Genomic DNA, 52,060 nt, shown 5'->3' with positions numbered 1-52,060 from the left:
CAGATCGCTGTCAGAACTCACTCTTCTGCTGAGAAAAAACACCAATTACCATCAATCAGAAAAAGGCATGCTTATTCCAGAACATGTGTCCACAGGGGGAACTATTCTGGTTCCTTTCCCCAAGTAGGCAAGCCTTCATTTAAGCTTCAACTTGTTTCTGTCTCAGTCCCCACTTTTGGGATGAGTTATTCCCCCTTGCCCTTTTAACAAGATAGAACAGTCTTCACCTCCAATCTTAAAGTCTTAAATTGATATTTGGTGCTTTTCTTAAAGCCCCAGCTCCTGGAGGCATGCAAGAATCTCAGCTTTCATTTAAAAAAAATAAAAAGATTTCTGTCCCTCTTGGTTGCAGATAACAGCTTGAAAACATGGCTTGAGTATGACCCTAATGGCTCAGAAACCAGAAAACAAAGAAAAAGGCTCCCAAACTACGATTTAAAAAAAACAACCACCACCACCATCTGAGGAGATTCTTAAAAAAAATATCATGCTTTTTGAGCCAGTCTTGTGATTTTTGAATGCTTGGGGTTGGCAATGCTGTTAAAGTGTTCCACCCCAGATATGGTCGCACTTTGGTGCTGGGTGAAGTAATCCCTAATTAACCTAGCGCGAAGGGGTGCTGTGGGGCTTGACGATTGTTTGAAAAGTTCTTGAGCGGCCACTGACCTTCTGCTGAGAGATAACCTATCAAGCCTATCAGTGTTGCTTTGGATTTCCCCATTAGCACGTTGCGTATTACTATAGATAACGAGCATCTTGCCAGGCTTCGGACTCGAGACAAAGAAAGGGGCTCTGTAGGGTCAGTCCCAAACACCCTGTTCTCTTTCTCTGCCCTGCCCATCCTTTCTAGGGTGTGTGGGGGAGCCATATGGGCTTGGGCAGGGAACTGCCTGTTACTATGAACCCCTTCAGACTAGGGGCAAAGAGTCCTGTGGCACCTTATAGACTAAACAGACATATTGGAGCATAAGCTTTCGTGGGTGAATACCCACTTCGTCGGATGCATGTAGTAGAAATTTCCAGAGGCAGGTATAAATATGCAAGCAAGACTCAGGCTAGGGATAACGAGGTGCCCCATGGGTGATTGAGCCATGACTTCTGTTATGTGCCATATGGGGCCCCAGATGTGGTGCTCCGGGGGCTAAGCAGATGGGGCACTGCTAAGCTTTTTCTCAACAGTAAGTTGGGTGTAAACTCAGACATCATTAAATGCTTGTTCTTTTTCCTTGGGAGCCACTGGGAACCAACAGCCCATGGCCTGGCTGGCAGGTGCTGGGAGACTGCCTGTAAGGAAACTGGGTGGGGGGTTTCTAAGAAGGAAAGGTGGGGGGGGAAATATCCAGCTTCTATTTGACATCTTAGTACAGCAAATAACTCCCTAGCCTGGGAGAAGCCTCAGAACCACAGAGCAGGGGGTGCGACAGAATTTGTGCTTTATCCTACATTCAAAGCAGGGCGAGAAAGTGGCCAGTCATTAAAGTGCAAGCCTGGGAGTGAAATCAAGCTGGGCGGGGAGAGGAGATGAGATCAGGGGGTCCCTGCCACTGTGAAGACAGGCTCCAAGGGGAGCAGGATGGTAGATCACTGAGAACTGCCTGGCTATCTTCCTCAACAATTGCTCTCCCCCAGCTCCTCTAGGCCCCAAGGCCATGTCGAAGGCTGCCTTTGATAGCTGTTGCTCCTGGTTAGGGTAAAAAAAAATCGGGACGGGGGTTGGGGGGGTAATAGGCATCTATATGAGAAAAAGTCCCAAATATCAGGACTGTCCCTAAAAAATTGGGACATCTGGTCACCCTACTCCTGGTCATTGGGCTGGGCCTAAAGTCATTTCTCCTGAGTCCCTCAGGGCCCGGCCCTTTCTGAGCCCATTCCCTACCCGCTGCTCTCAGAGCAAACACGCTCCCCCCTTTCCCCTCGCCACATCTCCAGCTCTGCTTGTCTCCTGTAAGCAGCTCTCTTCTAATGAATGGCAAAGCCCCATTTTGCTTAGTAGCCCCGAGGTTCTTATCAGCCTCTGGCTGCAAAACAAGGCAGCATTCCCCAGCGCTGCCCCCCAGCCTCAGTTGCAGCCTCAGTCTGGAATTGCACACACTGCACCTCCTCAGCTGTCATCTTATCAGCCCCCAATTCTCAATAGGTGTCATGTGATCGGCCCCCATGTCCTGATCTGCAGCCTTGGGGCTGCTCCTGGACTGAGAAAAGCCCCTGCTCCGGCTGCTCTATTCTGCTAGCGGTTTTGTTTTTACTCACCCGCATTCTTCGCCTAACGGGGGCCTGTGAGCATTCCCATTGAAGACATAATCCCCTTTTTCTATTTATAAACCCAGTCCTCATTACAGCACTTCACTTTGTTCTATATTTGAGGGCAGGAGTCATTTACCCCTTCCTACCACTCCGATCCCTCTGGATTCAGTCTCTCCCCATTTCTTGCAATGTATGAATGGTGCGCAGATGGCAAGAAATGTGCACAGTCCTTACCGAAAAGGAGAAGACAGTCCCTGCCCTGAAGAGCTCTTGCCCCATGGCATGGAACAGCAAAAGTTCGGCCTCCCTCTCTCAGGTCCCTTCATTCCCACTTGCTTTGCAGGCACTAGCCCATGCTGAATTCTGGCTCCTGCCCCCACTGTACCCGCTGTTATCGCTTCTCCTTGGAGGAGCTGAATCGCATTCCTTTGCCTTGACTGCAGGTCACCTGGCTTGTCCCTCATTAGGAGCCTGCATCTTTATCAGGCCCGAGGCTTCCAGCTTTATTGCTGCTCATTCAGATCCTACCCCACGGCCTTGGGAGAGGCACAGACCCCTCCCTGGCTCTCACTTTCCCCTCTCTAAACCAAGGCTGTATAAACCTCACCTGCTTGGTGGGGGTTCTAGCAAGGATTAAACACTTACACAGCCCTTGCCTGGCCTACCTACCTGTTAAGTGTCACGGAACAGTGGTGTTGGCTTTTTTGTTGGTCCCCAGCCACCTCTCCCCTTTCCAGCCCGACGCTGAGAATCTCAGCAACTGGTTCCTTTATTTCATCCCCTATCCGCCCAATTGATTTTTAGAGGAAAAGAACAGGAGCTTTGTTGGGTTCTTCCAGTGTGGGTGTTGAACAGAGAGGAGGCAAAGGGTTAAGTGTATGTACAGCACATTCAAAGTGCCAGGGATTAAGGCATTCCAGTGCCTTGGGTCTGAGAGAAGTCAGTCCTACAGGGTTGACTAGAGAGGAACTCAGGCTTGTGGAACTGGGAATCTAAAGGACTCTAGTTCTGCCGGGAGGGAACTGGGAATTCATCCAGTTCACTGACATTTCTGCCCTGAAATCAGCGTTCCATCTAGACAGGAAGGGTGCCAACGTGCCCTGCATGGAAAGCAGAGCTGGCACTCTCTGACTCTCAGCTCCCTTGCCCCATTTGTCCTTGCAAGGACGATAGCCGCGGGGGGGGGGGGGGGGGGGGGGGGGGGGGAGAGAGAAAAAAAAATCCACCACACTAATCCAGGTGACATTTCCCCACTTTTATGTAAATTAATATTAACAGTTCCAGTTTGAATTCCATACAGACATATACAAATAGGAAAAAAAAAATTCTATTTACATCATTAAGTTATTTAATTAATTAGACTTTATAAAAAACCATCTCTTTCTACATTAGTGTCCTTCTTTTACAGATAGTTCAGGTGAGTTAATCTTCAGCTCATTCACATTAACAGTGTAATGTACACTACCAGCACCACATGGGTCCACGGGCGATCCAGAGTCAGTACTGCAAGGATCTGTGCTATATTTGGTGCCCGCAGTACCAGGCAAATCAGTGTGTGAGAGGCAGACAGTACACACAAGTCTCCCATGTGTTATGAGCAATAGCTTCCTGGCTCAGGCTGCTGGGCTCTGCAGACAGTGCTGCGGGGGCCAGGCTGGTGTAGTGTTTGTTCGTTAAGAGGCACATTAGTGCAGTACTGAATAGATCCCGTGTAATGTACACTACTGGCACTCTCTGGATCCCGTGGATGGCACGAGACCACTGCCTGCAGACCCCTGTAACATTCACCACAGATGCTCCACAAAGCCCCGTGTAGCACGTCACCAGAATCTCCAGGTAACATGGTTACTCGTCCAGTTCCCGAAGACGCCCAGTGTGTAAACAGGAGATGGAGGGGAGCTGGGGTCACACGATGCTGGCGAGTTCCATGGAGTCTGAGTCACTGCTGTTTTCCTCCTCCCTGGGAAGGGAAGGATTGGAGGGCATCAGACAGGAATGGCCCCCTTCCCTCCAGCCAGTGTCCCAAAGCGAGGGCCAGCGAGCCAGAGGGGGATTAGAGAGGGATAGTTACAGGGAAGAGAGCCCTCCTCTTAGATGGGAACAATGGGGGCCAGTTTCCCCATGCGCCATTCACTGCCAATGGCTCAGGGCTCTGGAGTGACCAGCGCTGGGGCAGAGCGGACTGTACGTTCCTTCTCCAGCCTCATTCAGCCCCGACCTCTCTGCCCAGACTACCAGCAGGGTGACAGGAAAGCCGTTTCTGCTAGGTGGACACTTTTCCCTCCACTAGGAACTGGATGGAGACCTGACCCCCTTGTAACAGAGGCCACCAGATGGTTGTGAAATGCTAGACAGCTTTTGGTCCCCCCGTTCTGGGGCAGATTGAAATAGGGGCCTTCAGGGAAAGGCTTCGTTTCCCAGGCCCAGTTGTAACTCAAAGTTATTTTTTTACTTCTCTCAGGCTCCACCAAGTCAGTAAATGCAGCCCTGAGCTGGGTCTGGGGGAAGCAGCAGAGACCCCCCCCCGCTCCCGCAGCGGAAAGCCAGGCAGCGCCACAGCTGGGGGAGTCCTGTTCCGCCTCTAGCGAACTGCTATGCACCTGGCATCTTACGATGCTGCAGCCGTAAGATGCTACCCGCTGGGTGGTGCCACTGAGCGGCGCGGCAGGGTCTCTCCCCTGTCAAAGGGCAGCTGGTGTGTTAGGGCTGCAGGTATTCTGAGGCTAGCTGGAAGTGCACAACCTCACGGGAGAGATTGTCAGCCCCCTACGGGCTGAAGGACTAGCCACCTACCTCAGCCTGCCAGGGACCTGCAAAGCCAGGGCAGGTTCTCCCAGCACTACTGGGCCCTTCCCCATCACTCTCTGCTGGAACTTGCCCAACCCAGTGAGTGCAGTCCTTCCCCTGCAGCACAGAGAGGACCATGCCAGCCCTTACCTTAAATCCTGCAGGGCCTTCTTGTTTTCCCTCCGCTTGTCCTCGTCGATGGGGTACAGCTTGAATAGGAGCAGGCCCAGCAGGATCAGCCCCACCGGGGCTGCCGACACCAGCATCTTCAGCGTGAATTTCACCTCCTCGGGCTGGGAGCAGCCCCGGGTCTTATATCCTGCAAAGCTAAGGGAACAGAAACTGTCAAGCAAGGGGAATGCATGAGGCTATTACCAACCTCCTCTCTCCACACCAGCCCAGTCCTACCTCTCCAGAGGTACCTCTGAGGGGAAGAACGGCCATGAGATAGATCAGGATTCCCAGGGAATTACTGGTGAGCCAGCGTTCGCTGCTTTAGCATCACATCAACCTTCTTCCATCTAGCAAGGAGCATCACCTCCTCCAACCCCAAAGCCAATAGCCGCCAAGGTCTAGAAGCTCACAGCTATACTGTCCCATCTCTGTGATGGAGCAATGGAGGAAAGCCAGCTCAGGTGATGAGGGTGTCAGCCTGGGGCTTAGGTTGATCTCCCTGCTCCACCACAGACATCTTGTGTGACCTTGAGCAAGTCACTTAGCCTGTCTGTGCTTCAGTTCCCCGTCTATAAGAGAAGGAAAATAGCATTGCCCTGCTTCATGGGGGTGTTGGGAAGAGAAATCAACCAGCGGCTGGGACGTGCTTAGGCCAAGGGGCGTGTATGTACCAAAGAGAGAGAGCAATGACCACAGGGGGCTGGCACAGCCTCAATTCACTACCATGCTGGCTCCTCAGAGAAAGGCTGGTTCCTAAGATTTCTCCTTTTAGTGCTTATTAACTGCGAACTTGGAATGAACCTCCCTCCTAGCACACAAGCTGCAGGGGAGATGCACCTGGAGCCACCTTCAGTGCCAGCCGCTGGATGTCTAATCCCAATCCCCTTCAGGGTTTTGTGGCTAAAAATGGAGAAGCTCCAGACTGCAGGGTTTGAGAGAAGCCTTCCTTCTCTGGCCCAGCTACCAGCTCTCCTAACGAGCCCCCCCTGCCTCCAGGCTCGGTGTGCTGAAAGGACTCACTCTAAGCTGAGTGTGGAGATCCCCAGAGACACCCCGGAGGTGAACTTGGTGAAGAAGACGTAAAAGGAGAAGAAAATAGCCTCATGGCCATGGGCGTCTGGGTGCTGGAGGTTGAAGTCGTCTATGACATCCGGCAGCATGGACCTGAAACGAGAGAGGAGAGCATGTGAGCCTCAGATCGAGGCTAATGAGAATGAGACCCACAAGTCTTCAGTGGAGCCCACACTTCCCCTGTCAAAGCAGAGACATGGGAGATCCCCACCCCCGAAATTACAGACTTCCAATTATTTCCCTTCCAATAACGGTACAGAATTCTCCTGGGGCAGAGATTTGGGAAAGGGCCACCGATTGTGGGTCCACCTTCGTACTGAAAAGACCCACAATGCCCTGCATACTGACAGGAGGAGGCTCAAGACCTCAGGAATCTCCTCATCCTGGATCCGACCCCCAGCACTAGAGACATCAACCCAGATGCCACAGCTGTGCATCAGCAGGTGTCTACCAGTCTAGCAGCGATAGAGAACGTGGGAGCATAGTTCTGTGGTTGCCTGAGCCCGGAGGCCTCACACTCACCATGGTAAGAGGAAGGCAGCAGCGACACTGATCCCAGCTGCAATGGCCACAACGTAGGTGACGATCAAGTTACTCTCCAGAACAACCACCATGATGAGGAAGGGGATGGCAGACTGCGGAGCCGGGAAAGAACAGAGGTGTCACCTCACCCGCCGGGCAGCGGATAATCAAGATGGACCTGATGAGCCAATTGGCCTTTTCCCCTCCCCGCCCCATCTTCCCTCTCATGTGAGTTTCAGCACTTGGAGGTGCTGGCTGATAGGGTAGGATCTACCCACAGCATAGGCAGCAGGAACACAACCTTTCTAATGCTGGGCCCTCCAGGGCAGGGTGTTGGTGGGACATGTCCTAGGCTCAGAGGAGAATTCACGGTGGAGAGGCCAAGGACTGACAGGGCCATGGAGACTGACTACCACGAAGTGCCCTTTGTGACACCACTAAGAAGTGGAGAGAGGCCAGTGAATGAACGTCAGGTGATGGTGGGAGCTTCTGCTCGCTCCTGACCCCATTTTGGAACCGCTGCCTAGAGGGGTGGGGTTTAGATCCCCGGCTCTGGTCTTGCCCCACCTCCACTTGCTAGGGTTCCCTACGAGGGGCACAGCAACAAACCGCTCTCTGCCCAGGAGACTTACTCACCGAGATCCCAACATACACAGCCGTTTTCTTCCCAAAGCGCATGAGGAACCATTGCCAGAGGGGGATAGTCAAGGTGGCAGAGAGCTGCGAGAGGGAGAGAGGTGGGGGGGGGTGGGGGGGGAAAAAGACATGTGACTCAGGCCAACCCATCTCCATAGATGCATTGCCCACTGGCCATGTGTTAACCTCTAATGCTGCAGGAAAGGAGTTGGTTGGGGTGTCAGCCTGAGGTCAGGCCTGCATGCATGATGATGATTTTGGACTCTCTTCTGCCTGTGGTTTGGAACCCCCCCTTGGGTCTTTCACTCATCCACACAAGGCTTGAGCCACAGGATCATCCTGGCTCTAAAGGACCTTCTCGAAGCCCACCTAGACGCGCTCCAGCACCTTTACAGAAGCAGTCTTGCAAAGCCCCGTCGGCTCGTCCTCAGAGGGCAAGTGTTGGAAGAGAGTCTGAGTCTATTCTGGACCAGGTCTGGCGAACGTTCGTGACGCCTTTGCCAGGCTGCTCTGAAGCAAGGCGGCCCCTGCCTTGCAGGAAGCCAGCCAAGAACAGAAGAGACCCAACGGGCTGCAGCCAGACACATGACCAACATCCTGGGCAGACCAGGCACCAGGTCTTTGTGGGGCCGGGGCGGGGCAATCGGCTATGGGATTGGTCTCTACTGCTTTCGAGCCCTTGCATTTCCTTAGAGCCAGGGGCGGGTTTTCTTTCTTTCACTGCCTTTCTGGCAGGGCAAAGTGTTTCACGCCACAATGCTCCCCCGGCCCCCTCCCCCACTCTTTCTCCATCTATCAACGTGCAAAGGGTTCCCAGACAATCCGCTCTGTTCCCTCCATTCAGCGCCTCCCCGCAATCACCACTCAGGGCTCCCTTTCCCCCCCCCCTCATGGAAAGAAAGAAAGAAAAAAAAAAAAAGAAAAGGGCAGGGTTTGGACAAAGGGCCCGCACGGCTTTTATTCTCCCCCCTTTCATGGTCAGCTTCAAATGCAGACAAAGGACTCGCTGTTCTTGCCAACTGGCCGTGTCTTTCCAGGAACCTCAAACTCGTTACCCCTCCCCCCGACTCCTGAGGCAACCTCCAGTCACCTTCCCCCCACATGCCAGCCTCTTCCAGCCCTGATCTCCCCTCACCAGCCTGCTTCTCACCTGGGGCCCCCCCATCTCTGCTTTGGGCTCTTAGACCACTACAGTCAAGTCTCCACCCCCACCAACCAGTGGGCTCCCAAGTAGATAAAGGAGGAGACAGCCAGGTGAAGGGGACAGCGATTATTATTATTCATCGTGTTTATTACTGTATTGCCTAGGGACCCAGGGAGATAAGGGCCTCATTGTGCTAGGCACTGTACAGACAGTCTCACTGCCTCAAAGAGCTGACAGCTTGCCTAGCCCAGGCAGACAGGGTTGGGGGAAGGGGTGCCATGTACTCACCATGATGGCCAGCAGGATGTTCTGGAATTCGTTGCGGAATCCCAGGGTGTAGGTACAAAACAAGGCAAAGTTCCCTTCCAGCAGCTGGGGAAGGAAACAGACACGGGAGGTCAGCAGAGCAGAAGGGAACAGGGAGGTTCCCCTTTCCAGGGGGAAAATGCACTGAACAGCCCCCCCATGGAGAAACCAGATTCCCTGCAGCCCCCCAGACCCAGCCCACGGGGAAAACGCTAAGCGTTCTCGCTGGACGCAGTGCACAGACGTACTCAGGGTTGGGGGCTGTATGAACGCAGCCCGCTGCTGTAGGCAAGCCTTGAGTGTGTTGTAGCGGGAGGGAACCCCCCTCCGCTCCTCCCTCCAAGGGGACTCAGCAAGCAGGTCTAGTCTAACACCCCTTGCCTTCAATGCACCAGCTCAGGAATTCCCTCTCTGGGCAGAGATTGTCCTGACTCATCCGTAAATGAGACCAAGAGCAGCAGGGCCAAAGAAGGGCTAACAGGCCTAGGTCATCATACCGCGAACGGGCCCGATAGTTATGGCAGAAGGGTGCGGGAGATGGGAGGAAGATGGAATATGGATCCCGTCAGTCCTCTGAGCAGAGGAAAAGAGCGAGCAGGCCCAATCCACATTTACCAGCAGCATGAAGAGAAGCATATATTTCACCTCCCATCAGGGCGGAGGGCCCACCTCGGCTGCTGCAGGGGATGCCACAGGCCTTGATGTTATCTGCCTCTGTGCAGGTTTCTGGTATTTGACCTCCCCCCTCCCCCTCCTTGCTCTCCTACAGGTGCAGCTGACAGTCTTCAGCCAGTTCTGCATTTCTTCCCCCCTCCGGGTGGGCTCTAAGCCACATTGTCCCTCCCCAGGCAGTTCCTCACCATGAAGGCAAGCGAAGTGAAGAGGAAGCCCGTAATCAGCTTGATGTAGGCACCGTGCTTCATCACCAACTTCAGCCCCTGGAAGAAAGAGATGGGCTCATCCGACTGGAGCTGAGAGGCATCTGGGGAGCAGAGCAGCATCAGCAGGTGATTAGAGACCTTTCTAAAGGCACCCTGGCATAACGGGCCCCAGTGCTATAAACAGGCAGGGGGCCCATTCCTGCAGTACACTGGGTATGAAAAAGGCACCCTGAGACTCAGTTTTAGCCAGCCTTGGCACCTCCCCTGACCCCCGTAACAGTGATCTTCCCAAGTATGGTGAGACATCCTCACCACTCCTGTGAGGCAAGTCCCCATTTTAGAGATCGGGAAACTGAGGCACTGACCAGTTAAGTGATTCACCTAAAGCTACACAGCAAGCCAGTGGCAGAGCTGGGACTAAAATTCTGAAGTCCCCAGCACCCAGATCTTTGCTCCCCTTTGTCCCGCAGATCAACAGAGCAGGTGTCCTGTTAGGGGTGGGGAGAGTGGGACGAAACCCAGCTGGGCTCAGAAATAAATCCCACTCCGCATTGTTATCGCAGCTATGGAATAGCCCGAGTCCAGCCAGCATGCTGGAGGCTAGACGTTGTCCGCCAAAGCCAGGCAGCAACACATTGACCTGGGTAAATACTGGGCACGAAGACAAGTTTTCCCAGATGGTTTCCTGCAGTAACAGGGTCCCCTCGAGATTTTCCAGTGAGACATTCCGTCTTGCCACTGACACAGTCTTTCCATGGAGGTTTACACACAACAAATGGGTCTCTGAAACTGCGTATCCCCCACCCCCACTCCATACCTATCCTGGTTTACAGTAACCTCGATTCCCACTTGCCCTAGTTTTGGCTGATAAGCAGGTGTCAACAGCACCAGCCGGGAAGAGAGGAGTGGGAGCTGCAAGTGCGTCAACTCCCAGGGAGAGTTGGGATCCAGGCCTCAAACTGGGTGAAGAAACCAAGACAAGAACCCATCAAGCCCAGGACAGGATCCTTTGCATTCGCACCATACACCCCTCCCCAGCCTTCGCCCTTGAATGGAACCCTACCCCCTCCAGGGCTTCATCTGTGTAACAAGTGCCCTGTTCTCTGCTCTTCACACTGGAACATGTTGGTTTAGCGCAGATGCTGCAAGGCTGGCAGCGTCCCCAGTTCGTGCTGAGCTGAACTTCGTTTCCAGATCTGAACTAACTGCTTAAGAGCAGGGTTGGGAGCCAGCGTGGGGGGTGTTTGGTTAGCATAGCAGGGAGAGGGCCTGCCAGGGGAGGGGCTGTTTGAAGAACGTGCCTTTTAAACACAGCTCAGGTTTGAATGGCCTGGATGACTTCAGTCCAAAGGCACTTGGCTCACAATGGGGCCCATTTAAAGAGATCAGCGTTGTCATCTGCTCCTGGCCCACTGGTTAAAGCCAGGGTGTATGACCCTGCATGCAGCTTAGCCTAAAGCAAGTGTTTGGGGGGAGGGATAGCTCAGTGGTTTGAGCATTGGCCTGCTAAACCCACGCTTGTGAGTTCAATCCTTGAGGGGGCCATTTAGGGATTTGGGGCAAAAACTGGGGATTGGCCCTGCTTTGAGCAGGGGGTTGGACTAGATGACCTCCTGAGGTCTCTTCCAACCCTGATATTCTATGATTCTATGATGACAGCTTTTAATAGGAATTCCCATCTCCTGCAATTTCCCTTTCCATGTTTGTTCCCCGCTTTCTGCCCCTATTATTAGGGGAGAGACACGTGGTTAAGGAACCACTGTTCTAACCCCTCTGAAATAGGCAAGATGACCCACGTACAGGGTCCAGCCTGGCCTATTGCTTGGAAAGCCCTTCTGGACGTTGCAAATGCCAATGTAAGGGGCTCCCTCCACCTCCCGCACTCACCTCGCTTCTCCCGCACGCCCAGAAACAGGACAACGGCGCAGAGTATGTAGATCCCACCAATGACTCCCGCTGCGATCATGTAGGCGTTTCTCTGCGCAAGACAGATGCAGATCCAGTTAGCAAGGCCGCCCCACCAAGCCCCTTCTACCAGTGTCTCTTGGGGAGCTCTAGACAATGGCGCAGCCAGTGTCATGCATGCACCAGCAGAACTGGACGGAGCTCTCGCTACAGACTGGGGTGGGACAGAGGCGATGCTGTGCTATGGATCCGCATAAAAAGCTCCCTGCTCCACCCCCGACAGTGCCAGGGGATCCTGAACAATGGGCTTCCCTCTTCGCAGCCAGTTCCCACCATAAACAAAGGGACCGTGCACCCTACAGGCACCTGGATTTGCTTCTGTGACAGAATCCAGTTCTGATGACCCACGAGGCTGTACTGTATTTCAGCCCCATACCTGTTGCATAGTGATAGGTACCTCGAAGTTCCTATGTTTCCCCTAGGTACCCCTAAGTAAGTTCCTTAGTTACAATCTCAGCCTGTAGGGATTACCCTGAAGCTGCAATGAAAGAGCAGAGTCCCTGAGCAGGGCGAGGATGAGCGGCCAGGGTGCCACAGACCTACCGTATCTGTGAGGGAGCCGGCGTCACGGGTAATGTTCACCTCCTCCACGGCCACCGAAGAGTTAGTGACGCTGAAGAGGCGGGAGTCCTGAATGCACGGCGTGTCCACCTGGCCCACGATCTGCCCCTGGATGGCCGTGCCCAGCACGGTGCCCAGCACCTCCACCGTCATACCTGAACAGAGGAGTCAGGCGGGTCATTACCGCGTCAACGCCCTGGCCCAATAGGGCGAGGAGAACGGTTGCTAACGCCTGCTCCTCCAGAGGCAAACATCTGGGTGTCGAGACATTCCTAACATTAAAGCCATCAAGTGACGCACTGCACCCACCCAGCCAGCCAGAGACGAGAGCAGTCGCTTCTCCAGATCTCCAAGCCTGTGGGAGGAAGATATCCCCACTGAGGGAAAACAGGCACAGAGAGGTGAAGGGATTTGCCCCAGGTCAGACAGCAGCTCAGCGTCAAGGCTGGGAACAGAACCCAAGAGCTCCAGATTCCCAGTCTCCTGCTCTAGCCACTGTGCTCTCCAGCGGACAAACTGTCAGCAGGCAGAGTCCTGTCCAGACCGACTCATGCCACAGGGCTGGTTAGACATGGGCATTAAACCAAGGGTCCCTTTAGTCTAAGAAGAGGGATTTGGTGGCTGAGAGAGCTGCAATGCAAAAGAGGCGCAGGGAGCTTTGGAAGACTTCCAGAACGGGATCCTCACTGCTAATGTGTACATGTGCAAACACGCTTTGACACATGGCTGTACACCTGCAGCTGGTCTTACACACGTCCTGCAGGAGTAGCAAGGGACACCCCCACGCACATGCCTGCACACGTAGTGAACAAGGTATGTAACGGAGAAACCTGCTGCCTCCCAGCAACCAAACCCCGGGAGCACGTATACTTCTGCAGCTGCACCCAGGCCGTGGGAGGGGGGAAAGCACCGACACTGCAATCGTAAGGGAGAAGGGAAGGGCTCTTACGATAGGCGGTAGCGGAATCCCGTTCGCTCTGCTCCCTGCTGATGAACATAGTGAGCGCTGAATAGGGAACGTGGAAACACTGCAGTGAGAAACAGGGCAGGGGCCGGGGGGGGAGAGAGAGAGAAAGTTAAGCCTTTGGTGCAAAGACATTCATGGAGGTCAAGGGAATTCATGCTATAGACCGGAGTGAGATGCCTACAGCAGGCCATAGGTTGAGTGGGTTGGAAGAGTCTTTTGTGGGAAGAAAATTCCATCCAGGTACAGACTATATAGAAGAGTGAATGGGAATCCTCGCTCCCCTCCGGAATGCTCCACCGCACCCAGGGCTGGCCTTGTAGGGGTCCCCCAAACTGCTGGAGGGAGGAGGAGATGAGCTATGACTGGTCTCGCCTCTCCAATCCCCGCAGCAGGTCAGCCAAAAAGCTGGCCCCATGGCGAGAGACTTGTCTGAGAGTTGTAGAATCAGGACTGTGGGAAACCCAGACGACATTGGCAGTCCAAGGACAGCCTTTACGGATGCTCTCAGCCTCACTCCTTTCAGGATGGCTTATGCCGAGCCTGCCATTGTGGTACCACTCCTTGGCTCCATCGGGCAGGTGAGAAAAGGTTGGCCTCTTCCCCCCCACCACCCCCAAAAGGAACCCCATTGTGTCCATGGAGGGCGGACTTACCGTCACAAGGGTCTGGAACGTGCAGTAGAAGAGAAGATACCACATCACTTGGCCACTTGAGATGTCTGGCACAAACCATACCAGGAAGTAGGAGATCACAGCAAATGGAGTGGAGAAGATGATCCTTTGGGGGAAATGAGAGAGAGAAAGAAAATAAAAAAATTAGGATGGAACAGTGACAAGCACCCACCCTCACCGCAGCTGGGCTGATACAAAGGCCTTGCTCCTCAAGCTGCAGGGCATGAGCCAACCCAAGGAGCAGTTCCAGCTGTTGGGAGAAATATCGTGCAACTGGGTGCATTACATCAGGAAGTTCGCTTTGAAGTACCCTGCATTGACCACCATTGGAGACAAGATGGTCTAGTTGGACCACTAGTCCATTTCTTGGAGGTAGGCCCGTAAGAATTGCTGTATCCAATCAAACAGGAGCAGCTTTTCAGGCAGAGTGGGAACATGGGCACTTCTAACAGAGTCCTCCAGCCTGACTGATCATGTCCTCTGAGGCTTTCCTCTTGCCTCCACCTCACTACACCAAGTTAACTCAAAGCCAGAGACTACTGAATGCCACATCACATGAGCCCTGTGGGAGGATGCAGGTCCCAGGATACCCTAATATTGTACTGCGGCTGAGGACCTAACCTCCCAGATTCCCCTTCCTGACTGCTGGCTCATGACTTGATGTGCAATTAGGCACCTGACTGTCACGGAATTTCAAAGGGATCTGGGTACCTAAACCCCTTAGGCTCCTTTGAAAAGCTTGGTCTTAAATCTTTCCTCTGACTCCCTCTAAACTCTGTGCTGTAATCCTGATCTCAGCCCCCATGGCCCTCTTCACAAAGGGGCTATTTAAAACACGACAAAGTACAGAACTCCAGGTCATTCGAGATGGGGAGAGAAGAAGAGAGCAGAGAGATAAAGAGCTGACTGAGGTTTGCAGAGAAAGGCTTTGATCTCAGAGACCAAATCCCCTGCCTGGAGCAGCGTAGGGCTGCTGGGCGAACAATCAGAGGGGATGTCAAGTCAATGGTTTGTCTATTTGGAGGAGGTGAAATGATGTGGGGCTGGAAAGGGGTGAGGGATGGGGCACAGCAAGGAACTGAGAACCCATCTGCTCCCACAGAACAAGTTTAAATGATTTAAGTTGTAAGCTCTCTGGGACCATCACCTACTTTTGTAGACCACAATGGGGCCTGATCCCAGTGAAGACTCTAGATACTACCATTACAAAACAGCACATGCAGCTGGGAGACTGTTTCCCAGCAGAGGCAGATCAGTGTCTGAGAGCCCCTGAAACAACTTGGGACCCTGTAGGGTGCACGGTCCCTTCATTTATGGTGGGAACTGGCTGCGAAGAGGGAAGCCCGTTGTTCGGGATCCCCTGGCACTGTCGGGGGTGGAGCAGGGAGCTTTTTATGCGGATCCATAGCACAGCATCGCCTCTGTCCCACCCCAGTCTGTAGCGAGAGCTCCGTCCGGTTCTGCTGGTGCACGCATGACACTGGCTGCGCCATTGTCTAGAGCTCCCCAAGAGACACAGGTAGAAGGGGCTTGGTGGAGCGGCCTTGCTAACTGGATCTGCATCTGTCTTGCGCAGAGAAACGCCTACATGATTGCAGCGGGAGTCATTGGGGGGATCTACATACTCTGCGCCGTCGTCCTGTTTCTGGGCGTGCGGGAGAAGCGAGGTGAGTGCGGGAGGTGGAGGGAGCCCCTTACATTGGCATTTGCATTGTCCAGAAGGGCTTTCCAAGCAATAGGCCAGGCTGGGCCCTGTACGTGGGTCATCTTGCCTATTTCAGAGGGGTTAGAACAGTGGTTCCTTAGCCACGTGTCTCTCCCCTAATAATAGGGGCAGAAAGCGGGGAACAAACATGGAAAGGGAAATTGCAGGAGATGGGAATTCCTATTAAGAGCTGTCATCCTGTCTGTACAAGATGAAGAGAAAAGGGACCCATCTCCATTCTGAGCTTTTCCTTCTGTTCCCGGCTCTCATCTAAGTCGAGCAATGCTCTGCACAGGATGAGATGCAAGAGCTTGTTCGGCAGCCTTCTCTCCCTTCCCAGCTAAGCAGCCTGCAGGAGCAAGGGTGAAGGAACCAGTTCGGGCAGCAAACCCTCCCTCCACATCCTAGCCACCTGCAGGCTGAGCAGCAAGCAGCCTGGCTTGTCTTAGCAGGGCAGAGCTGCAAGGATTCCAGAGTATTTTACACACACCAATCAAGCCTCCAGCGTGAGGGAGGGCGGGATAAGGCCCATTTCCCCAAGCAGAGACAGACACTGGTTAGCAAAGGAAGAGTGAACCTTCAGACCCCAGCCGGCTTTTTCCTTTGGTCCTGTCAGAAGTGGGGAGAGAGGGAAATGGAAGTGGACCAGAAAGCAAGAAGCCTGTGCCTGGCTCCGGGAGGGACTCCCTACAGTACCCGCTAGCAGAGCTCCAGGGAGCTGGTTCACTCGCCATTAGCCAGAACAGGATCGGGAGCTGTTTTTAGAGCCCAAATCCTCCCCTCTACCCTGCGGAGTCAGCTGAGCAGCCTGGCACTACCTGGAGATACTGCAGCAGCTCGGAGGCTGGGCATGGCCCATCAGCCCCAACACACACCTTTTCCCTTTTCGCTCGGCTGAGCCACTGACATCGCTGTCGCCTGGACCCAGTGCTTGGGGAGCGGCCAGCCTTAACAAAGGCGCTTATGTTAATGGGCAGCTAATTAAATGGCGGTAAAAATCCCTCCAGCATAAACCTACCCAGAGAGAGCAAAGGAGATTCCCCACATCAGGAGAAGGGCAAGGGTGGGGGTCCTCCAACTTCACAATCATGCGAAGGGAGTGATTGGTCCCCTACCCCTACGTCACCTGCACAGCAGGGACGGACAGACCGCTCCCAGCGGCCCGTTGGGGTTCAGGCCGTAACAGGGATAAGGCCTTTCCAGTTTCCATTCGGTATCACTGTATCCCAGAGGGGAGTGGGAAGGGGGGCGGGGGAACTGGTTCTGAGGGAGGACATCCCTGTGACGGCACCACCAGCAAGAACCCACGAGGCGAGAGACGAGCAGAATCCCCCTACAGCAGGAATTTGGTACCTTGATCCATCCCATGTTTCTGGGAAGGCCTGAATGGCCCCCAATAATGTGGCGTGGGTGGGAGAGGGGGAAAGAAGCAGTTTCTTCTTTGGAGTAAAGCGACCCCTGCCCCGAATGTTGCGGCTAGGACTAGATCAGTCCCATGGGGAAATGGAGCCCAACATTCAGGCTGCGGGAAGGCCTAGAAGCCCCCCATCGCACTCAGTGCCCCATTGGGGTAGGTTTTGTACTCGCAGATTGACAGTCCCTGCCTCGGGGTGTTTACAATCCCAGAGGAGTGCGAGAAAGGGACAGGATTTATTTTTCCCTGTGGTACGGAGAGGAGAACGGAGCTCTTTCCTTTCTGGATTGACATGGCAAGAAACGGAGTTTAAATTTAAACTCCCGGGGTGAGACACACTGTACAGCAGCCACATAAGGGGGAAGAGAGGGGGAAATACATGACCCGACATTCACATTTTCCCCTGCATTGGTTATTTCCAGGTGGGGCGGGGAGCAGGCGAGTGTGTGATGACGAGGCCAGGAAGCAGTGGAAAGCACAGAGTCCTGCAGCCACTCCTCTCCCATCACATGCTCCTCTCCCATTGCGTCTCGCGCACGTTGAGTCATTCAGAGTTTTCATAAACTTCTACGCAGATCCGAAGCTGCAGGAGCGAGCACATTCCCATGCCTGCTGCAGCGGGGGCACCCAAACAGTACAGCAGGGTTACAAACAAGGGTACATTTCTGATGCCTTCCCTCCCCCCCCGCCCACCACACTACTTGGACAGCTGGGATTAGAGCCATGTGCCTGGCTGGTGTAGCTAAGGAATCAGTAGATCAGCTCACCCTGCCTGCCACCCCCAGCCACCTCTCACGCTGCAGCTTTCAGCCTGACTCCTAGTAACCCCTGAGCAGGATTGTGGCAATTAGCTGAGACATCTGAAACAGACTCCACCAGGCTATGCCGCACATCCTGCCTCCCCATTGGCCAAGTGGGGATGGCATGTTCCTCTGAAAGCGACACACCCCCGGGCCCTTAATCTTTAACTCTTTCCTCTGCTTGAGCAGAATCATTGCCCTAGCCACGGCCTGGGGATGGGACACAGGACCTCGAGTTATCTGCAACTGAGGTTTGCAACAGGGCCTCTTAAATAAAGGGGGTGCTGAGAGCCCAAAATTCCCCCAGAAGAAGCAAGAGCAGGGCAGGGCAAGAGCAGAGTGAGCAGATCGCTGGCTGGGCACAGCTGTTAGGGTGACTTCAGTGAACAGAGAAGGAAATCCACGTGGGATGAATTTGGGGGCGCAGGGGAGCATATGGGGAATCCAAGCTTAAGAGACCAAAATTATAACAAGAGGGCACCAGAGAGGGACATTTTTATTTATTTCTTTTGGTAAGCAAGCTATCAAGCCATTGTATAGCTTACAATTTTATCCTGGATTCCAGGGACACAAGCACTGCCCCTTGTCACCACACTCAGCAGAATTACAGCCAGATGTACCCACCAAGTGGACCTTATTCCACAGATTAAAAGGGTACGGCTGAGAGGGATATTTAGAATGGTCTACCAAGGAATTTATTGGTAATCTGCCTTGTTTATGAAGCAGGTTATAAGAGGATGTTGACGGGTGATCAGGGCTCATTAAAAGCAAGTCGTTCAAACTAACTGGGCAGAGATCTCAGGGCTGTACAGATGAAAAATTAAGTATCATTTTTTTTTTTTTTAATACAGATAAGGAAACTGAGATACACAGAGATAGAGGGCCCAGCAGCTGGGCCACCCTTGCCCATGCACAGGGAGTCCTGTTTAAGTCAGTGGGACTGTCTATAGTTCTAGCTATTTAGGGTCACCAAAAGGTGGCCCAATCGGGCACCCAGCTACTTGCCCAATGACACAGAGCAAACAAGCGTAAAAGCCATGACTAGAAGCCACCATGCCCAGCTACTAGATGTGCTGCTTCCCTTCTGTAGCAACAAGGAAGGATTCCTAGGTCTAAGGCCTAGTATAATTTGAAGGGTGCGAGCATTGTGCATGTTAAGTCCCCTGTGGCCGTTCTCCCTCACCACAGCCTTAAAGGCACAAGACTGTAGCACACCAGAGGACTCTAAGGATGTCTAGATGTTCAAATATAGAGCAATTAAAGGACAGCCCTCTGCTAGCTCTGCCTTGGAACACACCCAGACAGCTGCTCGCTGCTTGCGCGCAGCCATTCCTCCAATTCCTAAGAGCTCACAACATGTGCTGTGGGGAGGGAAACTATTTTTGGTCTATGTGTGAAGCCTGGTTTAGATCAACAAAAACAGGACACCGCGTTTTTCATTCGAACCCCAGGGAGCAGAGGGATGCAAGTGCCACCTGTGGGGGGGAAAGGACCAGTCCCGCTAATTTCCACCTCCCCACCCACCCTCTTCTCTACTTGACATTTCAGCAATGCTGCCAGATCGACTGCCCTGGGGATGGACATTAGCTCTTTACCCACAGGGCAGACGCAGGCCAAGCCTCCGAACCCTGCATGGGTAATGTGCCTCCACGCTCACCCGGAGAGGCAGCAGGTGGAGATCAAGGCCCCGGACACTGTCCTAATTTCTCTGCCGACCTGTAGTGCTATTGTGATGCCGTTTTTGGTGGGCAGATACCTGCCTGCATGAAATCAGGTTAGGACCGGCTCATTCAACAGAGACCAATGAGCCACGGTTTTCACTTGCTAGCACCCTGCAGCGGACTAGAACCCATGCTCCTAGAGGTGGAGGGCGCTGCATCCCCTCACCATGCTCTCGGTGTGCTGAACCATCTAGCTCCTGTCCAGTCCACACCCTGCTTCTCTTGGAGGTATCCTGTCCGTGCAAGTGCCTGGGACGGCAGAGAAGCGTGGAGTGAGAACATCTAGTTTTGTCACTGCCAGCTCAGGCCTGGTCTCCAGTTGCTTTCTCCCCCCTCCTCCCCGAATCAGCTGTAAATCACGTGGCTTCCTGCAACCCACTGACCCTGGCTGCAGGAGTAACAGGTGCGGTAGAAACAGTCTTGGCTTCCCCCCACCCCTATACGTACCCCTCCGAATGGCCGGGAGGGACAATACTGCAATGCCACCTGGTGCTCCAGAGACAAACAGCTCTTACTTTCCAGCAGCAGAGCGGCTTCATTCCCAACACAGGGCAGATTTGCCAGGAAACCAGTCTGGACAAACAGTCAAGCCCAACACCCAGCATACACGTATCTGAGCAAAGCCCTGCGGCTCCGTCCCCCAGAGACAGGAGGGTCGAATGGGCAGCCCATAGTGACAAATTGAGGGCCCGGTTCTGTTCTCAGCGACACCGGTTTTACATTGCCTCCAACAGAGTTACTCCTGATTTACACACGTGAGAGGCCCAGTGTGTGCTGGGGTGGGGGTGAGCTTGGTTTGAACCATCTTCGACTTCCTATCCCGACTCCTCCCCACCCCCATCCTTCCAAGTCAAACCAGCTCCATGGAGAAGAACATAAAGTAAAAAGCTCCTCCTCAGAAGAAGAAGATTCAAAACAGGCTACAGCTCTTGGAAACCCCCCACCACTGCCAACACGGATTCAGTTCCAGCAGCGGTAGCAGCCCTGGTGTCCACAGATTTTTGGCAGGGTTTTCAGATAGCGCGTGGATCAGACACGCGGGTCGGCTAGCACAGCCAAACAGTCCCGAGCAGCGGAGGGAACTTTGGACGTTTCCTTCATGGGGACGCCTCCCCCGTCCCGCCAGGGCAAGTGGAGATAAAAGCAGCTGCCAGGGGTGGGGCCAGTTACACCAACTTACATTTCTCACCAGCTGCAGAGCGTGTGTGTGTATCAATACACAAGCCAGAGGGACCTTCCCCTCCTCTCACCCGAACGACAGCGTGTCCCAGCACTGCAACAAAGGAACACGCTGTGCCTTCCGCCTGACAATTCACATGCCAATCTCCAGACACGTGGTCCCCTCTCCTGCAGCCTACTTTACAACGCTCTATCTGCCCCCCCCCAGCCCCTCCCGTCCCCTGTGTTCCATTGCGCTAGGTGCTGTATGAATCCTGGTCCATGACTGGCATTTCCTTTGGGCGCTACCACAATGCACAAATAATCAAGGGTCTGACTTATCAAGAGCCAGTTGTGTGCTCAGACTACCCCTTCCCCGGAGAGCTGGGAGGAGTGGCCGCATCTGTAAAAAAGGGATCGGGGTGGGGGAAGAGAAAAGCCACCCTGAAGATCCATCAAAGAACCCCCCACAGGAGCGTGCCCACCACCAGAAACGCATTGTCTTATCGCTCAGGGCCACAGAGCTCGGCGCTGCTGCCAGGCCTTGCCCCCGACCCCACACCAGGGAGTCCCATGCACTCAGCTGCTCGTGGGTCGATAATCACAGCAAGGCACCTCCAGCACAGGGGCTGAGCTAGAGTTGTTTCTGGGCGAGTGAGGCCCACTTAACTATCCGTCACTGGGTTCATCGATTCCCACACTACAAGTTTTCCCTCTCACCTATCTGGAGGCTGTGAAAGGCTGAAGGCCGAGATAATAGAGTTTCCCTCCTTGTCCCTAGGGCCACTTCTCATCAGTCAGGCATTTTTCACAACTTGTTAAGCCATCTAGGGATTACTCAGCCTTCAGCTGACTGCCAAGCCTCTGTTCCATTCCATTCACTGCACAGACTTGAGATCTATTCCCAGCTCGGACTCGCTGTGTGACCTCAGGCAAGTTCCTTCCCTTTTCTGCACCTCTGGTTCTCCACATGTAACACAGGGATAACATTAACCCTTCTTTGGAGCACAAGAGGCAAATGCAGGGTAGCCAATGCGAGCCTCTACTCTCTAGAAGGCCCCCAGGATCCTAACGCCGACCTGGAAGGGCCATGCTGCCGTTGTGGCCAAGGGAACCCAAGCTAGACCATGCTGAGCTCCAACCTCAGGCCATGACGCAAAATTCCCTGCTCCGACAAGCTTCCCTTACCAGGGCATCAGGCGTCCGAGGCGGCTCCAAGGGGTTTTACTGATGAAGAAACCCACCATGGGGTCGGTGATAGCATCCCATGCTCGACCCACAAAGAGGATGATGGAGGCATAGAAAGGGTCCAGCTGTTATAGAAAGAGAGGACAGAATTCACTTGGATAGCAGAGACCCCATGACCCTGAGGCGGTCAGAGCCCCTTTCCCCAGCTGATTGCTTACCCTGAAGATCTTAGCCTCTACCTTTAGCATTTGGGAACAGAGCAGGTGCACACAGGCCCCTCCTCCACACATTTCCAGGGTGGCTCAGAGGCAGGGGGACGATCTGATCCCTCTCCCCCTCTTTGAGATGGCTACCCTAGGGGCTGGTCGAGGCAGCCTGCAGCTGGAAGTAGAATTTCAGTCCATCCCATCTTACCCATTCCACATTAAACTCCCGACAATTTCATTGCCACAGACACCAACTCAACACCTCCAGCGTCCTGCGGCAGCTTAAGTCTGCCCCTGGGCCTGCCCACCATCCCATTTGGAGATAAGGAGGTAGGAGAAGCCATCACCTTTCCATCCCAGCTCCATCCAGAACATGCCACAAACATGGCCAGCAACAGCTTCCTTCCCAACCCGCTCCATCCATCACATGTGTATATATAGCTCTCTGCAGGTACCAATCCCAGCACCAGACCCTCCATCAGCACTGGAAGCAGAAGAGCGTCTAGGCCCAATACTACTACTTTGCCTGCACATAACAGATGTCATTAGATCATAAAACTCAGAGAGGAGGGTCAGTATTATCCCATTTTACAGATGGGGAAATGGAGGCACAGAGCAGTGCACCAGGTCACACAGGACAACGGTGGCAAAGCCGGGAGTAAAAACCCAGGAGACATTGCCTCCCAGTGCTGGCAACTGTAAACCCAGCTCTAAGCCCTCTGAAGAAATCACTCCAATCTGATCCATGCTTCCTTTTTTCTGGAGGGGAATTTGCTAGCATTTTAGAAATGCAGAGCAGAATTTTCAGACTCAAATGCTTGAAGTTTGGCACCTAAATCCATATGTAGGCACCTGAATTTCAGATCACTCCCCCCCCCCCCCCCCAAGGGCATTCAACTGATTGCATTCAGTGAGAATTCTGTACTTTGCAATTCATCCCCACCCAACCAAGCTTCTTCTACCTCGGAGTGAAAATGAGGGGTCACATGGCTCACTTTAGGCACCCAAGTTTGAAAAGTGCCTTTAGTTTTTTTTGACAAAAATCCTCCCTGCTAAAAGCCCATCTGAAAGGGACACAGCACTGACTGGTGGGGGAACAGGGCTCATCTACAACTTGCAAGACTCATTCTAAGCCACCTTTGTGGAACACTGAAAGTTAGTGTGTGGGAAAGCCAGGGGGTTCCCTCCATATGACTCACAGCAGCTGAGCTCACCGATCACAAGAGCACCCTGTATTTAAATCTCCCCTCTCACCATCAGCTACCTCCTAGCAGTCAGCGGATTGAGGCACTGGCCAGCCCTTACACTTGCAGCCCTCACTGCTACACTTCCTAGGAAAGGAAGCTCCTCAGCTATGGCCAGACAGCCTGGAGGCATCTCTCTAATCAGGCACCTGCTCTGTTTTATACATAGAGGGAAAGTCACTCCACTGGGCAAATAGAAAAACCCATCAGGGAAACCCCCTCCCCCCCCTCTTTCCATTCAATGCTTCTGCTGACCGGAGACCATAAGAGCGCTAAGCCCAAAATCTTTCCTCATCCTGAAATCAGGTCAGAGTAAAAATAGCCAAAAAAGACGACCGGATCACAGCGGATGGGTTTTGGATCAAGAGAATCCCATGCTTGCATCCAGAGCCCCCAGGTATTACCCTTAGGCTGGCTACTCAGTGCCTGGCAAGCAAACCCGGCTGAAAGAATTACCTGTGCGACATCCAGCAGGTAGATCTGCAGGAAAAACCCCAGGGCACAGCCAGTGATCTGGTAGGGAGCGCCGCCGACAGCATAGCAGAGTTTGTTGCACACAGACAGTTTCTCTTTGCTTTCCTTCTGCAAAAGCAATGAAAGGCAGCAGCTTAGTCAGTCTGGTCCTAGACAGTCAGATCAACAACCACCAAGTGTAGGGAGCTCCCCCACCCCCCAATCACTCCATGTCCACCTGCAACCTAGGACCACAACAGAGATTACAAACAGCCTTCCAGCCTCCGCTGCAGATGAGTTGCCCACAGGTCTCCGCTTCGCTCGTTAAGAACGGAACAGCCCCTCACGTTTCGGTTTGACAGTCGAGGACACGATGAACGAGTGTTTACTCATCCGGGACAATATGCAGCTCTTCCAAACTCTGCTCGTTTAAACTTCCAGCCCCGTGTTCTTACCACTAGACCGTACTGCCTTCCACGGTCAACGATCAGCGTTTCTGACGGAACGTGCCAAGAAAGGGAAGCACAGACAGCAGGTTTCCACAGCCTGATTCGGTGGCTTTTAAGGCCCTGCTAGCACTGAATACAGACTGCTGATACCCTGCTTAAATTCAGCCCGACAGGCGATCCATCCTACTGCCATCCCAGGCTCTTCGTTCCCTGATCCATCTGTGTCTGTGTCGCTCTCGCAATCCAGAATCTACCCCAACTAGCCAGATCCTGAACTTCAAACAGAGGCCTTGGAATTCAAGGAGGAGTCAAGCAGCATCCAAATAATTTCCCCCACTATTCATACTCCGGAAGGCTGTACTGTATTTAACTGCTTGTTTAAGTGAACATACAGGCTCAGCGCCTCCAGATTTACAGCTAACAGGGGGTTGGGTTTGCCCACCACACAGGATAAGCCAGAGCGGTTTCCATCAGCGTCTCACATCTGGCGGAATCTCTGAAGCTACAATGATCGGCAGGCGAAAGGGACAGGCGATGCGTGGGCAATTCCTCAGCCTCCCAATAAAAGCCTCAGAATCAGGGGAGTCACACCAGGGCGCCTGCTCCCCACCCCGTCGGTTTGTGCGCCCTTCTCAGAATGATGGGTCTTAACTAAGAGATGAGGGGTCCCCTGGGGAGGAGATGCAGACAAAGCCGAGAGCCACCAGGGCAGCTATGGACAAGCAAGCTGTCAAAAAAATTAATTCTGCAAACTGATACCATCACCAGATTAGATCTACAGCTGCATCGAAACATACAGAGAGGGGAAGACAAAGCCCTGGGGCATTCGGGTTAAAATAAAACAGGGAGCTTTGGTGGTACATGCAGAGTTCTCCCACAGGGAAGTGGAATTGCAAGGAGCGAAAGACGACGGATCAACAACTTCCCTGGGGATGAAGTTGCTAGTTCACCACTTTACACAACTCGGACACACCACACAGACTGTGGCTATACCCCTAGCAGCACAGTTGGGAGAGAATCATTTTCACTAATTGTGCTACCAGACCGCTCATTATTGGACCTGGGCCTCATTGCGCCAGGTGCTGTAGGAACAGAAGAAAAAGTCCTGGCTTCCAATCAAAGCCTAAGACAAGGGACAGACGGATCCCGACAGACAGGGAATACAAGTGAACAATCAGACAATGCTGCTCAGCATAGGGTTTCCGGTTTTGGTTGGACAGGTTCCTGGAGACTCAAGGACAATCCTGGAGGGTTGGCAACCCTAGCGAGGCAGTCTATTGCCCACAGGGCGAAGCAGGCACAGGAGCATCAGGGACTCAAAGCTGCAGCCAGCTGGGATGGTGATTCACTGTGTGGCCTTGGGCAAGTGCCTCAGTTTCCCCTTTTGTATCACGGGGATGGGATTTATCTACATCGCAGGAGTGTTGGGAGGATTAGATGGTGCTTGCAGAGCTCTCTGAAGATAACAAGCGGTATATAAAGTGTTTAGTGCTAGGCTTACCCGCTGCTAGGAGCGGGCCGGTATCACCACCTCTGGCACGCTTACCAGGCTGCGTAAGGGATCACCTCACACCTAATTATAAGGGGCCCATCAGACCAAGCCTCTGGGTGCGCCAGGGAAAAGCGATAACACAGCCGCCCCCCTCCCCTCCCCACACACACTCCGCCAGGGCTTGTCCAGAGACTGAAACTTAATGCAAACAAAGCCCCGAAGCGGAGGCCAACAGCGACCAGCTCTCAAGCTCCAGCGCAGCTCCGATCCTGTCCCCAAGCCCAAAGAGCCGAGCCGAGCCGGACCGGGCCGGGCGTGTGTGTGTGGGGGGTCGTTTCCAAGCAGCTCTTTGAAGCCCCTCTCCCCACGAGCGGGTTTGGCTCGGAGAGTCTCAGATCACCGCCTTGTGCCTCCCCCAGGACCCCCGCCCGCCTCCAGCCAGGGGGAACCGGCTGCAGACCCGGTGGAGGGAAAAAGGACGCGGCCCCTTTAAGAAAAGTTTGCCCTTGCCTGTGATGAATGAACTTGGTCCGGAGCCAGCGGCGCGCCTGATCCGGGAGCTCCAGCCGGCCGGGTGCGCCCGGGCGCGGCCAAGGGCGAGCGGGGCTTCCTTGCACCCCCGGGGCGAACGAGCAGCCGCCGGCTCCCGTCCGGCCCCAGCCCGCACGGTTCCGACCCGGCGCTCCCCGCCCAGAGGTGGGGTGCGGGAGGGGGCTACACACCGGGACGTCTAGCCGCATCCTCCCGGCCGGCTCTCCCCCCACGGCCGGCTCGGGTGCTACCCCACTCGCGCCTGCCCCCGGGGCTGTTCCGAGGAAGTTTATCCCCCCCCCCCCATCAACCCCCCCCCCCCGCATCAGCCCCCCCCCCCCCGCATCAGGCTCGATTCCCTTCCCCTGGATCCGCCCCGCCCCCCAGGGGATCCCTCCCTCCGCATCCACCCCCCTCTCCCCGGACCCCGCGTCCGAGCCCGGAGCAGCTGCCCGCACCTTGGCATGCCGGAGCTCGTCCTGCTTCAGGAGACCCGGCTGCAGCAGCCCGGTGGACGACGCGCTTTCCGCCCCTTTGCCTTTGGCCATGGTCCCACGAAAGTGGCTCCGGAGGGCGTGAGCGAGCTTCCAAGCGTGGAGGGGGGCGCGGCACTGGGAGGAGCGGGAGCCAGGCAGCCGCAGGATGAATGAATGGGCCGTTTCTGTGCTGGGTGGTTGCATTTAATTTCTCTCCCTCTCGCCTCCCCTTTTCCAGAGACACACCCCCTGCCCGGCCTCCCGGGCCCAGCCAACCCCCGACGCTGTTCAGCTTCCCCTTGGCGAGACCCACATGAAACAGACTCACCGCTACACCAAACCCCCCCACCCCAATATTCAGCCCCAGGCAGGCACTGGGCGTGGGAAATTTCAGCCCAGAGCGTCTGGTAAATAAGCAGCCGAGGACGGGCTCTTCTAGGCCATAACCTCAGTACAACTGGGCTTGTGTAAGTTGTAATACACATACAGGCCCAGGGACTGTCTCTTCTTTCATTCACACCCTTGTAACTTCAGCAGGGTTTCTCCCAGTTTGCACCTAAGTGAGAGGAGAATCAGGGTCTGCAGCCAACTGACATAAGAAAGGCCAGACTGGGTCAGACCAATGGTCCAGGTAGCCCCATGTCCCATCCTCTGACAGTGGCCAAGGCCAGGTGCTTCAGAGGGAATGAACAGACCAGGTGATCATCCAGGTGGGAGAACCCAGGATGGTGAGGGAGGCAGTTCTGAAAACTTCCAAACTTTCTTTTAAGGGTGGGGTTCTTTCTGACACAGACTACAAATGAAAACAATGGTTCCTTCAGTTCTTCTAACCCCAGCTACGGCCTATGGAATTGAAAGTTTGGATGAATCCAGAAACTCAGACTTAATCTTAAATGGATAATTAACATTTCAATGCAAACCAAAGGGAAAGGCCTCCGGGCAAACTACAAACTACAACACAACAGCGGCATGCTCCACAAAGGCAGATACTTCAGTGATGGGGCCACTTAAGTACCTAGATATAAAAAGGATTGAGTATGGCACTGAATGACCGGCAGTCCTGAGTTCTAATCCCTTCTCTACCACTGATACAGTGGGTAGCCTTGGGCATATCAGTTAACTGTTCCCTTTTATCTGTACAAGGGGGATATTAATACTTACCTGTCTCCAAGGGGGTTAGTTGCTTTCTGAAGACAGGACACTGCTATAAAGTGCCCCATTTTACTAACACTCTTTGGCTTTGAATATTTTTCTGTATTTTATCTCCAGAGCAGCTCTTTCCACCTTGTGCACCTGCTGCAATGGTTTGGCTCAATGGAAGGTCCCAGGTGCAATTGTTGGGGGGGGGGGGGTATTAGTGATCCCAGGTGGAACAGAAGCAGTGATAGTGGATTGGTTTGGAGTGATTTAATTTATTATCAGTGATAGTTGTCTCACCTGCAGTTGCTCGGGTCAGGGCTAGGTAGGGGTTTCATGCCTGTACTAGGAAGTACTGGTGAGCCCACACCTGTAAGAGGATATGACATAGGGAACAAAGATGGCTGGGAAATTTTAGGGAAAGCTTTCTCTTGACACTGTACTGTCTGTCTGACTCCAAGGGACAATTTGCGTGAGTGCAGATTCTGAGGACTGGTTTCAGAGTAGCTGCCGTGTTAGTCTGTATCCACAAAAAGAAAAGGAGGACTTGTGGCACCTTAGAGACTAACAAATTTATTTGAGCATAAGCTTTTGTAAGCTACAGCTCACTTCATCAGATGCATTCAGTGGAAAATACAGTGAGGAGATTTATATACATAGAGAACATGAAACAATGGGTGTTACCATACGCACTGTAACCAGAGTGATCACTTAAGGTGAGCTATGACCAGCAGGAGAAGGGGGAGGGGGGAACCTTTTGTAGTGATAATCAAGGTGGGCCATTTCCAGCAGTTGACAAGAATGTCTGAGGAACAGTGGGGGGAGGGGGGAAATAAACATGGGGAAATAGTTTTACTTTGTGTAATGACCCATCCACTCCCAGTCTCTATTCAAGCCTAAGTTAATTGTATCCAGTTTGCAAATTAATTCCAATTCAGCAGTCTCTCGTTGGAGTCTGTTTTTGAAGTTTTTTTTGTTGAAGAATTGCAACTTTTAGGTCTGTAATCGAGTGACCAAAGAGAGTGAAGTGTTCTCCAACTGGTTTTTGAATGTTATAATTCTTGACGTTTGATTTGTGTCCATTTATTCTTTTATGTAGAGACTGTCCAGTTTGACCAATGGACATGGCGAGGGGCATTGCTGGCACATGATGGCATATATCACATTGGTAGATGTGCAGGTGAATGAGCCTCTGATAGTGTGGCTGATGAGATTAGGTCTTATGATGGTGTCCCCTGAATAGATATGTGGACACAGTTGGCAATGGGCTTTGTTGCAAGGATAGGTTCCTGGGTTAGTGGTTCTGTTGTGTGGTGTGTGGTTGCTGGTGAGTATTTGCTTCAGGTTGGGGGGCTGTCTGTAAGCGAGGACTGGCCTGTCTCCCAAGGTCTGTGAGAGTGATGGGTCGTCTTTCAGGATAGGTTGTAGATCTTTGATGATGTGTTGGAGAGGTTTTAGTTGGGGGCTGAAGGTGACGGCTAGTGGCGTTCTGTTGTTTTCTTTGTTGGGCCTGTCCTGTAGTAGGTGACTTCTGGGTACTCTTCTGGCTCTGTCAATCTGTTTCTTCACTTCAGCAGGTGGGTATTGTAGTTGTAAGAATGCTTGATAGAGATCTTGTAGGTGTTTGTCTCTGTCTGAAGGGTTGGAGCAAATGCGGTTGTATCGTAGAGCTTGGCTGTAGACAATAGATCGTGTGGTGTGGTCTGGATGAACGCTGGAGGCATGTAGGTAGGAATAGCGGTCAGTAGGTTTCCGGTATAGGGTGGTGTTTATGTGACCATCGCTTATTAGCACCATAGTGTCCAGGAAGTGGATTTCTTGTGTGGACTGGTCCAGGCTGAGGTTGATGGTGGGCCCATCTGCTCTGCTCACCTGTCTTATCTATCTTAGCAAGTGAACTGCATCCATGGGCAAGCAAACACTGCAATCACATGTTGCATTTGAGAGCTTTTTCACATGTCAGATGAGCCAGACCTTCTTTAAGGCCTAATGTATGATCCACCCTTTTGCACAAGCCTTCTTTCAGTGACCATGGCAGAAGCACAGAGTCTGTGGAGGTTTACGATAGACCAACAGCAGCAAGGTAAGTAACGGGCTAAAACAGGACATGCTAGAGAGTGAGTGACCTTTGCATATGGAATAATGCAATTCTCCTTTCTGACCTTGGAGCCTAGATGTTATACGGATGGTGCTTGAGAAATGCCTAGGACGAGACCCTCTGATCGGTCCAAGTGTTCTGCAATCCTCAGTCCTAACAGCTGCTCACTCTTCCTCCCATGTGAATGGGTTATGGAATGGATTATTCCCATTTTGCTGGTGAGTACAATGAGGCATTAAGTGACTTTCACATGGAATCAGTGTGGCAGAATCAGGAATAGAATCTAGGAGTATCGGACTCCTAGTCCACCCCCTTCTCTAACCACCAGATCCCATGCCTGCTCCCACAACCCGGGAATAGAACCCTGGAGTCCTGGCTTCTAGTCCCCTTCTCTAACCACCAGATCCCATGCCTCCTCTCACAACCCAGGAATAGAACCCTGGAGTCCTGGCTTCTAGTCCTTTTCTCTAACCACCAGCCAACGCACACACTAGATCTCACAAATGCATTGACTATGTCTACACAGCTTTCTTTTTTACTCGGAAGAATCCCAATGTCAAAAACTAGGGATTTTAAGCATTAACTCCTTTAGGAATATTTCCGCTAAAATACCCATGACATCTGGTTTCCGCTTCTTTCCTTCTCAGTGAGGCTACAGCCCGATTGTACATAGGAATTTGGAGAACCATTTCTGGGAAAGGGGTAGAACGTGACTTTGTAACATCCCCAGGCATTACTGCTCAGCCACCGCCGATCACATTCCGTGCTCTGAGCACCTGTCAGGGGTTAGCAGGTGGCTCCTGGGAGGTTCATCTTTCTGTCTTTTAGCTCTACAAAGCTAGAATTTCCACTTGACGTCAGCCAATGACTGTGCCCTCATCCCCCGCAGTTGTTCTATTGAAGACCTGACCAGAATGTTCCACCAGAAAATATGGAGTTTCCTCCAAATGCCTGTTAGTTTCACTTGAACTTCTGCTTTTAACTGCAGTGAAGCCTAGATTTTTTTGTGCCAAATGCTTCTTTTTTTGTGGTCATCGTGCATAAGTGGGATTCTTTTTTGGAAGGGTGATGGGATAAGGAGAGACAGGGCAGGAACAGGAGGGGATCTGAAAATACTTAAATTCAAATTCTTTATTCTCTGCGATGAAATGCTCCTGCCACTTCCTAGTTCAGAACACATCAGCCTGTGACAACCATGAATGACAGAGAGATTTCAGTTACCCGAGACATCGCAGAATGACGTGGGCTGTGTTCTATTTAGCAATCTAGGAAATGAGCCCATTTCAGATGGAAGTGAAAATGAATGATGTAATAGTATCTAGCTCTTTATAGAGCACTTTTCCTCACTAGATCTTACAAAGGTGATATTGTTATCTCCATTTTACCGATGGGGAAACTGAGGCACGGAGCTGAAATGAGTTGCCTAAGGTCACCCAGCAGGCCAGTGGCAGAGCCAGGAATAAAACTTAGGTCTCCTGAATCCCAGTCCAGTGCTTTACTCACTAGGCCACACTGCCTGAAACCTGTTAGTATGCCGATGTCCCTGCAGAGCCCGGGCAGTGGGGGTATTTGGTACATACACCTGAGTTTAACCTCATTTCCACTCATCTCGAAGGGCTGGTCTGCAGACAGATGCTTTCACATGGCTTCGGCTGATATCCCACAGTGCAGAAATGTTGCCCTGTGGGCTGGGTGGGTCGTGACCGCCGAGGCCTCAGTGAGATCAAACCTCCTGGAAATATTGCCTTCTTCATTTGTTGGTACCGTGTGCATCTCTCTGTCCTAATTCAGGAAACATAACTGGCCCAAACGTCTGCCCAGACCCTGAACCTGAAATGTTTACAATGTTCAGATTAGTTTGAAGAGAGACTCTCTTCTCCCTGACTTTCCACATGGCTCTGACCCTTCCCTAGACCTGTTCAGCAAGCTTTTGGCTTTCTCTGGACCCTCTCACGCCCTTCCCAGCATAAGACCCCCTCCCTGGTCCCCCCAGTGAGCCTCATGTTCCTTCAAGCCTACTTGCAGGTGAAGATCCCACCTCTAGTGGCCTCTGAAGGGTGCGGTGCACAAAGCTTGAGTTCTGGGCTAGCTGGGCGTCTGCCAGAACTACCATGTCCTGCAGAGAACTAATTAAAGGTAGGAGAGGCCTGTGTGGAAAGGAAGGAAAGCTCTACGGACTTGTTGATAGGTTGTGCATTGGGAAGAGCTGGGACTTGTTTGTGGGATGGGAAGGAAGCTGAAGGCATATTGGAGGATCACACCTGAGGAGGGGACTGAAGCGGGGGTTCTGTTAGAGAAGGAACGGAAAGGGGCCCAGGAGCTTCATGAGGAATAAGGGTCCAGCTTTAGAGCCACAGCCAAACTTTTGTCCACTAAGCTTACTGGAAGCAACACAAGTCTCATGAGCGTCCCCCTTTGTCACTAGTTCACACAGCAGATCGTGCGGCTTAGTCACCAAACCTATCTAGGAGCCATCGGCTTCGTTCTTGTTGGTGAGGAGCCAGAGGAAATCACCGTGACTGGCGCCCAGTTACAAGAACAAAGAAAACCTGTGAACTCCTTCGGGCTGAGATCTGGCCACGTTGCATTGGGGTCTTCCTCAGCAGCAACCGCACTCACTCAGCCGACCTGCTGCTGCAGGGGCCCTCAAGGCTTCAACTGGAGACTCTGGTGTGCTTAGAAAATAGCCCACGTGCAGCATAACAAGTGGAAGGTCAAGTGCAGGGTTCAGCAAAGCCGGGCTGAGGTCAAGCTCCAGCACAGTCCAATTGACCGTGCTCTTTTTATAGTCCACGAGAAGGTCCAAGGTTTGCCTCAGCCACAGGCCCGCAGTGACCGAAGAAGAAGATGGTGACGCTCATCGTGCAGCCTGCAACAGAGAGACGTGCTCCCTCTAGCTTCCAGTTCTTCCTCCTTCTCAGCACCCTTCCTCTAGACTCGCATCCCCTGTCCCGCCAAAGAGACTCATCAGCACACCTGATGGGAACGCCTGCCCAACCTGCCATTGCTGGCGTTTGGCCGTTGACATCTATAGCCCCAGGATCAAACTTCCTTTCAGCAAAATAAACGGGTGGGAGGAAGAGAAGTTTTGACACCCTCCCCTCCCCACCCCCCACTCCTTTCCAGAACCTGCCTGGGGTCCTAACAACTTGCTGCTCTCTGTGCTGTTGTCACGTGTTGTTGCGGCCATTCCGGGGAACCACTGGGCTGTTGTACGGCCTTTTTTAGCCCAGCAGCCGTGGCTCTCCCCCAGCATTATAGCGAGGATACAGTTTCTGAGTTGTGAGAACTCAACTGATAGAAAGCATGCCACTGGGAAGAAAACTTGCTCCCCGCCCCCGGCACACATGGAGCTTTTGTTTCAATGAGGCTCAAGGATTTATTTTTCAAGTCAACTGGGGATTGCGTCCCTTCTCTTATCATGGTGATTTCCCAGGGTTTAAACCCAGCTTGGCTCGGTTTCCATGCTGATCTCATTTCCAAGAGATGGATGGACTGACTGACCAGCGAGGGTGCACGTGTGTCCAGGGGCCCCTCTGAAATAGGCCAGGGGAAAATCCCTAGCTTGTTGGATGTCACAGGAGGGTGATGGTAGAATTCCTGTGCTTGTGAAAGGCACCGGTGGCAGTCGTGCCTTAGAACCCGTGTCTGTGCTGTGATGCCTGCCAGCGGACCCTGGTCCATGGGGGATCCAAGCGGGCCCATCACATTGCAGGATCAGGGCCTTAGACTGTAATCTCTGCAGGGCAGGGGCTGCATCTTCCCTTGTGAATGTACAGAGTCGAGTATAATGGGTCCCTGTTCTGGTCTAGGGCTTTGGGCGCTACGGCAGTAGAAATGATGTAATATTAATACTGACTGGGCCAGACTGGTTGAAGTCTCCATTTCATCCCTAGAGCGGGGATGGCACAAGCCGTAGCATTGCAGACTCCTTCACACTGCCCCTCTTGTGCGTCATCCCTGCTCTGCAGAGACCCCACTAGGGCTGAGCGGGGAGTTCTGTCTCCATGGCCTTAGGCCCCTCTGCTGAGTTATGCAACAAGGGGAGCCATGAATGCTAACTGGGATGGTGCAATTTGGGAGGTGGGGTTGGCCTCTGAGAACCGGGCTGAGACGAACCAAACTCATGTCACGCAGGCCCCCCCTGCCATCAGAGGGTAAGGGCTTGAGGTAAAAAGGCTCTTTGGAGCCTTTTGTCTGGAAGGATCGTGTGTGTGTGTGTGTGTGTGTGTGTGTGTGTGTGTGCAAATGTGAACGGGTGGGTGCACTTGTGGGTCTGGAACCTGTGTGTGTTTGTGAGTACGGACTGTCTGAATGTAGAAAAAGGACCCCAGGACAGACTGGGGTGGTGCGGGACACAGGTTGGGATGTGCTAGTGCTGGGCATGGCAGTCGCCATCTGGGGTGACCAGATGTCCCAATATTAGGGGCTTTGTCTTCTATATGCAACTATATCCTACACGCTGAAAAAGAAGGTGTCCTGATTTTTCACACTTGCTATCTGGTCACCCTATAGCTGGGACAGGATTCCTAGTGCCTTCCTTTTCGCTGCTGCGTTTTGTACCTGGGAACACTGTCTCTCCACCCGGCTATGTGCTCCTTTCTCCTCCTGATAGGACCCACGCCCCCCCACCCCCCCCCCCGCCTGCAGGCTTGGAGCACGGACCCCCTCTTTCCAGCCCCTGTCCCAGCATCAGCCCCATAGTGCTGGCAGCTGACAGCCCCGCAGGGTCTCTTGCCTAGGCTGAAGGGCTGGGATGCTTGACGCTGGACTATCCAAGCATGGTGGTTGTTTGGATGCAGTAGCGCCTGCAGGACTGGCTTGTGACTGGGCCTCATTTGTGCCAGGCGCTGCACAGCGGGAGACAGTCTGTGCCCAAAGAGCTCCCAGGAAGCATTTCTAATGCACCCTTCCTGGGGTGCCTGGGCTTCAGTTGGAAGCCCCCTGGCCTGATGTCCAGAGGCATAAACTCCTTCCGCCCCCGAGCCATTCCCAAGTGGTGCTGGCTCTGGGAACGAGAAGATGCACCGCTGGCCCCTGTCAATAGAGAATTTGCTTATGTTTAGATAGTTCTGAATGGCTTACGGTTTGGACAAAGGGGGCTGTGGGAAGGCCAGCAGAGAGTTGCTGGGAACCCACTTCAGAGCCTACCGTATCACGCTACCCTCCCTTGACACGGGGACGCTGCCCTTTGTCCTTCCACCTGTCCCAGATGGCCATGTGTACAGTGAACCGCATGGTTTATCTCTGGTGAGATCGTGCAGCGATTTGTTGATCAACCAGCCAGGTATTTGTGTGGAAGCTCCTGCTGCTGTCTTAACCCTGTGTCAGGAGGTAGAAGCTTTGCCACGCCGAGCCATGATAATCAAACTCTGCTCAGCTCAGGCCACCGGAGTCCAAAGATCCCAGCTTCTGATTTGCTGAAGATTTGTTAGTGCAGCGCTGGTGGCTGGGGGGACAAAGACCAGCCTGGGCTTTGTGTGTCAAAGATGCATTCAGCTAGTAGGTCGAAGCCAAGCTCCTGAAGGCTCAGATCTCCCTGTGGGATCTAAAATACCCTCTAGTAATGTGCTGGAGCCCTGGAGAGGCAGAGGGTCGAGTGGAGGGGAAGGCAACACTCTGGGGCTGGTTGGGTGATGAGTAGGAATGGAAGCTTGCTGAGATCTGGCCAGCTTGCAGAGTGCTATGAAGACTCTTGTCCCAGCAGTAGGGTGGGTGAGGGTGGGATTCCCTGTGGCCTAAGCCATAGGTCATAGGTGTAGCTTGACTTCTGCATTGGGCGGGGCAGCTCCAGCCAGGCCAACAGGATTGCGTGTGGGAAGCAAATTCTGCACCTGCCCAAGGCTTGCACTTTGGGCAAGCAACACCCCCCATGCCCCTCCCCAACTACAGCCATGCCGTAGGTGCATGCTTGTGTGCTCATCCTCACCTCTAACCATGGGCATAGGCCAAGAGCTCTCCCTGGCATTAGCCATGGGCATGGGCAACGTCTCGCTCTTGCCCTAACTCAAGAGTATGCCAGGAGACACTAAGTCTTGGTCCTCCCCATGGTTGGGTGCCCACGGGGCTTCATACACCATGGCCGACCTTTTCGGAAGCAGCCGCTGATTTTGCAAGCCCGACTCAAGGTGCTTTGTACTGCAGTAGCGTTTACAAACTCCAGCCAAGAGCAGGGCCTCGTTGTGCTGGGTGCTATAGAGACACACAGAGACGGTCCCTGCCCCAACGAGCATCCAGTCCTGGCTCCAGAGTCAGGAGCAGTAGACCAATCCTCGGTACGGAGCACTTTACAAACCCCGAGCAATTAACCCTCGCAGCACGGTCCTGCGTGGTTAGGTAGATAGCACCCCTACTTTACAGATGGGGAAACCGAGGCACAGCATGCAAAAGGGATCAGGAAGAGAAGTCCGGCATTCTAGTGTCCAATCCTAATGTCCAGGGACCAGAACGTGCTGTTAAAAGTAAATTGCTTTATCATTCTGAACTTTCTTTTCCCTCTGCTGACACCACCTCCTCCGCTCTTGTGGTTCCATGCGCTGTGTTAACAGAGGAAGCATGCGTTAGCCGTTAAAGCACAAGTCAGCAGCTTCCAACTCTGGTCTCGGCTCAGCTACCGATTTCCTGTGTGACCTTGGGCAAGCCGTTTAACTGCTCAGCCCCTCAGTGGCACTGGCCATGGAAAGAGGATGAGCCAATACACGGGGGGGTTATGATACTTAACTGAATTGGAATTAATTTTTAAATTGGATACAATTAATTTAGGCTTGAATATAGACTGGGAGTGGTTGAGTCATTACACAAAGTAAAACTATTTCCCCTTGTTTATTTCCCCCCCCTGCCCAACTGTTCCTCAGATGTTCTTGTCAACTGCTGGAAATGGCCCCCACCTTGATTATCACTACAAAGGGTTCCCCCCCCCCCCACTCTCCTGCTGGTAATAGCTCATCTTAAGTGATCACTCTCCTTACAGTGTGCATGATAAACACCCATTTTTTCATGTTCTGTGTGTATATAAATCTCCTCACTGTATTTTCCACTGAATGCATCCAATGAAGTGAGCCATAGCTCACGAAAGCTTATGCTCAAATAAATTGGTTAGTTTCTAAGGTGCCACAAGTCCTCCTTTTCTTTTAACTCCTCAACGTTGCTCTGAGATCTTCTGATGGATGGTGCAATAGGCCGGAGAGGTATCGACAATGTTGTATCATTCCTGTAAAGGTCGAGGTTAGAATTCTGCATCCCTCTCATTGCCCTGGAAGCAAATTTAGCTAAAGGCCTCCTAGCTCCCAGTGCTTCAATAGGGAAAGCACCTTTGAGGAGCTGGCTGAATGACTTGAGAGGCCCAAGCTGCACAATGGGTGAAATTAACACCCAGTTGGAAACCTCGTTTTGTATGTTTAATAATTACACTTGTTTACGGTCTAAGAAGTTGAACTGCCTCTTGTGACCTTCACCGGGCTCGGATTGCGCCATTCATTAATGACACCCAGGCTGCTGGAACATTTGACAGCGAGCACAAAACCCGAGATCTCTGCATCTACAAACTTACACATGTGAACAGCAGCAGCTGCTCCCAATTCTATCACTTTCATCCCAAAGGATCCCAAAGCACTAAGGTCTTTAATGATCAGTGTAGACAGCAGCTCCACCAATAGGAAGTGTCGTACCTTTTATCTCAGTACTAAGTTGTTATCTTGTTTCAATATAATGGTGTTGTGTTTGATGGGGGAGAGGGTTAATAAGGAGCTTTAGTCCTGCCTGTGAGTGCTGGAGTTGATACTGGCGGTGGCCTGTTAATTCCTTGATGTTTATGAGCAAGTATTACAGATTTCTTCACTCACTACTTCTTGGGTGAAGCAAAGCAGCTGTCTGTGTGATTAGAACTAGTGAGTGGGAGCCAGGACTCCTGGGTTCTTTTCCTGGCTCTGCTACTGACCTTCAGCAAATCACTTAACCTCCGCGGCTCATCTCTTTCTTTCCTTAGTTCCAATCCTGGCTCTAGCACTGATCTTGATTGGAGTCCTTGGACAAGTGCCATAATCAACTTGTGCCTCGGTTTCCCCATCTACAAAGCGGTGATAATGAGACTGGAGAGCAGTGAGGGACTAACCGGTTAGTGTTTGCACAGCACTTTGCGAGCACTGGATGGAAGGTGCTGCAGAAAGATTAAATATCCTTTGTGTTAGGGTACTCGATTTATTTGCACTCATTGTTACTCCTGCGATTTCCGCCAGCTCGTGATAGTGCTCTTAGCTTCATTTATTAATATTGAGCCCCCACAGTGCAAAGAAGCAGCCCCTTAGGTTAATGTATCTGCAACTGCATCAGATCTAATGTATAAAGGGGTAGAAACGTCCCTGCTTCAGGAAATAAACCAACCACTGAATGCGTGGGATTAGAAAGTAACTTCTCTCTTGGGTCTGCTGTTGCATAAATGCCTATTGAAGGGGTTTCACACCTGAGTCTGAAGCAGCTGGTGCTGATGCTCCTTCAGAGACTGAACTTGATGGTTCCCCTGTCTGATCCGGTCTGGTCGTTCCTATGTTCCCAAGAGAACAAGCAGAGGAGGAATAGGCCTAACCATAGGCCCATGCTCAGATCTGGAGCCAAAATTTCTCCCATAGTTCAGAGGAGCTGGGGTCCTGAGCCATTATGAAGCCAGGTGACAGCCACTTAATTTGGATTCAGATCCTGATCTGATTATCCCCATAAGTCAAGGGCTCAGTTTTGCAGATCCCAAGAAATCAAAAATCATGACTCACAAATAACATACGGTGGGTTCCTTTTATTTTCTGAACAGGTAGGGCCCTGTTCTCAAGCTTTTCTTTGCAACTACAAAGCCTAGAAACTTTTTGGTTTGAACTGAAAGATGAGAGTCCCATCCAATCACATGCCTCCAGGAGCTGGGGCTTGAAAACAAACCCCAAACACCGTGAGAGTTGGTAACACTGGGGGAGGGGTGCCCTTTTGACCTAGGCTGAAGGCAGCCAGGAGACACGGGGATTGGTATGAGCTGGAGGTGGTGAAGGAACTCGCCGAGGTCCTTTCTGAGGGGCTCCAAGACAGCCGCAGTGCTGCAAGGGAGGATTTGGAGAAAGAGGAGGAGGTGGTTTGGTGCATGGGACTTGATCACAGCACAGTGTGGCCGTGGAAGGGTTAAGATCCCTTCTAGTCTTTCCACAGCCCTGTGGTTAAATGCTCCCTGCACCCTCCTGGCTCCACCCAGGGAGACGGGGCGGACTGGGATTGGCTACCCTGAGGGGATCATCTCCATACCAAACATAGACAGGGCAGGGAGCAGACACAGGGCAGGTGCTCAGAGGCCAGGGAATGTGCTGCTAGGCTGGGTTTGGGTGGATGTGGCTCTTTGCCAGGGGTGATGGGGAAATGACAAACGCAATTCCCCCGACCGGCTCCCTCCTCCCCAGCTCTGCACACTAAGGACATTTATTCTGTTTTCTGCAGCGGAAGTGGGGGCATGTTTACCTGCCCTGGGGGCCTGTTTCTTGTTCATTATCCACAGCAGAGCCGAGCCCAGATTCTCTGGCCTGGGCAGGCTGCACTTGATGCAGGGAGCAGAGAGGGCGCAAAGGTAGCCCTAGGTCAATCCTAGCACCATCTGGGTGCCAGGCTGGTCCTTGGCACAAAGCAGAACTGCCTCAGGACTTCTCTGTTCAACACTCGGCTGCCTTTGCCCGCAAGGGGTCGTTCTAGGAGCTGGGGATCATCAGAGGCAGGGACCCCTATCGACACCTGTCTTTCCTCCAGCCGCACGCCCTGGAAGGTTTCTGTATGGCGGGAGAATCCCGCCCCGGCCTTCTAAGGCTGTTTTGCACCATCAGCAAAGTGCAAAGCAACCCTCACGGGCCGGCCAACGGAGCCCTGCTCCCGCTGTGAAAGTCGTGTGCAGCCGGTGGCTCCCCTGCGTCCCAAGGCAGAGCTGCCCTTGCATACAGTCAGCTCGGTTCGAGGGTACCTTACTGGCTTGCCAAGCTACGCGTGCATTGGGCGGGAAGCGCAGGTACCTGTCAGAGGCAGGTGCGGTATATGCCCCCGTCTCCATTTGTTAACGCTGGCCAAGTCTGATCCAGCGGCAGATGTCCTGTGAGACCCTCTCGGCAGCTTCCTCCCGTCCCCTCGGGTTAGGCACAACCCGGTCCCCTAAGTCTTTGGCCTGGAAAGTCTCCTTGCACTTCCGGTGGGATGAATGACTAGCGCTGGATCTTCGATAGGGGAAAGCACGCACCTGAGAACGCTGAGCGCTGTCCTGAATCAGGACCAGAGGGGAGCTTTCACCCCAGAAGCTCAGACCGCTGCGGCTGCTTTGGGTCTGTGCAACGTGTCTCAGGTGGCACCTGACCAAGGTTCCTCACCGAATTTGATCCGCTGGTTGGATCGTTAGCTTGCCCGGGCCGGGTGCTGACAGGGAGCGCGACGTGACTGCTGAGCCATGCCCCTCGGGGAGCTGGTGCAGAGAGGCAAAGCAGCTGGCCCAACGTCCCACCGTAGCAGAACGGGGAGTAGAACCCGGGTTTGCTGGATTGCTTAGGGCAGGGGCGGCCAACCTGGGGCTCCGGAGCCGCGGGCGGCTCTTCAGAGGTTAATATGCGGCTCCTTGTAGAGGCACCGACTCCGGGGCTGGAGCTACAGGGCGCCAACTTCCCAATGTGCCGGGGGGGCTCACCGCTCAACCCTTGGCTCTGCCCCAGGTCCTGCCCCCACTCCACCCCTTCCTGCCCCCTCCCCTGAGCCTGCCGTGCCCTCGCTCCCCCCCCCCAAGCCTCCTGCATGCCACGAACCAGCTGATCGGGAGGTGCGGGGAGAGAGGGGGAGGCGCTGATTGGCGGGGCTGCCAGTGGGCAGCAGGCGCTGGGAACGGGGGGTAATGGGGGGCTGCTGACCAGGCGGCAGCGAGGCCAGGCAGTGGTTTGGCTTGGGAAAGCAGCCCGGCTGGCTGCTCCCTAGCAATCGATGGTGTGATCCAGCCAATACTGTGGCTCTTTGGCAATGTACACTGATAAATTCTGGCTCCTTCTCAGGCTCAGGTTGGCCACCCCGACTTAGGGGTTCTGGTCGTGGCCAGACCCCATTTGGGCACATCCGGGGCCTGCAGGGCGGAGGGTCGGTGCAGTCTGTGCTGAAGACCCTGCACCTCCCCCATGTATTTGTGTCTCTTTCATTCACCCATTTGCCTTGTGGTGGCTTTCCTCCGCTTCCAGGCTCCGGCGAGGAGGCTGGTTGCAGGAAGTGTCAGGCCAGCGCACAAGCAGAGATGAGGCAGCTGTGACTGTACAAGAAACCAGGCAGCTCTGTTGGCAGCCCCGGAGGGATGGGTCGTGCGCAGGCCAGGGGAAGTGAATAATGAGTGGAGCTGGGCGGGAAAAAGCTTTCCTGACCCATGAGAGCTTGCAAGATTTTGAAACGTTTTCCTGTCCCGAATAGGGATAAAAAGTCAAAAATCTCAACGTTTTCACGAACGGATGAAAAATGGCACCCGACTGAGCAAAACTTTTGTTTCAATTTCAACCTTTTTTAAAAAAAAATACTTTTTTTTTTAGTATAAATTAACTAAAAGTTCAAAACAAAGTTGCTTTGCACTGAAAAAAAAACCCCAAGAAACTTTTCACTTAGCAAACGCCCACTTTTTCTTCTTTTTTTTTTTTTTGGAATGGAGATTTGTCAGAACCGGCCCTTTTCTGCGAACGGTTCTGGAGTCGACGAATCAGCCTTTTCTGATTGGGGGAAAAAAACCTTTCACGGGAAAATTCCCAGCCAGCCCCGTTAATGAGCAAAGGGTTCTGGGGCAAAAAAACCAGGCGGCAGCTAGGTCAGGCAGGGGGTTGGCTTTGGCTGGCTGCTCCCGAGCAATCGACGGTGTGATCCAGCCGACACGCCTGCATCCTGGCTGCTGAACTGGTTGACCAGCAGAGTCCGACTCTGATACTTGAAAGTAAAAGTTAAAGAAGTCACTCGGCAACGGAATCATTGTTATAAGTAATAACGTTAATCCGAAGTATTACGTATATGGCACCTTGGCAGCATGCTAGGTGCCATAAACACAGGTCCCTGCCTCAGAGAGCTTCCAGTCAGTCACTTCAAGGCAGTTACTCTTGATTTACACCAGTGTAACCTCCATCAGGATCTGGCCCGAGATGTTTCGATCTTCCACCCTGTGTCCGATTTAAAAATCAAAGACAACCTGCCTTCCTTGCTCCTTTTGTTTGGTGATTTCTAGGAGGTCATTCCTGCCCCCTTGCCTCCCAACTGCCCGATGGATTGTAGCCCCAGACCCATGGTTATATAGACCCAGATTGAAAAGGGATCATTTTCCTTTCTTGCCCTTTCCTAATCACAGTGTAGCTTGAGTTTTGCTTTTAACTCTTTCCTCTGTAATTAATATTTTCTTCCCTATGTAGCTAATGTTTTCTTTTTTCATTAATAATTTGTTACCTTTTCCCTCTTTTTTTTTTTTTTAACATTTCCTAACATTTGCCAATTTGTTAGCCCTTTCTCGGTAAGATTTTTCGTTTTTCTTGTCTCACCCCCTTTACTATTTAGTGCTGGTTCTGACATCAGCCTCCCCCGCTTCCTTCCCGTTGGTTCTGCTCTGTCTTCCACCATAGTCAAGGCGACTTCCATTGACTTCAGTGGGAGCTGGATGGCTTCCTACGTGGATGCTGCATGATCCAGTGAAAATGGGCCCAACCATTGTCCTAGCTCCTTCCCTCTTAAGTCAAGTGGAACTTTGCACTTCTAGGCCTGTGGGTTCAAGGGGGCCGAGCACATTCGTGACTGACCCTCATCCCCCTTTGGTAGGGGTGGAGGGGCTGGTGTGAATTAAGATCTCAGTCTGGTTCTCTGTGGGGGCAGGCGCGTCTGCACTGCAAAAACCAGCCCCACCGGTGGCACTAAATGGCCCCATTTTAGCAGCCTCAGCAAAGAGACCCCAGGGCTGAATGAAGGCTTAACCCCAGACCACTATTTAGACACGTTGCTGGAGTAACTTCCCCGTGGGGCTGGGGGCGCGGAGGGCGACAAAGGAAGTACCCAACAGAGGGGATAAGAATGCAACTGAAGGGGATCCCCTCCTACTTTATACTACACCTGCTGTGGCCCCCTGCCATAAATTACATGCCCTCAGACTTCCTCCTGGCTACACATGGTATCTCACACCCTCACCTCTGGAGTTAGCATTAGACGCTTGCGCTGTCCATCCTATCCCTGCCCTGGAGTCTGCGGGGGGATGGGTTGTAACCTTTTCTCTTACACAACAAGAATAATGTGAAGAAACCCCAGGAACGCAGTTGGGTCCCAAAGAACCGGGTTTACTAGCTATTCACAAACACGCCATGTCTAGCCATGCGCACACCGAGTGGCTCTGACTGGTTTCTGGAGGCTTCCAAAATACAGAACACAGTCAAAGTCTAGCACCCCCCCCCCCACACACACACCCCACCCCGTGCTCTGGCGGGTTTCTGACAACTTCTAAGGCGTAGAACACAGACCGCGCCATTAGAGGGCTCACAAACTATTTAAAGGGCTACTACCCTTTTCTGATGCACTCCAGGATGTCCGCACGAAACGTCAAAGGAAAAACGTCTGTCCCGCTGCCTGTTGTTTTCCATCATTTAAACGGCGCGAGTCATGGGGTCTATAGTACCGGGCGTTGAGGGACAGGGAGTTTGCTTTGCCGTAGAAGGGAAGTAGAAAGTGTGAAGGGGGGAAGCGGTGTTGATGCCGATTGCTGTCCCAGATCCTCCCGGCTCCGGCTGGGAGCAGAAAGACGCTGGGTGGACTGTATGGAGGATCCATCGTGTCTACCTAAGATATGGTGACCAGAGAGCAAGTGTGAAAAATCAGGACCGGGGGTGGGGAATAACAATGGGACATTTGGTCATCCTAACGCCAGGGCTAAAGTCCAGATGCCTCCGGAGTTCCTGGCGCTTGTCCTGGGCGGTGTTTGTTTTGGTGGCTAAGGACCCCTCCCTGGGACATCATGCTGGAATGCTTGGTTATAGCCAGAGTAAATAATTCAGTCTGTGGTGCAATTTTTTCTGGGAAAGCATCATTTCCTGCACCAACCAGGGCCTGGGCACGTCGGTCATGGAGCCCTTCTCCCCACTAATGTCCAATGGCAATTGAAAGAGTTTTCTCTCCTCCTGGCTTGTTGGACCGGCTATTTCCAGGCAGTCCCAGGGGCCTTCCTGGAACATGCTGCCTGTGTTATTGTGTCTGGGGAGCTGTGTGTCCGGGGGTCTGGCAGAGGACGCTGTAGGTAAGGAATGCAGGCCACCCTCTTCCAGTCTTATTGCAGAGAGCGGAACGGCCTACCTCTCTGGGTGGTTGGCTGGTCTTGTTAAGGCACCAGACTGGGGATAGGGAAATGTGAGCACAGTTCCTGTCTCTGCCGCTGACTCCCTGTGTGGCCTTGGGCAAGTCAGTTAAACTTCTCTGGGCCTGGGTTTCCTCTCTGTAGAATGGGGATCCGGATAGTTCCTTACCTCCCAGGGGCCATGTGACAGATTTATCAGTTTGTGAGTTGCTCAGGCACTGTGGCAATGGGGGGGCCCCTATGAGCAATGTAGATAGATTCCACACTGCCCCCCAAATACCTGCCACTGTCACGACCTAGCTGGGCTTGCTTTAAATCAGCACCAGGGCTAGAGGCAGCTGCCCCCAACTCCAGTTCCCTGTATTTTACCCTATCTATCTAAAAATAGCCATTAGCTGCCATGTTCCAATACAGATCCCAGCTTTCCCCATATTTGAGGGTGCTGGGAGTTGTGCCCCCCTCCCAATAAAGCTGGATCAGGATCTGAACCTTCCCAAAGTTTGGAGGGCCAACTCTGGGGTCCTGCTTTGAGCCGATCTTTAAGCACACCAGGGCTGGGGTCTGTGACGGAGCCGTGAAACCGGTTGATGGCCTGAGCTCGTGCTGCTCTGTGGGGTGGATCTGACAGACAGGAGCTAAAAAAACCTGTTTCATAGCCTGTGAAATTGGCTGCATCTGTCACCGTCCTTAACAAAGTGGTGAGACACCAGAGCGGGTCTTGTGATCAAGGCGTGAAGAGCAAGGCATGGGCCCGGAGCTGCCGCTACTCCCATCCCAGCGCGTGACAGCTGTGATGTGGGACGGGACCCGAAAGGGACAGCGGCCAGAGAGCCCCTCTGCCAGGGGAATGAGCCAAAGGGAGAAAAGGGGGCCTGGCAGAGGGGATGAGTGAGCGGCGTAGGGAGAAGCAGCATGTCAGCGATAGAGGCAGCAGTGGGAGAATTGTGCAGTACCAAGCAGAGGATCCAAAGTCCCTCCAGACCGTCAGCCGCCTTCCAAAGGGCACCGGGAAATGTTTAGCGCTCAGAGAAGACGTATCGTGTAATAGCTCTAGCTGCCGGGGGCCTGGCGGGGCACTGGGCTAAGGAAGCCGCCTCGCCTCCTATGCAAATCCTGGCACAAAAAGCCCCAAATGAAATGGATTTAATGGGCACGTCCTACCCGAGCATCCTCAAGGCTAACGCCCTTCAGCCTCCCTGCCCTTCCCCAGCACAGAGCTGGCTGGGTGCACCCTGGCCTGGAAGAGTGGAGGGGCTGCAGCTCCAGCACTGGGGGCCCCGGCAGAGCTGCACAAGGGGCTCAGGTTGGCCTAGCAAATAGGGTTGCAGGGCAGGGGTCGGGGCAGGGCATGGGGAGGCCCAGTCGGGACCAGCAAGGGATGCGGCAGGTCAGGATTGAGCTGCCTTGAGGGAGCTTGTGCTGAGCCTACCGGAGGCCGATGCTACTTGACCCTTCCTTCCTCCTCCCTGCACTTTTCCCTGCTGCTGTCCTTGTCCCTACTGCGGCTGTTTCTCCGGGGTCACGCAGCTCGACCTTCCACTCCTGTTAGCTGAGCTCTTTAGAGATGCCAGTGCTATTGAAGGGGGAGAGACCTGTCCCAAGAACTGGCCCTGAGCCACCCCAGCCTGTGAGCTGGAGAGGAAGCGCTGTGCCAGCTGCTCCCAAATCCTGCCGGGACGATCAATCAGCAGAGGCAGAAGCTGGTCACTGAGGACCCTTGGAATCTCCATGCCAATCGTCTCTAGGCCGGTGTCCTGCCGGACAGCCGCCAACCCCGGACGGGCACTCCCGGGAGTGAAGACTTCTGGGTTCCATGCCCGGCTCGGCCCCCATCTTGCTGTGTGACCTGGGGCGAATCACACCTGGAGGATCCATTAGCCAATGTTTGCAAAGCCTGCCAAGCGCTCTGCAAACAGGCAAATGCTCCTCACTGCCCTGAGTGGGAGGCTCTCTGGGCGGAGGTTTGAAAGAGCTCTGAGAGGCTGGGGGTTGCTTTGAAGTAGCTGCTTGATCCCCTGGTGGATGCTTCGGCACCTTCAAAGCATTCCAGGGCCTGGCACAAGTGTTCAGAGAGCGGCCTGTGCCTCCTGCCCAGCTCTGGGCTGGGGGGACACGCCCCGAGGAAGGCATCCCAGAGGACTATTCCACACGGTCCCCAAGGTCTTTGATGGGCTGGGGATGAAGGAAGCAGAACTGATAGCAACAATAACGCTAATCATTAATTGTACTTCTAAAGTCTCTGCCCAGAGCCCATGGGGTGCTAGACTGGCAAGGAGAAGGCAAACCCGGGAGTAAGTAAATAGCATGTGCTCCAAACTCCAGACGCTGGCAGAATCTCAGCACTGCAAGGCAGCAGCCTCCTCTGGGAAGGGGGGGGAAGGGAACATTTCTGTCTCCGTCGCCCATTCGCTCCTTGACCCCCCCTGCTTTGGGGGCAGATGAGCCCGCCTGCCAATTGACACCACACCTGGGCTGATACCCTCTGATGGCCGCTCATGGGGGTGGGGGGCAGTTTTCATTTACTGCTAGTATTGACCTGGGCTGGACTAGAACCACCTGCAAGGGAAAGGTTCTGGGATGCACGTTGCTGAGAGAGGGTGGTTGTACGGTGCAGGCCAGGCCTGGGAGTCAGGAAACTGCGTTCAGTTCCTGCCTCTGCCACACTGTGACCTTAGGCAAATTCCTTAATCTCTTTGTGCTTCTCTTCCCCATGGGCCGAAGAGGGATGCTCCTTCACTTCTCCCACTCTCAGGCTAGTTAGGCTGTCAGCTTTTCAGGGCAGGGACCGGCTCTTCTGAGAATTTATGATGGATCCGTGCAGCACCTCTTAGCACAATTGGGTCATGCTCAGAGTCCGGGGCGATGCAAGTAATGAAGACTCTAAAATCAGTCCCATTCTCAGGCTACGTGGGGCGGTCAGTCCCTCTGAGCCAGTGTTTAATACCTAAGCAAAGTCTTTCCTCTTTCAGCTGTCGGGGGCTGTCATTGCCGTGGCAGGATGGAAACTGACTCTGGGCTTGAGGTCGGCTGGAGTGTCAGGGAAAGGTTCAGGGGTGAGGTTTTCTTCTGATGTTATTTGAGCCCATCTCTCCTTTGGCTCCTCAGCAGAATCTGCTACAGGTTAGGCAGATCATAGAACTGTATGTAACCAGTGGCTGGTACAGTTTAGGCATGGAATAATTCTGCTGGACAGACCCCTAACATAGCAGCTCTTTGGCTGGTTGACAGCAGCTCATTCCCTTCAGTCAGCGGCTGGCTCGCTCTGTGTTTCTCTGATCACATGGCCCTGGGTGTGTTGTTGTCATTGTTCCCTATCTCCCTAGACACATCATCACACAACTTGCCAAAGGTTATGCTGCTCTCTGCCCACTGACCTGTTTCCTTTTTCAAAGACCGGGGACGGGATTCCTGGGACAAACCTGGAGAGTTTGTTTAGCCCGGGCCCCTGTCCCAGCAAGAGAAGCATGCAGCCCAAAGCCTTGCCCTGGGAGTGCAAACAGAGCCTCGCGCTTCTGCTCAGCGTCCTGTCCTTTCAGGGCTGCACAGCAACCAAGGAGCAGGTCAAACGGGGCTGCGGAAAGCAGCGTGGCCGCTCCTTGGGTTTGCTTTCAGCCAGAGCCTCTCGGCTACTGGCGATGACCACAAGGTTCGTTTAAAGGGGACCTGGGAAGGGAAGGAAAACGAGGCTTGTGTCCTTCTTCAAGGCTTCTTTGTCGTGGCTAAAGAAGGGCCTGAAGATTTTTCATACACACACTCTCACACTCACTCACTCTCTCAGAGGCAGGGATGCATTTTGTCGGTTTTCGCTGAAGTTCTCCTTGGAGGACCTAGAGAAGTGGACCAGGAGATTTCACAGGCCTTAAATGACTTTGAATCTTTAACAAAGAGCTTCCCTGCCCAGTATCTGTTTGACATTTGAGTTAAATACAGTAGAACCCTGTTTATCCAGCCCTGCATTATCAGGCTCTCTGTATTAACCGAACAACCAGTGCACACAGGATCGTTACAAAGCATGAAAACATCCCCCCTTCTTTAGTGACAGCGCACACGAGCCATTGCTTCGAGTAAAGCACCTGTCCTTAAAAATGCAGAAATGATAAGCTCGAGCAACTCAAAACTAGACCCGCATTGCTGTTGTTGCTACTTCAAATGATCATTTCTGCATTTTTAAAGGGTGTGTGAGTGTGTGTGTGTGTGTGTGTGTGTGTTACGAAGTCTTTTACCTGCACGAATGTGGGGGCGCTGGGGGAGAAGGGATAGCTCAGTGGTTTGAGCGTTGGCCTGCTAAACCCAGGGTTGTGAGTTCAATCCTTGAGGGGGCCATTTAGGGATCTGGGGTCAAAATTGGGGATTGGTCCTGCTTTGAGCAGGGGGTTGGACTAGATGACCTCCTGAGGTCCCTTCCAACCCTGAGATTCTATGAATCTGGCAGGGAGGTTTGGGCCAAGATTTTCAAGAGTGGCCCCTGATCATTAGTGCCTCCCTGTTTGAGAGCCCATCTTGAGACCCCTTAAGGGACCTAGTTCTCAGAAGCACGGAGCACTTCCACTGACACCAACTTCTGCAAATCAGGCCTCTCTAAGGTGTCACAAGCTGAGCCCCCAAAATCTGAGGCCAGTTCTACACTTACAAGGCTTTGCTGGTAGAGCTACACTGGTGTACTATACTGGCTAAGCAATGTGTGGACGCAATTTATACCAGCCAAACTGTGCTGCTTCCAATATTCCAGTCCCTCCCAGTGGACTAAGACAGACTGGCAAAACTGCAGTTTTGCTGGTATAACTGTGTCTACACTAGGGATTTCTACCGGCCCAGTTGTGTCAGTCAGGGACCCCACCTCTTCATACCCCAACCGATACAGCTGTGCCAGCAGAAGTTTGCCATGTAGTCCTGGCCTGAGGCACCCAAAGGTGGATAGAAACTTGATAATTTCAGCCTGTGGCCCAGATCCTCTCAGGTGTTTTGGTGCCTAACTCGAATTGATTTCAAAGGGAGTTAGGCACCTAAGTATCTTTGAGAATCTGGGCCCAAATAACTTGTTAGAGGCTCCAGAAGGAGCAGCAGGGTTGGAGCCAGGATTAGAATTTAGGATCTCCTGGCTCCCAAGCTTATGGTCAGCCCACTAGGCCACCCTTAACCACAGCCAGGGGATTTCATTGTACACAGCTAAACTGAGGTGGAGAAAGCACCAAGAGGGGTGTGTTCAAACCCAGGCCATTCTAAATATAGTCCTGACCGTAACACGAGAGATGGCACCTCAATCAGGGACGTCATATCAAATTTTCTCTGATGGGGGTGGGGCAACTTTAACCATGTTTCCAGGGGCTACTTATGCACCTGAAAACTCAAGGGGTTTTTTTGTTTTGTTTTTTTTCAGATAACTTAGAAATTAGCTGACAGGAGCATTGTATCTTATTCCTATATAAAGAGAGAATTAAATAAATATTAGACCCACTCAGCTTTAATATTAACATGTTCTCACATCTTGTGCCAAGTCACTTAAGGGACACTGGTTAGGTTTAAAATTTTAATGTATATTCTTACTTTGTTACTAGCTCTCGAATATAATGTAGAAAAAATCTAGATGACTTTCTATCACTTTTTTCCAGTTCACTGAGCTTGGACTAGATCATTTAACTTTGGAAACACCCTACTAGGGCAAGGCCCCGTGAGTTTCCCCTGCACCTGCCTGGGTTCTAGGTGTGTTACCTCACGATAAATGATAGACTAGAAACTGACCTTCAACAAGAGTGAAACTGAGTACTTGTGGCACCTTAGAGACTAACCAATTTATCTGAGCATAAGCTTTCATGAGCTACAGCTCACTTCATCGGATGCATTCAGTGGGACTAACAAATTTATTTGAGCATAAGCTTTTGTGAGCTACAGCTCACTTCATCGGATGTATTCAGTGATATTTTCCACTGCATGCATCCGATGAAGTGAGTTGTAGCTCACGAAAGCTTATGCTCAAATAAATTTGTTAGTCTCTAAGGTGCCACAAGTCCTCCTTTTCTTTTTTCCTCTCCCCCTAGGGATTCCTATTTTACAGGCTAGACTTCCAGATCCTTAATTTAATCACCAGCCCTTTCTTATCTTAATCACCTTGCCTCTGTTTGTAAACAAAACATTGTCTCCCTGCCCCAGGGACATCTCTCCTCTGCAGAACTTACCTTTCTCACTAATGCTGGGCTGTAGTTAAGAGATCCCCCTGGGAGCTCCCACACCTCCTGTAGGAAACTCGGGGGAGGCGGTGGGGAGGCTTTGTCTGTAAACTTTTTGGGGCAGAGACCATCTTTTGGATCAATGTTTGTCCAGCCCCTAGCACCATGGAGTCTTGGTCCTTGGCCAGGGGTCCTGGGCGCTACAATAATGCACATCATAAATCATCATCACGTCTCTGGCAGCGACTTCCTGCCTTGTGCCTGCTCAGGGGAGCTCCTATTAATACTCATCATGAGGACTCTGCCCGGTGCTTAATTTGTAATGAAAGAGGCATCAGGGCTCAAGCAAGTCTTTTACACTCCTAACTGATGCAGCAAATGCCGGGGCTACGCACTGCCAAGCCTAGAGGTGCCGGGGCTTAGGCCTGGCACAAATTAAGCCCTGACTCTGCACCCTTCACGTTGAGGATCTCAAAGCGCTTGACAAGCAGCAGGAGATAGGATGTCTCAGCAGCTGCTGGGGGTGGGGAGGGGCTCATCATGTCATTAGCCCCGGAAAGCTTCAAATAAAAGCACCTCCTGGTGAACTCAGTGTGCACGAGAAGTGAGCGGCTTTTTACCCTGCATCGCCTCCTAGTGGCCAAGTACATGAACTAACTTCAACCACCTCTTCATACTCTGCAAGGTCATGCTGGCTAAACTGTCCTGGAGCGCTCTCTGCTTGCAGGGGGCCTCTGCTTTCGGGAGTCCAACCTGAGGCACCTAGGCCCAGATCCTCAAAGATATTTAGGTGCCTACCTCCCATCTTGGAGGATCTGGACCCTACTGCCTGGCATTTGGCATGGCCCACAACCTGCGGCTCCCCGTCCTCAGCCGGGCAGGGTGGGTATCAGGTGCAAGAGGCCAGCTTGTCAAGTTTCCCCACCTGTAATTGATGCTCATCCCCCACCAGCTTCACTACAGCCAGCTTCTTTGAAAATCTGGCCCAGTGTCCGAAATGGGGCATCCCAGAATCAGTGATCACCTCTGGACATGGAGTTGTAAGCAAATGTGGTACCTTCCTCCCCAACAAACCCGCACCCAGGCTGGATTCAGAGCCACATCTCCTGAGAGTAGGGACTATGGTGAATGTTTCTTGCTCTTTGCTCCTTTGAGCCCTGCAGAGCCAACAAAGGGAGACGAGAGTGAATTGGAGCCAGATCCTCAAAAGTATTTCGGTGCCTCACTCTCATTGAAATCAGTGGGAATCTGGGCCTCGGAGGAGCCTAGGCCTTCTTGTGCAGCATCAAGCAAATTGCTGACAAAGGTCCGGTCACCGGGCTCACCTGCTCCATCTGCGCTGTCTGTGAAGGGGCCGCACAGCTGTAAACAAGCCAGGATTTGGGGAGCAGAATCCCTAGAACTGGTGATGATGAGTAAGGAGGAAAGAATCCAGCTTCGTTCTCCAGCGGGAGGGGGAATTGTGTTATTTGCAAGCAGGGCGCGTGTGATCGGGAGTCGCTGAGAGACACGCAGCCCGGGGTCCCTCCAGAGGCGGTTTTGCAGAGTCACTGAGGAGCAGCG

The 52,060-nt window shown here is 52.8% G+C and overlaps 1 protein-coding gene across 6 annotated transcripts; it reads right to left on the bottom strand.

Annotated features, from left to right (window-relative positions):
* Positions 1–3,484: 3,484 nt before the first annotated feature.
* Positions 3,485–28,147, bottom strand: MFSD2A (major facilitator superfamily domain containing 2A). Of its 6 annotated transcripts, none has more exons than XM_037881942.2 (15): positions 27,928–28,147; positions 26,749–26,956; positions 23,822–23,947; positions 21,916–22,040; positions 13,912–14,035; positions 13,241–13,319; positions 12,274–12,446; positions 11,653–11,743; positions 9,745–9,866; positions 8,867–8,950; positions 7,435–7,518; positions 6,799–6,911; positions 6,226–6,369; positions 5,182–5,358; positions 3,485–4,204 (listed from the first exon to the last, which is right to left on the bottom strand). In XM_037881942.2, exons 1-15 carry the CDS (start codon positions 27,984–27,986, stop codon positions 4,150–4,152), a joined length of 1,764 nt encoding a protein of 587 aa, XP_037737870.2. In that variant the 5' UTR covers positions 27,987–28,147; the 3' UTR covers positions 3,485–4,149. The 6 variants fall into 6 exon arrangements, with proteins under 6 accessions (XP_037737870.2, XP_043388233.1, XP_043388234.1 ...); XM_043532298.1 differs by having other exon boundaries at positions 26,749–26,901; positions 27,928–28,115; XM_043532299.1 differs by lacking the exon at positions 26,749–26,956 and adding an exon at positions 27,254–27,322 and having other exon boundaries at positions 27,928–28,114.
* Between the last annotated feature and the right edge of the window lie 23,913 nt (positions 28,148–52,060).

Source organism: Chelonia mydas, chromosome 19, assembly GCF_015237465.2.
Source record: "Chelonia mydas isolate rCheMyd1 chromosome 19, rCheMyd1.pri.v2, whole genome shotgun sequence".
Lineage (NCBI taxonomy): Eukaryota > Metazoa > Chordata > Testudines > Cheloniidae > Chelonia > Chelonia mydas.
The sequence above is the reverse complement of the archived record's forward strand: the minus strand, read 5'-3'. Positions and strand labels throughout refer to the sequence as shown.

Excerpts from the sequence above, each read along its gene's own strand:
- MFSD2A (XM_037881942.2), bottom strand. The coding sequence starts at position 27,986 with ATGGGGCACTTTATAGCAGTGTCCTGTCTTCAGAAAGCAACTAACCCC. Across the intron at positions 22,041-23,821 it reads ACCTGCTGGATGTCGCACAG|CTGGACCCTTTCTATGCCTC; the intron begins GTAATTCTTTCA and ends TTTCTATAACAG. Across the intron at positions 7,519-8,866 it reads ACATCCTGCTGGCCATCATG|CTCTCTGCCACCTTGACTAT; the intron begins GTGAGTACATGG and ends TCCCTCTCGCAG.